The 72,089-nt window shown below is 35.7% G+C and overlaps 8 protein-coding genes and 1 pseudogene across 8 annotated transcripts; 5 read left to right on the top strand and 4 right to left on the bottom strand.

Annotated features, from left to right (window-relative positions):
* The first annotated feature begins 611 nt into the window (after positions 1-611).
* On the top strand, positions 612-1,797 carry LOC116017348 (lignin-forming anionic peroxidase-like). Its single transcript, XM_031257909.1, has one exon. It carries the CDS (start codon positions 680-682, stop codon positions 1,652-1,654), a length of 975 nt encoding a protein of 324 aa, XP_031113769.1. The 5' UTR covers positions 612-679; the 3' UTR covers positions 1,655-1,797.
* Positions 1,798-4,593: 2,796 nt separating this feature from the next.
* On the top strand, positions 4,594-5,754 carry LOC116017795 (lignin-forming anionic peroxidase-like). Its single transcript, XM_031258432.1, has one exon. It carries the CDS (start codon positions 4,692-4,694, stop codon positions 5,664-5,666), a length of 975 nt encoding a protein of 324 aa, XP_031114292.1. The 5' UTR covers positions 4,594-4,691; the 3' UTR covers positions 5,667-5,754.
* A 12,584-nt stretch (positions 5,755-18,338) lies between these two features.
* On the top strand, positions 18,339-24,075 carry LOC116017346. Its single transcript, XM_031257907.1, has 6 exons — positions 18,339-19,474; positions 22,508-22,563; positions 22,636-22,869; positions 22,987-23,278; positions 23,358-23,557; positions 23,659-24,075. Exons 1-6 carry the CDS (start codon positions 18,428-18,430, stop codon positions 23,810-23,812), a joined length of 1,983 nt encoding a protein of 660 aa, XP_031113767.1. The 5' UTR covers positions 18,339-18,427; the 3' UTR covers positions 23,813-24,075.
* Positions 24,076-24,562: 487 nt separating this feature from the next.
* LOC116016497 (autophagy-related protein 9) lies at positions 24,563-31,361 on the bottom strand. The gene is made up of 10 exons (XM_031256789.1): positions 31,041-31,361; positions 29,642-30,282; positions 29,156-29,473; positions 28,649-28,871; positions 27,251-27,430; positions 26,932-27,138; positions 26,353-26,430; positions 26,183-26,253; positions 25,977-26,087; positions 24,563-25,879 (listed from the first exon to the last, which is right to left on the bottom strand). Exons 2-10 carry the CDS (start codon positions 30,211-30,213, stop codon positions 24,856-24,858), a joined length of 2,784 nt encoding a protein of 927 aa, XP_031112649.1. The 5' UTR covers positions 30,214-30,282; positions 31,041-31,361; the 3' UTR covers positions 24,563-24,855.
* Positions 31,362-32,374: 1,013 nt separating this feature from the next.
* LOC116015197 (F-box protein At1g30200-like) lies at positions 32,375-33,717 on the bottom strand. Its single transcript, XM_031255221.1, has one exon. The coding sequence runs from the start codon at positions 33,600-33,602 to the stop codon at positions 32,748-32,750; it is 855 nt and encodes a 284-aa protein (XP_031111081.1). The 5' UTR covers positions 33,603-33,717; the 3' UTR covers positions 32,375-32,747.
* A 972-nt stretch (positions 33,718-34,689) lies between these two features.
* On the bottom strand, positions 34,690-38,859 carry LOC116015195 (pentatricopeptide repeat-containing protein At1g06710, mitochondrial). Its single transcript, XM_031255219.1, has 4 exons — positions 35,937-38,859; positions 35,143-35,526; positions 34,871-34,940; positions 34,690-34,730 (listed from the first exon to the last, which is right to left on the bottom strand). The coding sequence occupies exons 1-2, from the start codon at positions 38,829-38,831 to the stop codon at positions 35,482-35,484; spliced, it is 2,940 nt and encodes a 979-aa protein (XP_031111079.1). The 5' UTR covers positions 38,832-38,859; the 3' UTR covers positions 34,690-34,730; positions 34,871-34,940; positions 35,143-35,481.
* A 702-nt stretch (positions 38,860-39,561) lies between these two features.
* On the top strand, positions 39,562-40,524 carry LOC116014941 (annotated as a pseudogene).
* Positions 40,525-41,286: 762 nt separating this feature from the next.
* Positions 41,287-43,240, bottom strand: LOC116015196 (protein WHAT'S THIS FACTOR 1 homolog, chloroplastic-like). The gene is made up of 2 exons (XM_031255220.1): positions 43,008-43,240; positions 41,287-42,543 (listed from the first exon to the last, which is right to left on the bottom strand). Exon 2 carries the CDS (start codon positions 42,541-42,543, stop codon positions 41,425-41,427), a length of 1,119 nt encoding a protein of 372 aa, XP_031111080.1. The 5' UTR covers positions 43,008-43,240; the 3' UTR covers positions 41,287-41,424.
* Positions 43,241-52,262: 9,022 nt separating this feature from the next.
* LOC116016851 (inactive leucine-rich repeat receptor-like serine/threonine-protein kinase At1g60630) lies at positions 52,263-57,001 on the top strand. Its single transcript, XM_031257286.1, has 2 exons — positions 52,263-54,384; positions 56,147-57,001. The coding sequence occupies exons 1-2, from the start codon at positions 53,022-53,024 to the stop codon at positions 56,803-56,805; spliced, it is 2,022 nt and encodes a 673-aa protein (XP_031113146.1). The 5' UTR covers positions 52,263-53,021; the 3' UTR covers positions 56,806-57,001.
* The last annotated feature ends 15,088 nt before the right edge of the window (positions 57,002-72,089 follow it).

Raw genomic sequence — 72,089 nt, 5'->3', positions numbered from 1 at the left:
ATTTTACATGTAAAATATAAAATATAAATTAAAATAAATTATATAAAATAAGCAAGACACGAAAATTTTATCCTAAAATTAAAATGAAAATCACATTCCTTCTTTGATTAGAGCTACTCAAATTCTATTATATATGTTTTTGGGTGTGTTAGTGCATGTAAACATATACAACTCATGTCAATATAATTTTGGGAAAATAATTTAACGTCAACTTTGACCAGCTTAACATTAGTGATTTTTCAATTGCTAATTTCACGAATCCGTAAATTTCATGAGGCAAGTTATTTAGCACCAAGGCACCGAATATGCATGTGCAAAGTCAAAGTGCGACCGAATATGTACGGAGTTGTATAAATATTAATTAAATTAAAGAACATATAAGAATGGCCAATGGGAAAGCAGTTGTGAGATTTTGAAGTCAAGGACAGGTGACTGGGTCACGTCAGCCTTCTTAGCTGTTCTACAACGTTGTAAAATACGTACATAACGCGACGTCGCAGCCAATAGTGACCATTTTACTTTACTTTATCCCCTTCCCTTTCCTATATATACTCCCTGCAACCACTCCATTCTCTCATCATCTTGCCTATCTCCATTCTCATCTTCTCAACTCAATTCTTCTTTCAATCCCATTCTTTCGCTAATACCTTTTGGATTACAATAGTTATATATAATACTAATGGCATCTAATAGGCCTTGCATGGCATTTGGAGTATTATTGGTATACTCCCTCATTCTGCTGCTCTCCTCCTCGGAATGCCAAGGGCAGCTCTCCCCTACATTTTACGACAAAACATGCCCCAACGCTCTCAACATCATTCGCACTGCTGTTAGGCAAGCCGTGTCTCGTGAGCGTCGCATGGCCGCTTCCCTGGTTCGTCTCCATTTCCACGATTGTTTTGTCCAAGGTTGCGACGCTTCAATCCTATTGGACGAAACACCGACCATGGAGAGTGAAAAGACGGCGTTGCCTAACCTTGGCTCTGCCAGGGGATACGATGTGATAGAGGCTGCCAAGCGCGAGCTGGAGAAATCTTGTCCGGGTATTGTATCTTGTGCTGATGTATTGTCGGTGGCTGCACGTGATGCCTCTACTGCCGTGGGTGGTCCCTCGTGGACAGTGAAGCTGGGAAGAAGAGATTCCACCACAGCTAGTCATACCATAGCTGAAACCGATCTCCCCGGCCCTTTCGACAATCTGGATAAACTTATATCCAGCTTTGCAAGCAAAGGCCTTAATACAAGAGACATGGTTGCCTTGTCTGGTGCACACACTCTCGGCCAAGCACAATGCTTCCTATTTCGCAATAGAATTTACGGCAACGGTACTGACATTGATGCCGGTTTTGCTAGCACTAGAAGACGGCAATGTCCTACAGACACAGGAAACGGAAATTTGGCACCGCTTGATTTAGTAACCCCAAATTCCTTCGATAACAACTACTACAAGAACCTATTGCAAAAGAAAGGTTTGCTTCAATCGGATCAAGTTCTATTCAGTGGTGGAGCTACAGACAGCATAGTTTCAGAGTATGCAAGGAGCCCTCGGGCATTCCAAGCAGATTTTGCTTCAGCCATGATTAAAATGTCTGAAATTCAACCGCTCACAGGTCAAAATGGTATCATTAGGAAAGTCTGCGGTGCTTTGAACTAACTTCATTCTTCAATTTAGTTTTCCGGCCTCTCCATCAACTTAATCATCAATTGTATTTTTTTTCTTCATAATTCATTGATTGTTTTTAAGAAAAAATGTAATAATTTGTTGTATTCTATTTGACCCAACTAAGTGAGATTGAAATAAACTTTTTATTCTACAACGCGTTCCCTTTATTTAACACTATTCCAACTAATTGAAGATTATTATTGTGTCATACAAGTTAACTGCACTAGTCCAATAAAAATATAAAAATAGGCCTTTTATAAGATTCTTCTTCCACTTTGTAAATTGTTGCCTAGAGATTCTTCTTCCACTTTTATAAGATTTTATATTTCAAACGGAGCTACTATACCCAAATTCAATTCTCTAAATGGATTTCAATGTCTTGAACCAATTCTATTAGGCTCAAACTCATAAAGTATCCTCTTAGCTGTTACATCAACTTTAGTTGTCTTATTACGAACATGTGGCACTATATCCGTCTAACGACCATTTAGTTTGGCACCACAAACTCCGCACCAGTAGGAGTTCCAATAATAATAATAATAATAATAATAATAATAATAATTATTATTATTATTATTAATATTTTCGTCGTTGTTGTTGTTGTTGTTTTCACTTGAAGATTTAGAGCAGATATTGGATGTCCAAAACTTTTGCTCATGTTTAGTGATTGAAAGTTATTTAATTTTATAGATTTAAAAAAATTAAAAGTAGCATTTTTCGGTTTAAAATAAATTATTTTAAATTTAAAAAGTAAAATGAATTTTACAAAAATAATTCTTAAAATTTTCCAAATATAGAAATATAATTAGTATTCATTTATGATAATATAAAAAGACACGTGCACGTTTCGCGCATCTACTGGGCCAGTAAATCTAGTTTTTTTTTTTTTTTGAAGTTTTTTAAATCAAAGAAGAATGAGTGAAATTGAGAAGACAAGATCCCACATGGTCAATTTTTGAAAGCTAAGAAGTTTAATTTGTTGTTTTTTTTTAATATAACAATGAATATCGCATTGGGTAAAAAATTAATTTTTTTTTCCAAAATGCTAGTTGCAAACGCTGCAAAATGTAACGTTTGCAAAAGCAGCGGCTTAGAGAAAATCGTTGCTCCAAACCGTTGCTTTACCAAACATAGTTTTTGGCGTTTTGACATAGTTAAATCGCTAAAAATGGTGGATCTGTCAAAAAATTGACGGATCCGTCATTTACCAATCATGGCCTTAGTGGCGTATATAACTGTCACTAAATTTCCTGTTTCGAATATCCAATTTTTTTGTAGTGATATCTAAATGCATGTACAAATGACTAAGTATATAAATATACATATAGGACAATTACGTATACAACACAAAAGTAACAACTTTCATTTCCTTTAGTCAAAAAAACTATACATGTCATTAAATAAATATTAAATGCATTTGATCTTGTCACTTTATAGCAATCTCATTTGTAGTTTATGAAGGAAAAGTAAGACACGTGCGCATTTTGTGCATCTACTGGGCGAGTAAATCTAATGTGTTTTTCTTGAAGTTTTTTAAATCAAAGAAGATAGAATGAGTGAAATGTGGAGACAAGATCCCATATGGTCAATTTTTGCAAGAAGCGAAATGCAATTGTGAAGAGAGAAAACTAGATATCAACTTTTTGCGCCGCAATTGTTGTTATCATATGTTTCTCTATTTGATCTAAAAAGGTTTGTGTTTAGCTTGGAAGACTTTAATTATAACAATGGAGATTGAATGTTCAATTTTATAGATCAAAGTATGAGATTTAATTTGCCCTAACACCTAACCTTTAACGGTATGGACGGTACGATGTGAACTAATTAACAATTATGAACTTTTAATAATTAAGGAGTTATATTGAAAAAAGATTAAAATACCGTACCAGAGAAGTTAAATGACAGTGCAGGTTGAATATCGAATCTCAATATTTATCGAACTTGGTTTGGAACCTAAGTGCTTGCCCCTACAAGATAGACTAAGAATGAATAAAACTTTTATAGTATAGGAATTAAATTCTAAAAATATCAAGTGATATATTGAGGGGCCGATTGGTTCAAGATATACTTAATGGTTAAGGATTTTACTAGACTTTAGCCAAATATGTCGTTGGGTTGAAGTGGCGCATTAATTTATCAAGATAGTAAAGTTGGGTTAAGGCCGCATGGCATGGGTTGACCGCATGATGCTAGGCAGCCCCTGCGGATATTGTTCTAATTTGTATGGGAATGAGCCGGGAATTGAATAAGGAGAGTTGTGATTGGTGTCCTAACCATTCTTGTTTAATTGAAGATTAATACCTAGGTTATAGAAGGAAAAGTAAGACACGTGTATATTTCGTGCATTTATTGGGCGAGTAAATCTAATTTTTTTTCTTGAAGTTTTTTAAATCAGAGAAGAATGAGTGAAGTGAGGATAATGATACTGTTGATGAGTAAAATGCAGATAAATAACTTGCCTTATGAAATTCACAGAGTCAAATTAGCTATTGGGGAAAATTACTAATGTTATTTTCGTCAAAGTTGGTGTTAAATTATTATTCCCAAAATTATATTAACATGTATATATTTTAATTAAGAGACAGTATTGATTTTATATTTGATGGTTTACCTTTTTCCATGGCTATTTCGTGTGTGTGTGTTTTTTTTTAGTCACACAAGGACATCAATGGATTTTCAAAAAAAAAAAGGACATCAATGGTTTTTCTTGTCCAACAAAAAGTAAAATAATTTGAGATGATTAGATGAAGGACAATTACCTTCATTCAAAGATTTAGTTGTCTGACATTGAAGGTAGATAGAGAGAGGTTGTTTTTGTCGGACTTTGTCCAATAATATTTTAAAAATTTTAGTCCATGAAACTATCACGATACACAATTGGTAGTACGTCTTTAACGCGGAGTCGTAGAAATACAATAGAATAGACCACCTTCTTCCCTGCACCAACAATAAATTCACTTCCACCTTGCTTTCATTCTCAATCATCAAACCAATCTGCACCTAAGCTACATTTCTCTATCTATTACATATGCCTTCTCATACTACGCCATGCATTGTTGTCTTATCATGTTTGCTTCTGCTTCTCTCTTTATCGCAATGCCAAGGCTTGCTCTCCCCTACATTTTACAACAAAACATGCCCCAACGCTCTCAACATCATTCGCACCGGCGTTAATCAAGCCGTGTCTCGTGAGCGTCGCATGGCGGCTTCCTTGATTCGTCTCCATTTTCACGATTGTTTTGTCCAAGGCTGCGACGCTTCAATCTTATTGGACGAAACACCCACCATGGAGAGTGAAAAGACCGCGTTGCCTAACCTTGGCTCTGCCAGGGGTTACGAGGTGATAGACGATATCAAGCATGAGTTAGAGACATCTTGTCCCGGTATTGTGTCTTGTGCTGATGTATTGTCGGTGGCTGCGCGTGATGCGTCAGTTGCTGTGGGAGGTCCGTCTTGGACAGTGAAGCTGGGAAGAAGAGATTCCACCAAGGCTAATCATACCATAGCTGAAACGCTTCCCGGCCCTTTTGACAATCTAGATACACTCATATCCAGTTTCGCTAACAAAGGCCTTTATGCAAGAGACTTGGTTGCGTTGTCTGGTGCACATACTATAGGCCAAGCTCAATGCTTCCTATTTCGCGATAGAATATACGACAACGGTACTGACATTGATGCGGGTTTTGCTAGCACTAGAAGACGCCAATGTCCAAAAAACACCGGAAATGGACAATTGGCACCACTTGATGTAGTGACCCCAAACTCCTTCGATAACAACTATTACAAGAACCTGTTGCAGAAGAAAGGTTTGCTTCAATCGGATCAAGTTTTATTCAGCGGTGAAGGAACTCACAGTATTGTTTTAGAGTACGCCAGAAGCCCTCAGTTATTCGAAGCAGATTTTGCATCAGCCATGATTAAAATGTCTGAAATTCAACCACTCACAGGTCAAAATGGGATCATTAGGAAAGTATGTGGTGCGGCGCTTCATTCTTCAATATAGTTTTCCTCTCCATCAATTTAATCAATTGTATTTTTTTAATCAATGTGGCACGACCGATCTAACCACTATTTAGTTGGGTGCCACCAACCCCGCACCGGTAGGACTTCCAAAATAATAATAATAATAATAATAATAATAATTATTATTATTATTATTATTGTTGTTGTTGTTGTTGTTGTTGTTATTAGTTAGTTAGTTAATTGTTGTTGTTGTTGTTGTTGTTTTCACTTGAAGATTTATAGTAGATATTGGATATAAAACTTTTGCTCATGTTTAGTGATTGTACGTTATAAAAATAGAGTGGAAAATTATGTTATGTCATGAACTTATAGATTTATCATAAGCTTTGTGATTGTGGTTTGAAATTCAATCTCACATACATCCTCTCAAATGTGGTATGTGTATAAAAGAGGAATCCATTCATGTTATACTCTTGAATCATATTTCTTTTTTTCTTTTTTTCTTTTTTGGTTAAATATTTGTGTACAATGTGTTATATACAAGAGTTGTACTATAATGTTTTTCGACAAAAGTATCATTATCGTTATAACTTCGATTATTATGTCACCCATAATTAGTACCATTCACATATAACTACTATATCTTTGTCCCATTCTAGTTATCTTGTAGGATACTGTACTCGAGAATAAAAATATTGACGGTGGAATAAGTTGTTTCCTAGAAATGTAATTTCATTCCATATTCATTTCCTAAGCCAAATATCTTTTTTGTGTGTTAAATGTATATATAATCAATAATAATATCCTATAAAACCTTTTCTACTTTTTTTTTAACTAAATATTAAAAGAAAAGTCAGTTACAACATAAAAATATTTTATACCGGATTTTATTGTATTGTTGCATGTGAATCTTTAAAACAATATTTTAAAATAAATGTAACCAATTAATTTAGTTGGAAATCAATAATTATTATGCAATATAGATTTCTAACAATATATTTAACACTTGTTTTAAAATGTAAAAATGTTTATCTACTAGTCACAGGCACATATTGTCTCAACGTTTGGCAATCAATATTTTTCTCAATCATTTTTCCAACTCCATATAAATACATTTTGAATTATTGGATAAAACAGGTTTATTTGGATGGATGGTTAACGTTGGTAATAAAATGATTAAATTAACCAAAATATTAAAATCAAGCCTCATGTTGCACAATTAAGTTAAATAGTTCGTTATTGCCTAATGTGACAACAATAATATTTGATGACCAAATAAAAAAGTAACCTAGCAGTTGGACCAAAATTTGAAATAACTCCACAGAATTATTAAGATATGAAACTATATAATAGTAGGTAGAATGAATTAAATAGTAACATTGCTAATGAATAGGTAGTAGAGAAATTATGGCAATGGCCATAATGAATAAATGATCTTAAATAAATACGTACTAATTATGTTTATGTTTTTGTAAAATTTTAAGAATTATTTTTGTAACTTTCATTTCACGATCTTATTCATTCTTAGGCTATCTAGTTGGGGTCAAGAACTTAGATTCCAGACCTAGTTGGATATATATTGCAATATAGCATTCAATCTTCACAGTCATTTAATTTTGTTAGTATGTAATTAGACCTGGCAATTCGTGTATACGGGTTCGTTAACGGGTCGACACGAACACGATAAGGCTAAACACGAACACGACACGTTAAGGTTAACGGGTTCAAAATTGTAACACGAACACGATTTGTTAACGGGTTAAACGGGTTGACACGATAGACACGTTTTGTTAACGGGTTTCGAATTGTGTCAACACGATATGACATGAAACCCGTTTAAACCCGCTAAATCTATTGATATATTAAAAACTAAAATTTAAAGTTAAATTATATTAAAAAGAAATAAAACATACAATCCAATCCATCAAACAAACTAAAAAAATATTCAATTTATAACATTCATAAAATTATAAAATAACATCCAAAAATCATAATTAAAAAAGTTCATACTAGTTTTTAGAATAAAATTGAACACAATAAACATTCAAATTTCATATTGTTGAAATAATTGGTGTATGATCTTGGCCTAATGTAAGTAAATTCATTCTTAATCATGTTTATGATATATTTTGTAAAGACAATGGTTCTTACCTAAATGGCAATGGTTGTTAGCGGGTTTTAAACGTGTCTGTGTAAACGGGTTAACACGATAATATTAACGGGTTAAACGGGTTCTTAATAGGTTTAACGGGTTGACCTGTTTAGACACGAAAACATAACGGGTTCTTAACGGGTCAACCCGTTAACGACCGGGGACATGTTAAGGCTAAACACTAACCCGTTATTTTCGTATCCGGTTTCGTGTCGTGTCGATAATTGCCAGGTCTAAGTATGTTAATTTTTTTTTTTCAATTCAGCCCCTTAATTAATTACTAAAAGTTCATAATTTTTAACTACTTCACCTCATGTCACCGCCAATACCACTATAGAGGTTAGATGTTAAGGCAAATTGAATCTCAGACTTTAATCTATAAAGAGTTAACATTCAATCTTCACATGCATCAAATAACCACAATAAATAATCATGTTTTAATTTTATTAAATAACATCAAATCCATACTGTGCAATACATATATAACTAATTAAAGTCATACATAATTTTATTGAATCTCCTCTAATTGTTCGATTTGAGGTAAAATGAGCTTGTCTAAAACTCATCCATATTAGCAAGGAGGTTTATGGGACTTTTGACAACATTTTTTTCCTTGCGGCGGGATGAAGCAGATGATGAGGAAGTAGAGTTGTTATTTTTGTTTATCCATTTTTGAAGCTTAAAAAATCATGGGGATTTGTGAGTGGTGCATTTGAATGTGCACATATATATGGGTGCTACAGCAATTTTTGCTCAAAAGCATCGATTATAGATTCATCACCAGATACAGACATTTGACCACAAATGAAGAAACATATGATAACAACATTAGCAGCACAAAGAGTGGATAACACCATTTTTCTCCCCTACTTTTGAACAATAGAATAAAAAATGAAGAACAAAAAATTAAAATTAAAATTGAAAAGGTCATTTTTCATACATTAAATATGAAACTTTAATATATATTTTTATACATTTATTTTTTTATTTTATTTATTTATTTTTATTGTAATTCGTATTTACTACCAAACAAAGAAACTCCTTCCATTTAAATTCATTGTCATTATCAAGTATTTGTTCCTAATTACTATTTCAATTCTAATGTTTAAACCAAACACACCCTAAATCATTAACTAGTTTGAAGTATAGGGGATCACATAACAATAACACATAGAATGAGAGGATAAAATACATAATTCTAAAACAGCGTCTATATTTATATGAGAAACATATGTCTGCCTACTCATCTAACGACGTCGTTTTGATCCAAGGTCCACAATACTATGTGGACCTTAGTCCATGATATAAATTACCCTCGGATGCATCCTGGCCCAGCCCACATCATGCTCCTACCTAAGTTCTTGCCCCATTAGTACGGCAAATTATTGTGTGGACCATGGTCCACATAGCTGTGTGGACCATGAATATAAGGTACATTATTTTTATACTGAAGATACATTATTTTTGTACTGAAGGTACATTAGTTTATAGTACTATAAAATAATGTACCTTTAGTACAAAAATAATGTACTCTAAAATAATGTACTTTGTGTACAAAAATAATGTACTTTTAGTATATTAAAAATGTAATTTTTATTTATGGTCCATGCAATAATGATTGCATTAGTACAACTCCAATTTATGGTCCATGCAATAATGATTGCATTAGTACAACTCCAACCCAAATGGCATCCCTAGCCCAAATTTAAGAAATCTAATTAACCTCATCAACCGAATTAACATCCACCAACATCATCAATGCAATTTTCAAGTTTATCATGACATATTCAAACTATTTTTTAAAAGATAATTATAAGAAGAAAAACCTTAGGGAGCTAGTTACTAGCATGAGTCATGCTTCATGCACCAAGTAAGCAACCTTGAACAACATCATTCAAAAGCAGCACGAAACATGAAGGCTTAGGTTGACTACTCCGAGGAAAGCATGTTTTATTTTGTCTAATCCCATAGGCATTTGTATTGTTCAAAAGAGAGAATCAATTTTCTTTTCCAATTATTCTCAAGTTATAAATATAATTTCACCCTTTCAATTTTTATAGTTTTAATCTCTTAGTTATTAAACAAATTGTAAATTCAATCTGAAACGTTAAACGCTGTTCATAGAGTACAGTTTTGCAGTAAGCTAAGAACATTGCAAATAAAAAACGGGGCCCATATTTGAGTGGGACAAACTTGGCAATAAGTTCTGGAGAATTGCCCATTTTGAACTCAATTTGCAGGAAAAAAAAAAAAACAATTCTTAAGTGTTGTTGGGCCATGAATAACATCTCCAGGCCACAACTTTATACAAATATTCTTTAATCAATGCAGTCTAAACACTTATATATAAATAAAATTTTAATAGATTAGACCTCTGTCGTTGGGCCAACAAATGTCGTGTGATGAAAAGGAATAGTCGTTGCATATGGAAGAAGTCGCCTCCTCGGTCTCGGTGCAACAAAAAAAAAATAGGGATAATCCGATCAAGCTGATCAAACTATTGACTTGGTAACTAATAGGTCACAAATTTGATTATCAATGAAAGCGAGCGTTTTTGGTTTGAGCCGATCAATTATGGTCAACCTAGTTACAATGGTTTACTTTCTTTTGATCCTTAACAGCTAATGTTACAAGACGAGGTTTCCTGTGCATACCATCTAGTAGTGGTTGCGAGTTTCCCTCGTCACTCAAAAAAAAAAAAAAAAGATTAATGTAGCGATATTATGATTGTTGCCTCTAGGTTCCCTTAAGGAAAGCACAAAGGTGTCATATGAGCACAAGGTGCTTGCCTTTTAATTTAAGAGTAAATACAAAATTTGGTCCCACGAGTATTAGCAAAATGACAATTTTGGTCCACATGTTTAGTTCCTACCAATTTCCATCCACGACTATTGTTTTAGTATCAAATTTCATTCACGACAATTATTTTAGTGCTAAAATTCATCACGCTTGTCACCCTCCATTTAAGATATGTCGAAATATGAAATTATTAAGAGTATTTTCATCATTTTCAAATTAAGATCCCAATTTGGTCATGAATAATAAAGAGATTTAAGCCCTAAGATAGATCTCAATTCGCAGTTCTCCTCCTCAAGTTAAGGTAGGATGAGGAAGAGAACTATGAATTGGGATCGATCTTAGGGCTTAAATCTCATTATTCATGTTCAAATTGAGATCTTAAGTTGAAAAGGACGAAAATACCCTTAAAATTTTTAGATTTCGACATGTCTTAAACGAATAAGTGATCGACGTGATGAATTTTGACACTAAAACAATAATCGTAGATGAAAATTGTTAAAATTAAACATGTGAATCAAAATTATCATTTTGCTAATACTCGTGAAATCAAAATTGGTATTTGCTCTTTTTAATGACTTAATTGCACAAATTTAATTAGTTCAGTAAGTTTTTTCCTAATAATAAATTATTAATTAATAGGAGTGTAGTGTTTTCATTAAGGGGGTGTTTGGTTGGATGGAAAACATTTTCCATGGAAAATGTTTTCCTACAAGTTGAGGAAAATGACTTTTTATGTTGGTTTGGTTGGGTGGAAAACAATTTCCATGGAAAAAGTTTTCCTTAACAATAAGGAAAACATTTTCCATGAAAATCTTAGGTATTTTGTTTTCCATGGAAAACTAGTATTACAATTTTGTCTCTACCAAACTTTATTAATTACTCTTATTATTATTATATTATTATTATTGTGTAGGGTTATTTATGTCATTATACACATTATTCCTTATCATTCCAAACCCAACCAAACAATAGAATTCATATTCCTGGTAATTTGTTTTCCATGAAATTTGAATTCCATTTCCTTCAAATATTTTCCAGCAAACCAAGCGGGCTGTAAAAGTAATAAGGTGTCTTTATTACTCAGCTGACTTAGGTATTGAGTGCTTGGTCGGCCTTGCAGGTCGTTTTACGTTGTCAATGTCATTCCGCCGGTTTCGCCCCAAGTGTTGTGTTCTCCACCGCCTTTGTACTCTTTCTTCTTCTTCTTTTTTGTCTATTTTTTTATTTTTTTTATTTTGTTAACATTTTCCTCTTCGGTGTACTATTTCTTTCCACATTAAATTTGTTTTCCACCAAGTCGTTTACTGTACTAACTACTAAACACTTAATCAATCGCTCGCCGGGTCACCAGAGAATTGATCAAAATAACGTTGTTTGACATGTTCAATCATTTATGGAAACTCCAACAGGCCACCTTGAATTAGTAGACAACTTATTTTAAGGTCACACTTGTGTGAGACCGTCTCACGGATCCTTATTCGTGAGACGGGTCGGGTCGGGTCAAAGCACCATGCAAATGTCATACTTATATGTGCAAATCTCACACTTATATGCTCAAATATAACACTAATCAAAAATACAATTTTTGTTACTTATAAGAGAAAAAGTAATACATTTTTCATAATAAGTAATGTTGACAAGTGCCTCCCACTTATAAGGGCAAATATAATACTTTTGAGGAAAAATGTAATACTTTTAAATCGAAATGTAAAAGTATTGTATTTTCCTTTAAAAGTATTACATTTACCCTAATAATTAACAAAAATTTTATTCCGGATTAGTATTACATTTGAGCATATAAGTATGGCATTTGTGCATATAAGTGTTACATTTGCATCTTGACCCGACCCGACACGTCTCATGGTGAGACGGTCTCACACAAGTTTTTGCCCTTATCTTAAACTCGATCAATTTTTTGGAAATCCGCAACCTGACCTGTAAACCGCACTAGATACCTTGGATAACGAATTCTACCGAAGCGGCGTTGACAATAATTTTTTTTTTTGAATACTACTAACTCTATTACAATGCAGTATCTAATTAAATCAATAACTTTTAAATATTAGAATTATGTTTCACTAACTTAGTCAGATATTCTGAGCCTATCTTAAACTAGATTAACCATCATTTGTGTGTAGTTAGATTATCATCAAACAATTCACCAATGAATTTGTGGTCCAAATGTATATATAGGGTCAGACTCATTAGAGACTTTTTGTGAGAAGTGTGGACAAATGCTAGCTATATATTATTCTAATATATTTAACGGTCAAAAATTAAAGAAATTTATTTTGTAGTATTTATAAAACTGACCCACCTTTTTTTTTTCTTTTAACAGCCATTAATCTCTTAGATGAACGACTCATATTAAAGCATCCACAATAGTGGATTTTAAGAAGTTTTTTGTGAGGTCTTGTGTGATGTGGAGGAGAGAGATGATTTGAGCTAAGAGCATCCCTAATAGTGGAATTTTGGATGATTTTTGCAAGGTTGTAATGCTTATGTTGAGGTGAGAGGGAGAGGGAGAGAAGATCTTGAGTTGTTGCAGGAGAGCCTGGTTTTTGGAAAAAAAGTGAGCCCACTCAAAAAAAAAAAAAAAAAAAAACTACTTTGGTGCGTGTGAAGCACACTAGAAGCGCGCGTGCACTCCACGCGCTCGGGCGTGTTAACATAGCTTTTTCCTTTTTTTTTCATAAAAACTTATTTTCTTGTTTTTTCCCTCATCTTTAAAATTTGTGCAAAAATCAAGCTATTGAGGATGTTCAATAAGCTAAGAACTTGAATTTTTTGTCTATCTTCAAAGTGGGACCCACCAAAAAAATAAAATAAAATAAAAAATCTCCCCCAGTCCATGTGAGGCGCACCACAAGCGCCCAGCCAAACGCGTGCACTCTACGTTCCCGCTGGGCATGTTAATTTGGAGCTTTTCTTTTTTTGGTTTTTTTTTTCAAATTTTGTTTTACAAATTTTGTTTTGTTTTTTTTTTTTTTCCGTTTTTCCTCTCCCTCTCATTTTCTCTTTCCTACTTGGATCCTAAAAACTAGTGCAAAAATTAGTGTTATTGAGGATGCTCGTTCACACTTGAAAATATTATTCTAATTTGATATGATTATATATATATATATATTAAAGTTTAAATAAGTCAAATAATCTTATCCAAAGCAAGTAGGTTTTTCCAAACCATGCTCAATATATACACTTTGAGTACGTCGTTAATTGATGGAATCAAACTAAATAACAAGTGCGTGCGGGCGTGGATATATATGTCATGACTCATGTGTGTGGTTTTTTACCTATTCAAATAAGGTATAGTTTTGTTATATGCTTCAAAACATTGTAACCTTGAAAAGTAAGGTCAATTACGATTAATAAATTCAACATTTTCCACAACTAATACATAGGAATGACGACGTGTCAACTTTTAGTTCGTTGTAAGGCTTTTATATTTTTAAATTTGCAATAAATTTTTATTCTCAAGATAAATATGCATTGAATGGTATTAACTATTAGATGTAACTAACCCTTGGAAGTAGACTTGGGCCTCTTATATGGATGGAGTATTGGATACTAGCCTTATTAGAACAGGGCGGCCAGTCCCATGCCAGGACCTCTAGTGATGGTCCATACTTTTGTTTTTAATTGTTTTAAAATAATTTTCTCTTACATTAAAATATGAAGTTGTTGGCTTAGTAACGTAAGGTTACAAGTTCGACTCCCAACGAAAATGATTTATTGATCTTTTTGGTTTGAACTGATCATAGATAGATAACCTAGATTGATTTACCTTCTTGTGATCATTTGCTTGTTAGGATCACAAGGTCGGGTATATCTAGTGCATACATTTGGATAGTGATTGCGGATTTTCCTCGTCACCCAAAAATTTGAAATTTTTTTTCTCGACGGTTTCAAACTTGGTTTGGTCGTGAACGGCAAATTATATTGTGAACTATGGTTCACATTGCAAAGTAAAATATTGGTCAAGAGAGTTAGTCAGGGACAGACCAGATGGATTGAATAGAAAGACCCGGCCCACCGGTGGACTGGATGACAAGGTTGGCTTGCCATCTAACCATGGTGAAGTTTGGAAAAAAACATTGGGTGTCGGAATTGAAAGCGCCGGGCTTAATCTTTCTCTTGATTAAAAAACTTGTATCTCATCAATAATCTATATTACAAAGTAAACCATGGTACATCGTACATGGTATAACAATTGGCATTGGATGGATCATCTGCGACTCCCCTATTTGGAAAACAACTTTTAGTTTAGCCTTTTCAAAGCAATACTTAGAAGTTTGATCAAGTAAAAGGTCAAATGTTCTCCAAAAAAAAAAAAAAAGTAAAAGGTCAAGTAAATAAAGTTTTCTAAATAGCTGTTTAATTGAGCAATTGAGCTCAAATTTTTTATTTTCTTTATAAAAATAAAATAGAATTATTTCAATTTTCAAATATCATTCACTATACACTCGATATGTATAAAGTGAGGAAACCCTTAAAAACTTTTGGTTTACTTAATAAATTAAATCAATTAATTATTTTATTTACGATATTCAAATTTGAGATCTTATGGAAAAAAAATAAAAATAAAAAAAGTTACTTGGACTGCTGATTGTTGATGCAATTTTAACAACCAATTTGACTAAACTTTGAAACTTCCAAATTCACACTTTAAAATTAAATTTTAACATTAAGAAAAATTATGCATTAAATATGATTTGTCTCAAAAACCAAAATTCAATATTTTATTGATATATTTCTTCAAAAGAGTTAATCATTTTTTGTCTTACATTTATAGGTGACGGTCCACTTTTAGTCATTCTTTTTCAAAGCATCCCCTTTGGTCCTACTATTATTGTGGCATAACCATTTTTTGTCCTCCGTCAACAAAATCGTTGAAATGTCATTAAATACCAGGATATTTCAATCTTTTATATACAATGTGGGTTGATCCATTATATTTTTATTTTAATTTTTTGGAAAAAAAAATTATAACTGAAAATCTAATGCCCTTGTATTTTACAAAATTTAAACAATTTTGTTGATAGAGAATAAAAAATGGTCATGCCACAACAATACTATGACCAAATGGGACTGTTTTGAAAAAAAAAAAAAAAAAAAAAAGACTAAAAGTGTATTGTCACCTACAAATCTAGGACCAAATTAAAAATAAATTAACTCTCTTAAAAATTATTCAAACCTCGAAATTAAATTATATTTACCATTGAAAACAAAACTAAACAATTTGTTTTTTGAAAAATGAAGTATATATGTAATAGTAAAGTAAATTGAGGCACATAATTATATGGTTAATATCTGCTAATTTTAAATGAAGTATATATGTAATAGTAAAGTAAATTGAGGCACATAATTATATGGTTAATATCTGCTAATTTTGGTTAAAAGTTTTTGCATTCAATCTAACCTTAAATTATAGTAAAGTAAATTGAGGCACATAATTATATGGTTAATATCTGCTAATTTTGGCAAAAGTTTTTCCATTCAATCTAACCTTAAATTATAGTATTATTTAAGAGGATTCAGCATTCTGCTAAGTGCTAACAATGCACTCACTCCCGCGCTTACCACGGTAAGAATTGAACCTCCATCTTATTGATAGAAACAAGTCTTAAGTGGAGATCTTTCATCAACTAGATCAATGCCCTCGAGACTCTTATTTTTGTCTCCTAAAGATTTTTTATAACTTAAATTTATTTTCCTCTTTTTTCTTTTGTACAAATAAAATTAATGTATAAAAAATATATTATTAAAAAGTTTTAATTGAAGTATTTTAAATGATACTCATATTAATATGTTTTAAAATAAAAAAATAAACATGAAGTCACCACTTTAGGTAGTTGGGTCATAAAGTTACACCTATAAGTACATAAGTTCAGAGTTAACTATAAGAATGGTTCATTGACTATTGACATTTATCAATTTTTATCATCAATTTTCAATTTGACCTAAGTGGTCCATTGACTATTGATTTTGTTCCAGATTTAGTCTCCCAATTAAATTTCGGCCATTTAGTAAGCATTAACTTTAAGGTTAAGAATGTAAAAATTGTCTTGTTACTGAGATAACAAATTGGATTCATAAACTTCACACTAGATTCATCAATAGTGGGATGTGAAAATAGGTTGATGCATAAATCAATTTAGATCGTGCTACTTATAAATATCTGCCCTGAATTTGAGATTAAATCATTTGTTTCAATACCCTTAAATATGCAAATTTGGAGAGACAATTCTATTAGCTAATTTTTACATGTTTACTTTTAAATTTAATGTATATTAAATGATCGAATATTTAACCGGAAGATCAAATATGGAACAAAATCAATAGTCAAGTAACCATTTATAGTCAAATTGAAAGACGATAGTAAAAATTGATAAATGTCAATAATCAATAGCGAGAAACAGTGTGATTTTTTATAACAAACTCATGATGCCTAGCGATATCCTTAGTCGGAGTATCCTTGGTGCAAACGAAGCCTACTGACTCCTCTCCAAAAAAACTGGGCCTCTAGCGGTGAATCAACATTGGGTCGTCTGGTCCCCTTCTATTACTGACTTCATCAAGCTTAATTCTGATGGAGCCATGAAAGCCCGTTCGCATCTTGCAAGCGGGGGGAGGGGGGAGGGGGGTCTGCTTCGAGATCACAGTGGCAAGTGAGTGGTGGGTTCGTGCAACATTGGAACCGCGAACAGTTTCCTAGCCGAGCTTTGGGGTCTTCGGGAAGGTCCTCTTATAGCAAAAAACCGAGGATTCACCAAACTCATTGCTGAAACGGATTCTGAAGCCATGGTTCAAGTGTTGCGCAAACATGCGATGTACACCTCCGAAGCCAACACTCTCGTCAAAGACTACAAACTTCTCATGGAACATTTTCAAGCCTATAAAGTCGTCCATATCTTTCGGGAAGGCAACCAATGTGCGAACTTTTTGGCTAACGTGGGTCAAAGCTCGCCTTGGGGAACGAATGTTCTGGACCACCCCCTGAGGGGTTGATTGAGCTTCTCCAACAGGATGCCTCAGATGTTGCTACTAGTAGTCGTCACTAAATCTCGGGACCTCCGGGTCCCTCCTATTCACCAAAACAATAATTAATAGAGTGTTCTTGTAATCAACTCTATAAACTCATTACTATAATTACATAAATTCAATATAGTAAATTGAAAAAAAAATGAATATTTGATATTCATAAAGTTACTATTGTAAATTTATAAAGCTACCAATTTACCATTGTAGGTTTATAAAGTTACTACTATAGTTCATTAAGTTACTACTCTATATTCATAAAATCACTACTATATATTCATTAAATAACTACTGCAAGTTCATAAAATCAATACTACAAGCTTATAAATTTACTACTGCAAATTTATCACAATTTTTTTAAAACGATATATATATATATATATATATATATATATTAAAAAGTATATATATTAATATATGTGTCAGTTAAAATATCTCAATAAGGTAATTTTAAAGAGATTTTATACATATTAATTTTATTTATTAAAAAAAAAGAAATAGAGAATAATAATTTTGATTATAGTGATTTTGTTTTAAAGTTTTATATTTGGCGACCTAGTCCTCGATTTTATCCGTTCATATTGTTTGAAGTTTTCCATCAATTTCTACCTCCCCGGAACCAAGTCTACTGTGATTAATTCAATTTTTATTTTCTTTAACTGCACACAATTATTCCATATATATACCTCCTCAATTCCTTCACTCCCTCCAACATAACCGCTTTCTCTCTCTCTATCCATCTCTCTCATCTCTCTTCAATCTCTCTCTCCTCAATTTTAATTTCATTCATTTCTCCGATAGAGTCTTTGCAAATGGGAGATTCAATCTCTTTGGACGAAGTTTCAATGGCCAAGGAGAAGATTAATTCCGTCCAAAACGACGTCGCTGCCCCTGCCGAGGGGAAGGAAAGGAGTCAGAGTACTGAGGAAGCCGCAACTGATCATGGAGAAATATCGGATACGGTTGAGAACTTGGACTCCGATTCTCACGCAGCGGATGGAGAGGATGAGAAGGATCAGAATTCGGCTACTGATTGTAAGGAGGTTTGTTGTGAGGAAGCGAACGGAGGCGTTCTGAAGATGATTATACCGCATTCGCAGCTGCCGCAGCCGGAGGCGCCGGCGGGAGTGGCTGCGCCGGTGTCGCCTAGGGACCTGGAACGGTCAAAGTCGATGCCGGAGAGTTTCGACGTGCCGGCGATCGGGAAATTCTTCCGGGAGAAGAGTAACAGCTTATCGGAGGCCATCACTAGGCGGATATCGTCTTTGAGGGAATCGCCTGAGGACGAGAAGGCGAAGTCCGATTTCAAAGTGACGGAATTCAACCTGTCCGGCCTCAAAGTGATCGTCAACTTGAAGGCGAAGGATGAACAGGGGACGCGGCTCCTCGGAAGAGTGGCCTTCTTCTCGCGATCCAATTGCCGAGACTGCACTGCCGTCCGGTTGTTCCTGCGCGAGAGAAAGCTCAATTTCGTGGAAATCAACGTCGACGTGTATCCGGAGAGAGAGAAGGAATTAGTACAGAGGACGGGGAGTGCAACTGTGCCGCAAATTTTCCTCAACGAGAAGTTGCTCGGAGGACTTGTGGCTTTGAATTCGCTACGGAACAGTGGAATGCTGGAGAAGAAACTGGGGGAAATGTTGTCCGGAAAGTGTCCGGATGATGCGCCGTCGCCGCCTGTCTATGGATTCGATGAACCGGAGGATCGGAGGGACGAGATGGTGGAGATTGTGAGAGTGGTGAGGCAGAAGCTGCCGATTCAGGACCGGTTAATGAGGATGAAGATAGTGAAGAATTGCTTCGCCGGCGGTGAACTCGTTGAGGTATTGATACACCACCTGGACTGCGGACGGCGCAAGGTACGCTTTTGGCGTTTTGCTATTTTGAGATCTTATTCTACTTGCTTGCTTGTCCATATTAGATGATAGTTTGTTCCTTTCTTTTTGGTTTATCACCATTGATCTTCATATTCTGCAACTCTTTGTCTGCACATCACCATTTTCATTTTAAATTAAATTTGTTTAATTTGGAGTAGTACTATACTTTTAGCGTGATGTACAACCCTAAGAAGTTCTCCCACTTGTGCTCCATGTAGCAATTTGATGATTAGTTATCTTCATCCATCCAGTGAGTCCCAATAAAAATGTCTAATATCCAAATTTTGTGAGATAAAATAAAAATTAAAAATAAAATTCAAGAGTATGAGTAGTATTTTCCTATTTACATTAGTACATGCCTTTGGATTAAATTTCCAGGCGCGCTCGGTCGTCGTGCAATTTGGCATATTGCAATTAACTTGGGTTGGTGATTCATGAAAAATTCATGCCAGACAGTCATGCTTCAAAGTTCAAATATCTAGAGTATTGCGACATTATTATTTTCCTTTTTTTTTCAATTAAATATTACTAGACTCACATTTTAGACTACCATTTTTAAAACTCAACCATTTTGGGATTAGGAGATATTTCAATTAGTAAGTTAAATATCTCTTAAACAATTAATTAGTCTTATTTCAGTATACATATATAGACCGAATATATAGCCAAATACTTACAAGAGACTTTAATTTGTGGTCCAAAACACTCTTCAATATTCAAGAACTAAATTAATGGTGGTACCATCTTGTAAAATATGCATAGTTAGCTAAAATATAGTACTCAGACGTCAATATACACGATTGTTATCTATGATTCTGTTAATTGGTAGAATGTGTTGACCAAATGTGGATTTTGTTTTAAACAAATCGGTAAACAGTCACACCTAAATGCTAGCTACCCCTTGGATTTGAATGACTCTTCATTTGTGTTGATATCTGTAGACTGTAGTTGAACAACGAATTTATGTTACTCTGTTTTTGAAGACAAAAATAAAATAATTTTCTCATGTTTTCAATCGGCTTTAAATAGTGTTAACATACTGTCGTTTTATATTCTCGCACCGATTGCTCATTGCTATAAATTTACCAACCGTCTTTCCCTTACAGTCACAATTCTATTGCTCACATTCACTTCTGAGCACTCCCCATTCTAGACTTATTACTCGCTTACTCCCTTCACACTTTTTCAAGCTGACAAACATTACTCACTCCTGTCTCTTCATCTCCGGATAACTCTTCATTCTGGGATGAGATTCATCTATCACCGTTAAGGGATAGTGCACGGAGTACAGATATTACTGTTGTCAAAACTTTTGAGAATGATAAAATAAATTTCTCATGGCCCATTCTAATTAAAGCTTGGTAGCTCCAAAAGTAATGGTAGAATAGCAAAGATTTTAGCACATGTATCTTGAGCACCTAAATTGAATCATTGCTAGGTTCACTGTCATGTTTCTACTTTTTAAATGGATATCCAATTTGTTGGTCAAAATTTTTATTTGAATGATATTACTTATATCAATTTCTTACACTAAATTTATATTGTATAATTTAGTATAAAATATACTCCGTATTTGATAAAAAAATAGTTTTTTTTTTTAAAGTTTTTCCTTGGGACCAACCCAATGATACTTGCCTTAACAACCAACATTAATAATAATGCCCATATGTGTTGCATGATGGCTCAAGTCATTTACTTTTCTTAGGTTGCGAAATATGGAATTAGTAGTAATCATTATTATTAGGTTTTCTGCTCAATGCATTTGTTGGGTGAAGATAAAGAAGCACGCTAGCTTAGCAGTTTTTTATGTGATCTGAAAACCATAATTTACTATTGTTACTAGCCTAAATTGAGCTGAGCTTTATCTTAGCAAATATAATATAATATAATACTCTAATAATGAGGCATCTTATATCTTATTATATTCATTTTGTTGATGCTTTTGATCTTAACTACAAGTAATGAATATTTGATTTTATCACAATTAGTTAATTTTCATCACTCCTCTTTTTTAGTAAATATTTAAATTATTTACTATAATGCACAATAAATAAATAATTTTCTATAATAACTCTAGAATTTTTAATTAAATATATGTAATCAACATATTGTTAGTTTTGATGGGTAGAACTTTTTATTTTTAATATATATTTTATCGATTTGATAAAAATAAAAATAAAGAACACTCACATGATTATTAAATAATGCAACTATACTGATCTAGGTACAATTGACATTATAGTTTTTTGACTTCCAGTGATGTATCAGATTAAGTAATATAATTAGTTCGCCCAGTACTGTGCTTAGTAGGTGGTAGTATTACACAAGTTTGAAGTTGAAGTAATCTATATTAAATCATAGTTGACCGACCTGTTTGGTTAGTTCCATGAAATTAGTCTCTGAAGTCATTTTTAGAAATTGAACCAGTCAGGCACAGATTTAGGCGAGACACACGTCTTTTGGTTGTAATCAAAGTCTAGAATTTCAAATACTTCAATCTCCAAACAGAAGAAATTGAATGTGGACTCTTTTCTGGGGTCCCACCCACTGCTGCCTTGTGATTGGGATTTTTGGGTTAGTGTTGATGATGGAAACACGGACACGGTTTTGAAATTGATGCAAATAGTTGACTTTCTTAAGTGGTGGCCATGAACTATATCAAAATCAGGGGCATTTCATGCGTTGGGACTATTGGCATTGTGCTTGGTCTTTAGCTTCATTATTACCTTAGTTACGTGCACTAAACCACTACCGTTACTCTTCTTTGCTTTTGTACCAAACATAATTAAGAGGAATTAGTGGCCAGGACGCCAAGTCATATTTCATCAAATAAAAGAATTAATCAGTATACAGAGTTTACCATTAAATGTTATTTGTCACATGTAATCGATAATTTTCTTTTATTGATGCACTAACATGTGGAAACTTGCTCACATATCACTACTATCTTGCTGAATAATTATGCAGAGACCTGTATTTTATGCTAATGATTTTCATTGTCTGATGATTGCACAGGCTGTTGAAATTGGTAAGCAGCTAGCAAGAAAGCATTTCATTCATCATGTCTTTGGGTAAGAGCCTGCAATTTCCTGTGACACATTAATACTATGAACAAAGGTTTTAAATTCACTGTCCTATGACAGGGAAAACGAATTTGAGGACGGAAACCACCACTTCTATCGGTTCCTTGAGCACGAGCCCTTCATTCCCAAATGTTACAATTTCCGAGGATCCACAAATGATAATGAGCCCAAAACTGCTGCTGCTCTTGGTCTGAGGCTGTCTAAAATAATGTCTGCAATACTTGAGACTTATGCCTCTGAAGACAGGCGCCATCTTGATTATATGGGCATTAGCAACAGTGAAGAATTTAGGAGGTAGTGCTGCTTTGCTACTCATATATTTTATAATATGCTTCAAAGTGGATTTACCATTTACATATAACATAATGAACCTTTTAATAAATGACTGTTTATTTTGCTTTATTAATGCAGGTATATAAGTTTGGCTCAGGATCTGCAGAGAGTGAATATTGAGACACTTTCAGCAAATGAATTACTAGCCTTCTTTCTCAACTTGTACAACGCCATGGCCATTCATGCCGTGATCAGGGTTGGCCATCCCGGGGGCATGCTTGATCGGAGGCCCTTCTTTGCTGACTTCCAGTACATAGTTGGGGGCTATCCATATTCCCTCTCTGCAATCAAAGATGGGATTCTTAGAAACAATAAAAGAGCACCTTTTTCCCTCACCAAACCTTTTGGCAGTGGAGATAAGCGTTTAGAGGTAAACATCCCTCCCTAATACTAAATAGTTTCCATGGCATCATTTGCCTCAAGTAACAGATTCGTTTTCGCTTTTTCAGATGGCATTTCCAAAACTAAATCCGTTGATCCATTTTGGACTCTGCAATGCAACACGGTCAAGCCCGGCTGCCAAGTTTTTCACTCCTCACAATGTGGAGTCTGAACTAAGATATGCTGCCAGGGAGTTTTTCCAGAGAGATGATGCAATGCAGGTAGACTTGGGCAAGAGGATTGTGTACCTTAACCGGACAATCAAGTGGTAAGTACTCCTTAATTAGCTCATGAAATGAAATCAATTAATTCCTTTCCTTTCATTTCCAATGTACCTACTTAACTTGTTTCAATTATCTCCCGGTGTAGGTATAGCTCTGATTTTGGACAGCAAAAGGAAATCTTGAAGTGGATATTAAGTTACTTGGATGCAACAAAGGCAGGCCTTCTCACACACCTCTTGGGTGATGGTGGCCAAGTCAACGTTGTTTATCAGAATTTTGATTGGTCTGTCAACTCCTAAGTCCTAACCACCTTGTCGCTTTAGGGGGAAGGCTTCAGAGAGTTGCCTTTTTTCGTCTTTCTTTTCTGCTTTTTTTGAGTGTTTTGATTATCCCAGAAATTGGTATAAAGTAACACAAAGTCCTCCATATAGGAGATCAAAATTTTTGTACAGTATACAACAGAAACTTTCTGGGTAGTGGATTAAAAGCCAAGAAAAGAATTTTTTTTTTTTTTTGGAATGTATCTTGTTACACTGTCCCAAGTGTGCTCTCTTCACATTCATGACTCTATTGCCCAATCATTTGAGTTTTTGTGCACATAATGTAACTCACTAGTCACTACCAACTCTTTATTAGTTATTTATAAACTTAATAATCTTACTATAGGTTAATTAAATAAAAACACATTGAATAATACAAAATGTGGTACAAGCGAGTTAAGTCTAAATAAACCCACCACCACACAAAAATTTCATAAAAAAAGAAGTGCCCCGGCCCGACAGAGCATTTAGGAAGATATAAATTATAATAAATCAGTTGAACACAGAGTCTAAGCCTTTGCTTACTGTGCACAAGAAGTCCCTCATATTGCCATTGGTGAGACTCAATCACGGGTCATTGTTCCCAAACTTCACTCCGACTAACTGAGCTGCTCACGCGAGCGAAAAATAAAAAATAAAAAAATACTTATTATAGTGATAAAATGAGTGAGAAATAACAGGCGACAAACTTTGCTAAGTAGATGGCATCCACATCACATGCCAAGATAATGATGCAATGGTGTGAATCATCATTCAAATACTAACTACCACCTATCATTGAATGAACTAACGTTTATGAATTCGAAGTTGAATTATGTACAAATATTTCATTGGACCTGACCACAATGATAATCAATCAATTTATAGTACGTGTTTACTTTATCAGAGGATTAGAGACTGAACTGGACTGGGCATCTAAATCACTGTCCAAATCAACCCAAAGACCCTTTATACTAATTTATGTACAGGAAAGAACATTCCACTTCCTGTTAGCAAAAGAAAAGCCACGCCACGACACGCAATCACACGAGATCTGCAGCATCATCTGAACTCCTCCTACTGGAGCTTGCCGAACGCCTTCCATAAATATCATCGAAAGGAAGGTTAAAGTCTCCGCCCGATTCATCCATGAAGAACGTTCGTGTCAACCGATTTGAGTTCCTCAAATCCAGGTTTCCCTGTTCGTCTACACTTGTGTCGGGGGAGGTATCATAGTTATCTTGAGGATAGCGGTTGGAGGTTGGAGGGGGTTCAACGAAGCTCGCCTGGGGATGGCGGTTGAAAGTTGAAGGCGGTTCGACAAAGCTTGTCTGAGGATGGTGGGTGGAAGCAGTAGGCTCGAGAAAGCTTGTCTGAGGGCCACGGTTAATGAAAGGAGGAGGTTCGAGAAAGCTTGCCTGAGTACCACCGCGGTTGAAGAAAGCGGAAGGCTCGAGAAAGCTCGTCTGGGGATCCCGAACTTGTGGCCTACTTCTAGCCCACCAGCCCCTCTTTGCGGAATGTGCCAGGTTGTTGTTGTCGTGTTGCTGCAGGACACTGCTTTCCCGGAAGAGAGGCGCGGATGTTGAAGCATCAAGGTGGCTTCGTGTTCTATCATCATCATCATCATCGAATGTGTGCCCCCAATTCTCATCGCCTAATTTGTTTTGCAATGAATTGGATCGCTTCCAAGCATCTTCAAGGCTTTCCTCACCCACATCAAACTGGTCATGTTGAGTGCCTCTCGGACCATCAGTCATGTCGTGAGGACACGAGGTATAATACCAGTCAAGAATATAAGGACAACTTCTCTGTTCTCCAGCCATCAGCCACATAGAGTCCAGCTCATATCCGCCCCCCAAGTTATCGATGTTCATCTCCCTCGAGAAATAGGGATTCCTGTCACTTGAGCCTCTAAAGTTGAGATTCCACGGTTGAAATCTCGAGGTTGGATACGCAGGTCTGATTTCCTGCCCACGCAGCTTCTGTTCTCTGAAAGCTTTCAATCTCGAAAGGAATTCTTTCCCATCAGCGTTAGGCTCCGAGGAGAGGTAGCTAGTATGAAAGCTGCATATGCATTAAGAAACAACGCATTCAAACGCCCAACTAAGCAATGAAACGAAAATGATTGATTTAATAATGTTCGAATGTTGAAAAGTCGGACCTCAAGAATGATTTTTCCATTTTCCCCTGGGAACTCCTCTGGGTGCGGGGAGCATTAAAGGGCGAACCATATTTGCTATTGCCATGGTTCCTAAAATCAAAGGCACTAAAGCTGCGAAGAACATAATAATAAGAAAACGGTAACAAATATTAATAAATGAAACCGAGGATGACTGGCAAATTATAAGAGACAGTACAAATTGAAACCTGCAAACGTGGCCAACACCCTCGACATCTACTGTGAAATCTGTAATGAACTGCAGAATTGCATCCACTCTCTGCAACACCAAACAGCTGCTCAACCCGAAGAATCATCATCTAAAGATTTCGCAAGTAGCATCACGGGAGGACTATAATTAAAATTCATAGGCAATTACCTTTGGAACCACAAATAGAAGTAGGTAAGGCGTAACAAAGATTGAAGCCATCTCTTCCAGCAACATCATACCAGTATACTGCATAGCGGGTCAACCATATCATAACAGCAATATCACCTAGTCAATAATTTTCTAACAGCATAACAAACGAAAGAAATCCAGAAACTAGGAAAATCGGTTTCACAGCTAAAAGGAGGGGTGAGCATCGGTCGGTTTCAGTCGGTTTTCGGTTAATAACCGAAATAACCAAAAATTTAACCAAACCTTCATAACCGACCTACCAACCTTCATAACCGAAACCGAAGGTTTCCGGTCGGTTAAATATAACTGAATTTGTTAGAAAGGGTAAAGATAAGCAAAGCGATAACAAGTGAAGACTTGTTTATTCATATTAACCAAACCTCTAAAGTAGGGTAAATCAATCGAAATTGTAAAATAACACCCCACCAACAAAATGACCAAAAAGAAAAACAATTATAATGATTATTATACCAATAAAGTAACTTCCAAGATTGGAAAAATCAAGACATTAGAAAAAGATCATAAGCAAGCTCATCGGCCAAAATGCCAAATAAGCACCTGAAATAGAGTTTCAAACTCCAATCGGACACCCTCAGTTTGTTCTTTCCCTCGCCATCGCTTAGGCATATAATGCGTGTGTTGGACTACAAGCGACATCGCCTCATGTGGATTAAGGACAAGAAGTTCATCTGTTATTGCAGCCCGACTAATAGCAGTGATTGCTCCGAAAACCGCTCCATACCATAACAAGTTGCGACCAAATATCTGTAAGGTTCACAACAAATTCCACGATCAGTAGACTACCAAACGGTTAAATTAACAAGTTTTTAGAAAATTAAGTTTAAAATTTTATTTATTAAAGAAAGGGGAATAATACATGGCCTTCCAGCAGGGATTCATCTAGGAAAGCAATGATTATAAGAACAGCAGCAAAACCACCAGAAACAAAAGAGATGAACTTCGCAATCAGTGATATAATAGGCGAGGGGAATTGCTTCAGATAATCAGATGCATGTACTATACTGCTGGTTATCCTGTGCTTAAATAAATGGTCAACCTGTACCAAAATGATGGCAAACAAGAAAGCATAAGTGAAGTAGAAATAGAAAAGGGAAAGCACTGAGATCAAGATAATGACCAACCCATTTATGTCTAGGCTGACTTGGCATGCTATTGAGGTAAAAACATAGCTTTGGTATTGTTAATCGGGTCGAAATATAAATCATACCTTAAACTTGGTAATAAGTAGGCCCAATGATCTGAAAAATAACATAGATTTGGTTTCATTTTATTCTTCTTTGGATAAGTAAAGAGATTTGGTTTGTTTACCCATTCGAAATGTAATAGTGGGTCCATTAGTTTTAGGAGTATAAAAGAAAATTATAACGAGGATTGGGGGGACATTCAACAAGGATTGGCAGAAGATGTTGAAGATTAAAGAAATTACAGAAAACTGCAAGATATGTTCGTAATATAAAACATTGCATGAATAACACAACGGTCAAGGAAAGGATTATACAGAAAGAAATGCAATTTGTCTAAGGAGATGTTAAATTATTGTTAGAAATTACACTTAGAGATCTTAATGACATAAAATTTAGTTTGTTGAGTTTTTTACTATATTCTTAGATTTAGTTATTATCCAAGCCTATAAATACAGGCTTTTTCATTGTATGCTATTGATCAAACTAGTCATATAAATTTTCTTAATTTTATATTAATTCTCCTTCTACTGATATTTTATTATTCTATTTGCCTGTGGGTGGTATCATTAGCCACCCGTCAGACCCTATTTAAATTAGCTAGTCGAGTAATTCAATTTCCCTCACTTGAAACACAATTGTCAAGAGAAGGCCGCCTCCAATCAAGACAGAAAAAACTGCTCCATGGAGAGGGGAGGGATGAGTTAGTTGGAATGAAGGAACAAATTTAGCCAACGTAGTTTCAGACTGTTATGGAATGTACAAGTAATATGGAACCTATATATATTAGGCAGCTTGGAGATTTATAGGGATTTGAGTAAGTAGTGATATGGAAACTTATTTCCTTATTAGAAGTCTTCTAGCATGTAGTCATAGGGCTGTGTATTCCCCTTTCTAACACAGATTTATAAACCTTATATTCACTTTCATACAATTTATATTTCAATATATTCTGCTTCCGCCTAACTAACGGGTGGTTGTTATTCTCCACCCGCCAGGCATTTGGATCTTTCACATTCAATAGACTTTCACCAAATTCAGTATATCAAGATTATATGCAAAAGAGAATGTACCTCGTTGTATTCCCTAAACATCCACTTTGCTAGAGTTGACCACCTACGGGATGACGCTGTACTTGGATGATTGTAGAACTGTTCAGCATGCCTCAAGAAGAGATACACCAGCATGAATATGACAAGAAATGGAGAAAGAAAAAGCATTGCGATTCCAACAATCATAAGCCTTTTCTTTAATGTTTTAGGATCGGACACAAAGTCCCTTCTTACACAATAATTCCTGCAGAAGCAAAAGCATTCAGTTAAGTGGCAGTCCTTCCCCAAAACAATAAAGTATCTGAAGTAAGCTACAAAGAAAAGTTTCACTAATAACTTAATTTTAGCAGTTCTAGTAACTAGTAACGAGCAAACTCTATGCAGATAACTCAAATGTCCAATGCTTGAATTCTCTTCAACATATTCTTTTCAGATGAGATTACTGCTATCGTAGAAGAACAATATATCACTACATCCATCACTCTCGCCTTTTACTTGAGTATGATTTTGGATTATATGCTAACATACCTATCAAACATGCTCTGCAGTACACACCAATTAAGTGTCCACTCTAGGGTCTTTGTTAGCATCAGACGATGTTGGAGACCATTCAAAGAAAATTTGACAGGACCAACACCAGGTACCCATGGAGAAATAGGGAAGGCAAGCACCCCTTTATTGACCATTCCAATCAAATAATTTTCCTTCCGCATTAATCGCATAACCACATCCTGAATTGAAAGATCTTTGACCACGCATAGTTGTTGTGAATTCTGTAATTGAACAATTTTTTCAAGAATTGATGCCCATGGCATGGTTTGTATTTCATTATCTGTGACATGGAGACTGCAAAATATAAAGCATGGCTAAGTTAGCTAGCCACAACAAAGAAGATCCCTTTGATAGCCAGCAAGTAGTATGACGTCATATAAAAACCAATATTTAACAACTAATAGAAGAGGGGGAAAAAAACAAAACAGAGAATTCTCACTATTTTTACATGATACTATATACCTGTTGTAGTAAAAGTCCCGAATTTTTAATGTGTCCTTTAGCTGTGCAAAGAATCTTAAGAAGCAAAAGATCCAGTATATGGAAAATATTCCAAGGTAACCAACAACAATAGCTTTAGAAACCGTAAAAGGTGTCAATGGATGCCGATGAAGAGCTTCCTTAGATAGATCACAAGGCTTAATTCCAGATTCTACAGCATCCATCCCACACTTTGCATTGCGAAGCCCATTCCAATCAACAATTAATAAGAAAAATGCAGAGAAGAATGTGGTGAAAGCCAGTCCCAAAAGCTCAAGAATCCACTTGATGATAATGCACCATAGCCCTTTCTCACAGTGGTAGCTGTAAAGCCTCTCAAAGAACAGGTCTAGATCAGCAATTGGTTCACCACTGAAGCTCTCACCATTAAGAAGCCCAGATGGGCTTTCACTACCAGCACTCGGTGCTCTGTGATAGTCAGACAACTCAATTTCAGGAGGCACATCATCTAGTAAGCCTGTAGTTATAGACGATTCACCACGCCATTTCCATCTAAAAAGGCCATGAGCAGCTTTTGACCCACTAAACATCATTTATATATGTTGATGTTAAGCAAGCACGGCCTGTCCATTCCGTGTACAGGAGGTAATTAAGCCATGTTGCTGGGATGAAAAAAAAGTATCAAAAACATCGTTCTACTAGAATCCCTTCAAAACTTACTAATTGAGAAAATATAATTCAATATGTATACAGGAACTGTCTATAAGGAGCTACAAGGTCTACAACCCAACAAGCATTCTACTTGGGTTTCCAAACTGCCCAAGAGAAAAATAACCATAAGGGGAAACTCTGATATACTATAAATGCATAATGAAAACAAAATAAATATAGTTCTTCATCTCATCCCACCCAATACCAACCCTCTTGATTTTCTAATTTCCAAACAAATCCTTTTTTCTATTCCTTCTCATTAATTCTCTCTCAATGTTTCAGAACAATCCAATAGCATGGTAGTGACACATGTGAATGCTCTCAAATCTCTGAGTTATCCAAATGTGTGGGAAGACCCACATTTCATATTATCTCTTCCTGTACCATACTCTATGAACATGGGAAGAATTTCAACAAATAAGGGTTAAACTATTTTACTTCCATTAATTTTCTAGTAAAAGAAACCATCTTTACCAAAAACACAGATTGTAAGCAGAAACTATTACTAAAAGCCTCAATCTCTCCCCATAAACCTTTCATCCCCAAACCTCGCTAAACCAAACTGTCCATCCTCGCAATACAAAATTCAACTGCACAAACAAGTTCTTCCTACCCAAAATTCCCGGAAAACAGCCAAAATCGACAAAAATGAATTAAAAATAAACACATATAGAATAAAAAGGAAAATTGATTATAAAAAAAAACTCACCTGCAAAGAGGAGAATCACTGTCCCCGTCAATGCCCAGCTCAAATTATCAAAAATAAACTAGAAAATACTAAAAATACAAAGGAAAAAAAAAAAAAAGAGCTTAATTTTAATTAAAAAAAAACAAACAGAAAGTAACAAGTTATATATTCAAATTTTCCTATCAACCCGAAGGCTTTGAAAGATTGTTATTTTGTTTTCTTGTGTTCTTGGAATTTGATGACAAGGGAAAGAAGAGAATGATGGGGTAAGGAGGTTTCTTGGGTTATTGTTTAATTGAAAAGGAAAAGGAGACGTGAAAGACGATGCCTACTTGGACTCAACTTGATCGCTTCTTCTTCTTCTTCGTCGCCTCTTTTTTTCACTTTATATAAGTTTTTAACTCAGTAAATTAGTTAATTACTGCTCCTTTAATAGTGTAATTCACTAATTCTAACCTTAAGCTTAGCATGGTGTGGACTTAGTTACCCGGCCCAAAATCCCAATAACGATAAATTATATCCTGCAACTCGAAATTCACATTACAAATGAATCACAAAATGTTCATTTTTAATAGATTAAATGTTGTGATATGTTCATTTCTAATAAATTAACTGTTCGTTTTAAGTGTACTCCAAGTTCAATTTAGTATATACTTGATGTAACTTATCTGACTGTATGTGTCAATCGAGAACTAACAGTCTACAGGGCCGGTCTTAAGCAAGGGCGGGCTGGCAGGACCGCCCAGGCTCATGCTTGAAGGGACCCTCTTCGTTTACGTTGGTTTACGTTGATTTGGGTCGCTGCCCGTTGGATCCTAGTGCTGTTATTCTATTTTTTTTTGCCTGTATTTCCCTTTACAATTCTACACACGCAACACATAACACTTATACAGCTATAAATCTATAATCCTCTAACCATTTTTGCTATCAAATAAAGCGAAAAAAAAAAAAAAACACCTAATACAACAATAAAATATACAATAACACTCCACATCCAGTTAGAGAATTTACAAAAAAAAAAAAAAAAATTATTACGGAGTATATATTACATTGCAATAATATATAAAAGGTTGATTTTACATTTTTTTTCCCTCAATTTTAACACCTATTTAACATAGATTTAACAAAATGACCAAAATTGATACAAAATCAATAGTTAAGAGACCAACTTTGGCCAAATTAAAAGTCGAGGACAAAAATTGGTAAAAGTTAATAGTCGATGCCAATTCTGAAATTATCTCTAAAAAAAATTTAAAATAATTTGTACAACCAATATAACCAATTTACTAGAATCAAAAGTTTCCTTGACTGAAAATTCTGATTGATATTAAATTACTAAAGTTTAAAAGTGAAGATACGAGTATAATCAAGGCACAAAAGTTTATATAATTTTTCACCAATAAACCTCATTGATTTAGTATTCACAAGATACAGGGATTGCAAACAATTGTACAAAAGAATACCAGCTCAGTTTATAAGGTATGAAATATGCATGATTTAATGAGGAATATTGAGATCCAGGGTAACAGCAAGTGCATCATCCCTTCTACTTTCATAAATCATCCTTAAAGCCTCACCCAAAACTTCATCTTCTTTGAAAACCTCCTCCATGCACCCATCACCGCCATCGCCACCACTTTCGTCCTCTGAAACCCCGATCAACACAGCCGTTACCCCTCTCATCACGCGCCCCGTTTTTGGTGTTAGCACCTCGGAAACATGCCACACCTAAATGTAACCTGCCTCGGCGGCCCTCAAGTCCCGGAGATTGGCGACCTGTTCTTTCCTCAAGCATACCGTCCCATTTCTCTTTTGATCTGTGAATTTTGCCACTTCCAGCATTTTGTGGTCCACGACGATGTGCCTGAGAACGTGGCGCCTCCACAGTGCATCCATGAAACACTGGTATGCTATTTCCACTCGATCTCTCAGCAACTCGTTTGTTAAGGCGAAGGCTTCGGGATTCAGAGCATTACCCTCATCAACGCTGTTCTCAGCTGGCAGTTCGTAGGAGGAGGACGAGAAGAGGCTCACGCAGAAGATGGAGTCTTTTCCAAGCCCAGCTTCCCATTTTAGCAGAGTTGGATCTTGAGCGTGGAAACATGGTGTCCGGATTTCAAGCCGTTGGATTTCCCTGAATTTCTTCAGGAACCGCACGCCAGAGACAAATGCAACAGAGTCAAATGCGGGGCTAGAGGAAAGCGATGGCAATGATGGGCCAGCGGTGATCTGTCGGAGATAATGGAAGGGCTTCGTAAGCAGGTTGTTCACAAGCAAGTTTAATACATTCTTGGGGAAATTCTTTTGTCTTTCGCCATCTGAAATGGAGGGGTTGGAATAGGAATTAGAATGTGAATCTCGATCAGGAACGGAAAAGGTAACATTGTGGATATTAGGAATAAGGGAGGCAAAGCGTTTGGAGACAAGGTAGCATCTACATAGGCATTTCGCATCCTCTAACCTGTGCAAAATTAAGAGCAAAACTTCATTAGGAAGATCATCGATATGAGCTCCATCTCGATCCTTTTCCCTTTCCCCTTCAAAATTGTCAATTGAAGAATTCTTGTGTTCTAGGTCCTCCATTTTATGTTTCTACCATATAAAACGGAGGGAGAACACAGAAGGGATAACAATATCTCAACCACCCTTTAAAGGGGTGTCCTATTTGAGTGCGGGGTTGAATCTGGATTGACTTAAATCTAACTCATTACTTTTAACATAACAAGTGTATATATAGATATTTCGTTTCACCCCGAGGTGCCCTGAAATTTTTTAAATATTATTTATTTATTAATCAATCTTCATCTCTTATATTCATTCAGAGTTTTAATTTGTTTTACATATTGCCGTTCAATAGTAATTTTATTTTTGAAAGTTAATTAACATTTAATAGTAATATAGAATGTGGTGGAGATACTGGTGGTATTATAATGATTGCATAATTAAATTTATAATTATTTTAATTTACAAGGTTTTGAAAAACTCTTTGTACACATCATTCATAGGCTCTGTTTGGTAGAGCTTATAGCTTATTTTAAATTACAAATAAGCTATAAGCTTGTTTGGTAAAACAAGGAGAGTTTAAAATAATAACTTATTTTGAAACTTCAAAATAAGCTACTGACTTTTTAACTTTTTTTTTCCTTTTTAATAATTTACAAAAATAACATCATCTACCCCTCATTAATTAAAATCCTAATATCTTAGTTTATCCTTTTATATCTTTTTACACTTATTAGCTAATTCAAGAATTAATTTTACCAAACACTTTAATTTTAACTAGTTAGCTTATTAGTTACTCCGTACTAGATTTTCAGCTTTCAGCTAGGCGTGCCAAACAGAAGCCTTTATACTTTATGCTTTATTCTTGTAATTTGATCTTGAGATTTTCTTTCGACCGCCTATGCACTATGCAGCCAATTTTGACATAATTTCTTCAACAAAATTGGATAACTTATCACAAACTCAGACAGTAGAAGAAAACACAGGGAATAACAAATACGGAGTACCTGAAAATGAAACTATGAAAGTGTCATTGGAGATGAATGGTGAGTGTCCCTTTGCTTTCTGATTGTTCTTCTTTTTCATGGATGTATCTAACAACATAGCAGTCTCTAGGAATGGCAATTGAGACTAGAGAGAGATGACTCCATACTGTAAGCTCTTCCACTTCGTCACATAAATATATCCCAACATTGGCCGTGGATCCAACTGAACCACAAAATACATGCTGATCTATAAATTCTATTTAGCTATAAACTCCAATTACGAGACAAGAAAGAAAGACAGAGAAGATGGTACCATAGACAAGAAGTTTAGAAGTTCTTTATTGAAAAGGAGCTCCAACTTACCTCTGAAGTTCATAGCACTGTATGAAGTTACGCTAGCTTGTTAGATACTGTTATTCCCAGAAACCTTAACCTGCAACAAGAGGACCATCAAAAGGGTTGGGAAGTTTCAATCCAAGAACCATATTTCAATCCAAGTTTCAATGAGACTTTCCCTATGGTTCTTAATTACTCGAGTGACTAACAAGACCTATGCAATTTGGGAGATACACACACTAAGGCTAATCACAACCACCAATGAAACAACTCAAGTAAACAAAAATACAAATACCAACCTTGATATGATATGTGGCGTTGGCATCATTAATATTTGCACCGCTTTCTATTTTATATACAAGAATGATCATGACCATTCACCATGCCTCCAACATCCCATGACCACTCACCATGCCTCCAGCTGATAAGAGCACTTCTCAAAACATGGGATACAGTTGGGAGGAACCATAATGTTTATAAGTTGAAAATAAGTACAGGAATTCTTCTTTAAAAAAATTCCAAGGCAATGGTGTTTGGGTTGAAGGTTCCCACGTTACAATTGCTGGATAACTTTTACAAAACTTTGTGACAGAATGTTATGGCCATTTAAACGGGTTTGACTGATGCCACATATTATACTACTTGCCATCCATTTTATTGTCAGCAGGTAGCCAGCAAATATCCTGTTTAGGAGAAAAATTGGTAGGATTAAAACACAAGTTCAGAAGCAAAACACGAAAATGTCATAATATATTGTCCTGTAAAATCAAAACATCATTTATCTGAAACTTTGCATATTGAAAACATTAAACTTTGAGAAAATGGACTTTTAGGCATCTTAGTTGTGAGCAAAATGATAAGGTTCCATTTATACTCATTTGAAAGGCAAAACTGTTTTTACTTCATTTCAATTCATTCTTTTGGATCAGGTTCATAATGTCACTCTTAATAATTTAACCTGAATTCAAAAAAATATTAAGAGAAAACAACGGCATATTTGAACAACCCAAAAAACCCGCAACAGTAACAGTAATAAAGATGAAATAATTATATTTCTCGAATTAGATAGTAAATGGAGTGAGAAGTTGCTAACCATGTCACACAGACTCTTAGAGAGTTCAAGTGCGTTCTCCCATTGATTTGCCAATATAAGCCCTTTGATGAGGTTAACAAAGATGCTCATTTCTGGAATTTCACCTTTCTTTATCATGTCCGCATATACCTCAAATGCTTTATCAACTTTTAGATTTAGACAAAGGTTCTCAATTAAAGACGCATAAATATTCTTGTCACGATATGAGAATGAAGAAGATGATGAAATTTCTTTATGTAGGTCTGCAGCCACTTCCAGCCTTCCAGCTTTGAGAAAGCTATCAATCAAAATCCTATACACTGGAAAAATGGAAATAGAACTGTTATTGCTCATTTCCTCCAATAAGCCAAGACTGATTAAGTACTCTCGGTTGAAGCCTTCAACAATCTTATGATAGCTTTCCATATGTCTCGGCCAATATGTTTGTTTCATCTCCTCCAGTAGTTGGACAGCCTCATCCAGAAGCCCAGCAGAACAACAGTGCTTGATTGTGACCACATACGTTATGTAATTTGGTGCACAACCCTTACAACTCATTTGTTGGATGAGGTCAAGGCATTTTTCAACTTTACCAGCTTTACCAAAGCCATCTATCATGGCAGTATATGTCACAACATTTGGCTGACAACCCTTCTCTTCCATCATCAACATAAGCTTGTAAGCTTCATCCGTCTTTCCAACTTTACATAGACCATCTATCATCTCTGTGTAGATAACAACATTTGGGGCGCAAGAACTTTCAAGCATTTTAGACAAAACTTTTATAGCAAGATCCAAGTGTTTATCCTTAAAAAGCCTATCAAGAAAAGAGCTGTATGTAAAAACACTTGGATCATATCCTCGATCCAACATTCTGGAAAATACTTCCTGTGCTTCATCTATCTTTCCTACCTTGCAAAACCCATCAATTAGTGCATCATAAATATGAATATTTGGTTCTTGTCCTTCTGCTGAAATCACATCCAAAAGGTCACGAGCATCTTTTACCTTATGCGCTTTGCACAGGCCATCCACTAAAGCACCATATGTAACAAGATTTGGCTTTTCAGTACCGTCCATATCTGTCTTGAAGTACATATCTACTTCAGAAGTGTTAACACTTCCCTTCATCTTTGCATAGATCTGGCAGGCCTTCTCTACATGTCCTGCTTTGCAGTAGCCATCAATCAAAGCAGTAAAGGTCACAACATTAGGAATACATCCTTCAGACAACATTAATTCAAAGAGCTGGTTTGCTTCAGAAATCTTCTTTTGTTTGAGGTATGCATGTAAAAGAGCCGTGTAAGTCACTACATTGGGCATACAGCCCTCACTTCTCATCTCATCAAACCAGCTACGAGCCTGTTGAATTAGGCCAGCTTTGCAGAAACTATCAATTAATATTGTATATGTATAAACATCAGGAACAAGTCCATTCTTTTTCATTTCTTGAAACAGCATGAATGCCTTGTCTATTTTCGAGGCATCACAAAGGAAACCTATAACTTTAGAGTATGTGCTAACATCGGGTATAAAACCCTTTTTCATCATTTCATGAATTACATGAAAAGCGTCCTCAAATTTTTGGAACCCACAAAGACAACGGACAAAATTGCTGACATTGACTTTATTCAGTACAACCCCTCCATCAAGCATTTCCCCATAAATTTTTTCAGCCAATTCTAGCATTTCCTTGCTTGGTAATTCTTCATTGCCACATATACCTCCTATCAATATATTATACACCACATAACCAGGTTGGCATCCACAATGGTCCATTTTCTTGAGTAATTTATAGGCATATGAATAATCCATAGATCTGCAATAAGCATGAACAAGAGAATTAAATATCTTGCGGCTTGGACAGCAACCTTCTAGAATCATCATATTAAGAATTCTCTTACACCTACCCAGTTTTCTTTGGTTCAAACACGCACAAAGTAAAGTCTCATACGTTATTCTATTAGGGACGCATGAACTAGATCGCATTCTATTCAAAAAATCCATAGCCTCCTCAAAAAAGGAACCTTCACACAGCCCAGAAATCATGGAAGTATACGTCACAGTATCAGCCACCAAGCCTTCCTTCTCAATCAAATCAAGGGCTTCTCTCCTTTTCCCACCCTTGCACAACGAACGCGTAAAGCAATTCAGTGTATGCACATCCATCTTAAACCCCAACCCCGACATCTCCCTGTAAATCAAAGTCGCACTATCCAACTTCCCCGCTTGCAGAAAAACCTGGATTAAGGCATTGTATGTGACTCTGGAGGGCTTGTACCCAAAATTCTTGAGCCTCCCTAGCTCTTCCAACGCCAAATTCCACAAACCGTTCCGGCAGCACTTTAGGACCAAAACATTAAGCAATTTCCCCAACACCTCCTTATCATCATCCATAATATCATGGAGAAAATGCTCAGGCACAGCCGCATTCATTTCGCTACTGGGTCTACTTACAACAACAAGATCAACTAAAGCATCATAAACAGCCACATTATGACTATACCCAATCTGCCTACCGGCCCACATGAAAAACTTCACACCCAATTCAGCATTCCGAATCTCTCTCAAAACCCTAACCACCAAATCCGGGTTCAGCTTCTCCCTAAACTGCCTAAGACTTTTATCCCCCAACCCGCCATTCTCCCTAAGAACACTTATAATTGAAATGGCAACATCTTCAACACTATCAGAAGTAGACTTACCCTGCAAGGAGTCCTTTAAAAAAGCGAACTCTTGGGGTGAAAACGAATGAGACTCACTTTGATCCTCGTCCGCGACCAGTCCAGGGAGTCTAGTATGGTCATCGTCACCACGGGAGGAAGACTTAAACGCATCCAAGAGGGGCGGCGGCGTCGCTTTCCGGCAGAATGAACGGAGAAGTCGTAGATGAGAGAGAGCATTTCGCCTGCTCATTCTCCGGCGACTGTGGTTCCGAGCAGGGTTGCCAAGCTAAATTACATTACAGACAGTACAGCAATATTGGACGAAAACTTAGGAACAAAGACGTTTGAGCCCAAATATTTTACATTGGTCATACCTTATAAAAATTCGGCCCAATAACCATACCCATATTTGGGCAAATTATTTTGTGCACTCTCCAAAATTCATTTAGTCGTGAACCTTCAGTATATAAATTGTGAACATTCAGTAAAAGCATCCATAATAGTGGAGTTTTTTTGTGATTTTTGAAGAGTTTTTGTAAGTGTGATTAGGAAAGAAAATATAAAGGAAGAAAAAGAAAAGGCAAAACACAAAAATATTTTTATTAATAGTATAGATATTGTTTTTACCTTTCCTTATCTGATTAGGACTATTTGTATTCATAGTAAATATTTATGTTTATCATTCCTTATCTGACTAGTACTACTTTATCCCTATAAAAGTCCCTACGTATACTTTAGTTTAACATAACCATTCTTACTATACTTATTCTCTCACCCAAAACATTCCTAAAAGTAAATCGCCCAATTGTTACATTAGCTGGGACCACTACATCAGACGATAGGGAACGCATTCGTTTCCACTTTCCCATTCTCAATCATCATACCAACCCAATCTTTCATATCAGATCACAGCTACAATCCCTAGCTTAATTCATTTTTTCCTTCGGCAACAAACATAAACCTTGAGCCATTTCTCTATCTATATGGCTTCTCATACTACGCCATGCATTGCAGCTTTATCATGTTTGCTTTTGCTTCTCTCCTCATTCACGCAATGTCAAGCGCAGCTCTCCCCTACATTTTACGACAACACATGCCCTAACGCTCTAAACATCATTCGCACTGCCGTAAGGCAAGCCGTGTCCAGTGAGCGTCGCATGGCCGCTTCCCTGGTTCGTCTACATTTCCACGACTGCTTTGTCCAGGGTTGTGACGCTTCCATCTTACTGGAAGAGTCACCAACCATTGAGAGCGAAAAGACGGCGTTGCCTAACCTTGGCTCTGTCAGGGGTTACGACGTGATAGAGGCTGCGAAACGCGAGTTAGAGAAAGCTTGTCCTGGTATTGTATCTTGTGCTGATGTATTGTCGGTGGCTGCACGTGATGCCACTGTTGCTGTGGGAGGTCCGTCTTGGACAGTGAAGCTGTGAAGAAGAGATTCCACCATGGCTAGTTATACCATAGATCTCCCTAGCCCGTTCGCTAATCTGGATAGGCTTATATCCAGCTTTGCAAGTAAAGGCCTTAATACAAGAGACATGGTTGCTTTGTCTGGTGCACATACTCTCGCCCAAGCTCAATGCTTCCTATTTCGCGATAGAATATATGGCAACCGTACTGACATTGATGCCGGTTTTGCTAACACTAGAAGACGGAATTGTCCAAAAGACACCGAAAATGGAAATTTGGCACCCCTTGATTTGGTGACACCGAATTCCTTTGATAACAACTACTATAAGAACCTATTGCAAAAGAAATGTCTTCTTCAATCGGATCAAGTTCTATTCAGCGGTGGAGCAACTGACAGTATTGTTTCAGAGTACGCCAGGAGTCCTCAAGCATTCCAAGCAGATTTTGCCTCAGCAATGATTAAAATGTCTGAAATTCAGCCGCTCACAGGTCAAAGTGGGATCATTAGGAAGGTTTGCGATGCTTTGAACTAACTTCATTTCTTCAATTTAGTTTTCCTCTCAATCAATTTAATTAATTGTATTTCGTTTCTTCACAACTGTACTGTAGTCATTGATTCATATTTTAGATTATATATCTACAACGCAACATGTACGTTTCTTTTATTGAACATTATTCTAACTAATTGAAGGTTACGTTATTGATTGTCAACAAAGTTTTCTACAAATTACAATTAAAAGATAGAATTTAGTTTGTTAAGTATTTTACTATATTATATTCTTAGATTTATTTGTATCATACAAGCCTCTAAATACAAACTATACAATTTTTGTCTTACGGACGGACCAAAACCCAAAATTTCTGTTCGTCTGAGGGACGGGGTTGTTTTTTTGTTCTGTTTTTTTAATATATAAATTAATTCTATATAAAATTATTACAATAAAATTAAAAATAAATTTTTAATAGGGTAATTGCCACACCCAAAAAACGTGTTCATTTAAATTTAGAAACTTAATTTAAGTTAATTTTTAATTAGATTGCATATTTACTGTTTTGCATGTAATTTGATAACCTGTTTAAACCTTATTATTATTATTTGCTTTTTTAAACAATTTTTTTTTTAACATTGCTTTATTTAACAATATAGGGCTCTATCGCATTCAACTCTTCTAACTTTTGATTATTATTACTTATATAATAAAATTTAACCATGAATCTGAGCATTACATTAATTCCCCAATTTTAGTTGTAACATAAAAAAAAAAAAGAAAAAGAAAGTATTAATTTCAGACTAGTTAGGGGATTGAAAGTGATGGACCACTGTGTAACAATTCAGTTCAGAAATCTATCCCTCATCATCACATTGTGCCTTCCGTTTCATAAGACATTATTGTAATAACATTACAAAATGATGTGATTTGTAATAAGCATAGCTAGTATGAACTGATGTCCTTTCTACCCATCAGTGCAATGAATTTATCCCTAAACACCAAAAGAGGGCATTTGTGAATCAAATTGGATCCACTGTAAGCCTCTTTTAGGAATACACTACTCTTTACACCTTTATTTGTAATGTAAAATATACCGTGTTGTTTGATCAAGCAAAGTAGGAGTTTGGCTGGCAAACGATATTCAGAATGGAATGCCTCGAGTTGAGCAGACGTGAGCCGCTTCTCCATAGTCAAACTCAGGAGTTCATGAAGCACGCCCACCACTCTTTTCCGAGCTTTTGGATCAGCAATGTCGAATCTCCTAGCGTTCAAGTATGGAGATGGGAACTCCATCTTCTGCCATCTCACAACTTCCTCGAGGTAACTCTTGTTTGGCCTGAATCCAGCAGGGAAACTAAAGTGAAATGCAAAAGGGCCAGAAAAGTTCCCGTCTTTGGATGTTCTTGTTGGCTTTATACCCGCCTCTTCCAACTTCGATTCCCTTTCACACGCCGATCTTTCCTCCCTGGCAGTGACTGCTAATGAAGAATCCCAATTCTCCAAGTGAAGATAATCCCTACCATTAACACTTTTCACCAAGAAAAATTCTGGGTATTTTGAGATCAAAGAATTTTTGTAGTCAGCAGGCAACCCCAATTCATTTTCAATCAAATCAATATTTCCCAATGGCACCCGACAATCAACTGACAACATTAACAACTTGCACAGATTCTTAATCAGAATGGGCTCCATTTCCACTCTCACTTGGCCTTCTTCCGCTGGAATTTCTTTAGCTTTTCTACTCAGCATAACCGCACCAGCACAAGTGACATAGAAAATTGTAGGGTACTTTTCAATCACATTCATGAAATTCCATTTCTGAACAAACCCAACTTCCTTCTCAAGGTCCCTCAGAAGGAGGCTCTGGTTTCTTTGAGACTCGATTATGGATTTTAGCTGTAGAATCAATGACGGCTTTTTCTGAAGCTCCATAACTCGGTCCAGCTCATCAACTCTATGGTAAATTTTCTTCTTGGGTCTCCCTCCACCCATTTTGTACATGGTTTGTAACCACATGTGAGGTGATTTCCTAAGTGAAGCTGGTCTGAATATTTCAAACATCTGTTTCGAATCATGGTTAGAACACAAAAAATATAAGACAAATAAGCCTGCAAAGAATTTGTTTCTCAATCACGATTCAAACAGTAAGATATAAAAACTACTTTAGTTTGGGTGATTGGTTTGACTAAATTGTTTTACCCCCTCTTATGGAGTTTTACCCACTTAGGCAAACATTACACTCAAGAGTCAAAGGTCTATCATTGATAAGAAAAAGAAACGAGGTTTCAGAATTTTATATTGAGGCTAACACCAAATCAGCAACACCTCTGGCTTAACTTGTATATACAGCTAATACAGCTATCAGTGAAATGCAGTTCTGTTCATTCAGAATTTCATGTGGTTTTCAGAATTATTAATTTGCTTAAGTAGGCAAACTCAGTTTGTCAGAAATATCCATTAAAAGCAACAATAGCTTAAAAGATCTGTAGACATAATTTAGAAAGGAACAAAAAAGAGAAACTTACACTCCACTTCGGAGGACAGATGAAGGTGATCGAGACATCGGAAGAGACAAGCAACAATCGCGACTTCGGAAGAGAGAAGCAGACGATCGGCGATTAACGGAAGAGAGAAGCAGATTATCGGCGATTCACGGAAGAGAAAAGCAGTCAGATCGCGATTTCGGAAGAGAGAAGCACGCACTTAGGAAGAGAGAAAAATGAGGGTTGCAGCCGATCATTTCGGACGAAGGAAGCAGCGAAACCTTTTTTTTTTCTGCAAAAAAAAAAAAAAAAAAAAAAAANAAAAAAAAAAAAAAAAAAAGGTTTTGGTATAGGTATGTGCTGGCCTGCTGGGCAATGTTATGGAAGTATTTTGGGCCAATTAAATTACAAATATATATACCTTTTGGGCCTAGATTAACAAGTGACATTATCCCATAAGAATTTATCATAAAAGTTTTTTTTTAAAAAAAACTTATCATAAAAGTTAATTGGTTGACTGCTCTGTGATTTTCGAGTTTATTGAGGACGGAAATTACGAGAGACAAACTAATAATAAGTGATGGTGTGGTGGTGGTGATGGTGGTGGTTGTGGTAGTGTCAATGGTGATGGTGGTTGTGGTAGTGTTGAAGGTGATTTTTGTGGTGGTGGTAATAATAATTTGAAAACTAGAAAAGATATGAGATAAAAGATAAACATTGAAAAATAAAGAATTCATAAAATATCTTCCGACTAAAATTTAGGAAGACATTTTTTGGTCAAATTGAATATTTTTTTTTACTGTAATAAATATTTTTCTTTAACTTTATTTTCTTTCAATACTCATTGAAAGTCATTTTTCAAATTTTCAAACGGAAGCTTAATGGTGCCAAGTTTGACTCCCTGTGAGAATTGTATATTAGTCTTATAATTTTGAGCCAATTAGTTATAGACAACTTAAATTAGGTTGCCTTCTCATAATTTTTTCACCATGATAATTGCATATAAGGTAAGTTTCATAGTTTAACTTATAATGCGTCTTTAAGTAGTGGATATGAACTTTTCTGGTATAAAATAGGGGAATAAACGAGCTGAGCCGAATTCGAGCCTAGGATGGCTCGAACTCAAGCTCGTTAAGGAAGGCTCGACTCGAGAACCGATGCTCGAGCTCGAGCTTGAATTCGATCTATATGGCTCGTGAGCAGCTTAGCGAGCCACGAGCCTAACACATTAGAGCTCGAGCTCGGCTCGATTATTAAACGATCTGCTCGAGCCGAGCGGCTCGCGAGCAACTCGGTTCATTTACACCCCTAGTATAAAATATAAGGAAATAAAGTGGGGCCCATCGAGGTACAACCATTATTACATGGACCATGGTCCACACAATTATGTGGACTATAAATAAAAAGTACATTATTTTTTACATAAAGTACATTATTTTATATACTATCAAATAATATACTTTCTGTATCAAAATAATGTACTTTTAATATATTAAAAATATATTATATATTCATGATCTACATAACTATGTGGACCATGGTCTACACAATAATTTGCCGACTCATCATACAGAAAATAAAATGTTGGGTTGGCCCGCTAAAATAATTAAATGGCAACCCTCTATACAACATTACAACTCCAGCAAATGCCAGAGAAGTAGCCCACAAGTTAAGATTACACCTCACACTTGTGTCATTGTGTGTACCATCCTTGCATTTCATTTTTTCTTTTTACCGGAAATGAAATCTGCAATCTCTCAAATCTAATTAGAGTATATGTTTAATAGTTTCATTATTTACAATGTAAATTTTTTCCTTGGATTATTATTGAAGTGACTAATTTAGTTCATAAGATTTTAATGAAATCATAATGTTATACGAAAGTGAAATTAAATCTCTAAACTTTAAATAAGTGTAATTAAATATTCGAAACTGTCAAAATGAGTCAAATAAATTTTATTTACCGCCTATAAAATTATCGTTGTTGACCACTATTGACCACCGTTGACCGAAGAAATGAAAATAAATAATACATTTAGAAAACAAAAAACATGTAGGAAATGGAAAAGTGAATCCTGATGTATCGTGCAACATGATGTATATATTACAACACACTCAATAAATTATTGATTAGTCTATTGGTTGATCATATAATAATTATATAATCATGAGATGAGTATCTCTACAAATACAAAAATGAATTTGTAATTTGAGTGTCCCGATTCTTATTTGAGCCGTAAGTCTATAATACTGATTAAATTGACCTAACTCGCATTGGCTATTGGTTAAAATTGAATAATGTGTATTCATTTTAGTTAAAAGTTTAAATTATTAGTTGAGTGTGATAGCCGGTTACTTTTTGGCAGGTCACACGCAACATGTGTATTCCAAATCCAAAACCTTTTACATGAATTTGTCTTTAATATCAAATTAAATAATGAATTAAATAATGTTTTGAATTTTAACTAAAATTTAAACTGATAATTATATTATGCATTTATATATTATATATTATATGTAAAAATAATTGTGGCCCAATGTATATATTTGCATCTAACGATTTGAAAGATAATCTGCACACGAATATGATTTGAAAAAGAGATGTTTAATTAAAGTGTATAATGTGTCATACTCGAGTGATTATTGCCTAAATGACGTTTGACAAACATGCGGATTTTGGACTCATTCTATTATAATTATTGCATTAGGTCAATCAAATACCATTCATGAGATTGTGACATATGTGTGTGTTTTATACTTATGTAAAGATTAGAAAGTGAATATGATATGTTTTATATTTTGTGGTATTAACTTATTCTTTTAATTTGGACTATAAGTGAGTTAATTTTGATTTTGTTGTTAGGTGACTACTTCGAGGATTAAGTTTAGTATATTGATAGTTGGTTTTTCTTTTTCCAATTGAATGTTTGAAAAGTATCATTTTTTTTAAAAATAAAAATCTTTGATTTGTAGAATTATTATAATGTAATTTAATTTATTTAAAAAAGAAATTGAAGACCCACCATTTGATCCGTATTTAATACTCTAAATTCACCATTAATAGAACAAATTTGATAAGATTATGTACCTCTAGTGGATGCGGACGAAAATTTTTAAATTCAGCTTTGGTGGATTGAATACGAATTCACTCCAAATCCGTCTCCATCGACTTTGCAAATACCTCTATTTCTAACAGATTCCAACTCATAACCTACTCATATACCAATTATCAAGATCAAATGTTTTAAAGTTTACACATATACTATTTTTTTAAAAATAATTTTTAATATAACGGTAAACGTTTGATGGTTAACACAAATCTTCATTGAATTGTTTAAGTGCATAAAAAAAGATTCAATCGAGTAAAATGAATTGGTACTGAAAAAAAAAATGAAATGGATCTGGTAACATGAATCAAATATAAAATTACTCTTAAAAAATCATTAATTTATGCCGAAGACATTTCAAATGGCAAAATCTCATACGGAGTAAAAAATAAATAAAAATTAATGATTGTTTTGGTCTCTCGATTATACTGTAATTATTAAATTGGTTATTGATTATTAATTTTGACTAATTAAATCTCCGACTATTGATGTCGTAATCATTTTAATCTTCTGTAATTATGAAATTGGTTACAAAATTAATAATTAAGGATTTAATTGATTAAAATTGATGATAAAGACTCGAAAACTAATTTAATAATTACGTCGAGAAGCCAAAAGAGTCATTAATTCAAAAAAAAAATACCAAACGATGCAACTGCAAAGGAATTAAGAAAATGCAGAGTGGCTGGCACTGCATCTGGGTACTGTACCATGAAATTAAAAGTAAACCAACACGTAGGAAGTATGTAGCAGCAGAGATCCAAGCTTTGAAATCGTGGCCGCACATCAACTCTGACTATACCCGACCAATCCAACCACTCCGACCGCCCGACCCAAACGTTATTTTGTGGTTGGCGCAATGCGTGAGCCTCATCCTTCACGCCCACAAAATTATTGGCGCATAAGGACCATCCGCCCGCCCTATTTTACTCCGAAATTTTCTCTAACCATCTCACTTTTTAAATGATTATATTTTGGCACTTCTACGCATTATTTGCAAAACAACAAAAAAATAATTATAGCATGCCGAGAAGTTATCGCAGTTAACCAAAAGTTAAGAGTTCAATCATTGATTTTGAGTATGAAGCAATCTTAAATTTTCAGGTCAATTGTCTCACCTAATAGGGGTGCATATAATTTAACTATAAATTATTCGATAAGAACGATCTAACTGTTTTAATCTCATTATCACCATATTAACCGTTTAAACCATATTGCTTTCTCACATACGTGCACCAAACCACTACCATGATATTAGAAAATCATCTTCACCAACAATATAATAGTCCCACAAGAAGTATAATTAGTTGAGTATAATGAGCTCAAAATTGATTAATTCTTCACACTCCATTGCAATGGATACACTTCACCTGCATGGTGGATAAGAGGGCTTGCTTCGCTGGTTGTCACGCAATTTGCACTTTTGAGTGGGTAAAGTAAGGAATTACAAAGATATGTGAACTAAATTACATCCCACTAATGAGTAATGATCATATATATAAAACTCAAAATTTTGCATTCCGCTAAAGTATATCTTGAACTCCATGAATCCACTCACAAACTTATGAGAAAATAAATTGTGTCAATTTAATTTCAGAACATACTCAACGCCAAATTGTACAATTATATATGTATATAAGGAGTTCAACATAAGGCTAAACACCTAATATTCATGGCAAGAATTAAATCCTAGCCTAATACCAGAAGCAATTCTTAAATGAAAAATTTCACCACTAATGAATATCATTGGGCATGATCCTATATTCCTATGTATATTCTTTTGGCTCTATATATATGTCTGTGGAACCCACTGTCGGTTTTCTTATTGAAAATTTTAGGTTGTTTTTTTTTTTGAAATTTTAGGTTGTTCTTTTTGGTAGTTTTTGTGGATTTACATTATTAGTGGACAATCGTGTGGAATGGGGAAAAACTAAAAAAAAGTGTGATTTGGTTGGAATTTTGGATGGGTAAGAGTGAGTTTGGGGTAAAGATCATATAATCAATCAATATTGAAACATAAAACTTCATACATACCCAAGCTAATTTAAGTTCTTCCTTCTTTCTTTCTTCTTTTTTCATATAATCGACGACAAAAGAATTAATTTCTAAACTAGCCCATCAACTAGTGATTACTGAGTGAATAATGCATATATACCATGATTCATGAATGATAGTAAATATACTCCAGGACCGGTCGGATACACTCCAGATCCGGTCCGAGGATGTTGTGGTCGGGAGCTCGGCGGTCGGGAAGACCGAGGTGAGGTCGGTCATCACGGGCCGAACAGTACCCCCGACTGATCCGCGACATGTCGTGCCAACAGCTGCCACGTACTCTTTCCCGCTTGGGCGAAGAGCGAGGCGGGCGCATGCGCGCCACGTTCCCGCCATGCCGGAGGCCCGACGACCACGCCTTTTCTCCTTATAAATAGCGCATTTATGAGGAGAGAGATGATCTTTTGGCTGTTTCTAGACTAAGACTTAGAGAGAGCTCGGACAGTAGGGAAGCCCACTGCCGACCTGCCGAGCCCTTTGAACCCTTACTTAACTTGTAACCGGGTTTGGATCCTTGAGGCAATAAGAGATCGTATTTTCCGGTTTTACTTGGTATTCGTATTTAGCAGTATCAATGAACTATTGAAATTCTATTTTTTTTCATTGAATTTAACCGTCATTTAATAGTTTTCCTAATGGAGGATCAAAAATTCAAAGTAATTAATAAGTACAAAATTAAGGATTGCCTTGTGGTCAAGCGGCATAGCGGTTGCCCTCCCCAGTGAGGACGTTGGCTTGTTGTGCTAAAATAAGTACAAAATTAACACTCAAATGATCAAAATAAATAACTTTTAAAATCAATAATAAAATTAAGGATATATGAACCGTCCAAGGATCAAATAAGGAATTAGCCCTAAATTATAATTTATAAACTAAAAAAAGTTACTCCGGGTCGGAGTATCATTTATTTAATATATTGAATATATGTATTTTTAAATACGTATATTTAGTTATGGAAGACAATATTTGTGAGACGAAAAGTACAGTAACACTACCCACTATCTAAATAAAGTGATGTATATACTGTGCAACTTACTTTCTAAACTCTTCTTCTTCTTTTTTGGACCGGGTCGGGGTATGGTATATTTCTGATTACATATATACCATTTACATTTACCCGTAAATAACGCAATCAAATGATCAAAATAAATAACTTTTAAAATCAATGATAAAATTAAGGATATATGAACAGTCCAAGAATCAAATAAGGAATTAACCCTGAATTATAATTTATAAACTAAAAAAAGTTATCATTTATTTAATATATTGAATTTATATATTTTTAAATACGTACATTTAATTATGGAGAACAATATTTGTGAGACGGAAAGTACAGTAACACTACCCACTATCTAAATAAAGCGATGTATATACTATGCAACTTACTTTCTAAACTCTTCTCTTTATTTTTTGGACCGGGTCAGGGGTATATTTCTGATTACATATATACCATTTACATTTACCAGTAAATAACGCAATGTATGGCTCACAATAATCACACATTGTCACATATACTAATTAATGGGGAATGGTTGTGTTGTTGTGTGTGTTAAAAGCACAAGGCCTTTTTGGTCAGCCTCCAAATTAAAGCATAGCATCATATATTAGTGATTTGTCTAACCACCACAAAAAGTGTGTGTAAGCAATTAACCAACCCGTGCATGGCCACCAAACCAAACACACCCCTCATCAACACACCATATATCCATCAATTACTGCTGGCAGCTAACCTTTGCATTGCTTCATTAATGTCTTCAACTGTTCTATTTTGATGAGAGAGAGAGAGAGAGAGAGAGAGAGAGAGATCTCACGATGAGGCCAGATAAAAGTGAAAGCCCCAGCTACCAGTTATCCACCCGCCACCCTTCCCTTCTTCATGCAAATATTTATGGCTATTTAATTAAGTTGTTAAATTTTGTTTACTCATCATTTACTTTTAATGTAATCTTCTTTTTTTTTTTTTGGTAATAAGAAAAACATGCGACAACTACTCGAAAGTACGCATGGAATAAACTTCATTTTTGTGTAATAGTATGTAAACCACAATGAAAGGTAAACCGCAACATAAAGATATTATATGACGAGTTCGATTGAGAGGATGCTGGTTTTCTCTAACATTGTATTCCTTGTTAATATAACATTGTATTCCTTGTTAATATTACTTTATATGACTGGTTAATAAAAAAAATTACGATTTCTGAATAAGGTTCAAATTGACCCCTGAAAGTAAGCCACTTAACACTCTAAATGTATACAATTTCACTTGATAGCAGGTCACCATTCATTTCTTTTGCTTATAATTAAATTAATTTTTATTTAAAAATTATTTAAATAATTTTGTAATTTAAAAAAACTTTAAAAAAAATGCCTTCGGCTAGGCCACCCCCTCCTTCGTCAATCTGTCTTCGTCAGAGATGGCGTCTCCGATTGGAGAGGATGAGAAGCTCTTCGTCTCTGACCGGGGACGAAGACAGGTCCTCCTGCAGAGACGAAAGAGGGGGAAGGGGGTGGCCGGCGGTGCCATCTCTGACAAAGACCCCCTGTCTTCGTCTCCCGTCAACGAAGGAGTGGTCCATGGTATAAGGATTGCCTCCTGCCTTCGTCTTGATATGCTTAGAGACGAAGGGGGAGGAGTGGGTTTTTTTTTTTTTTTTTTTTTTTTTTAAATTAATTTTATTCAAAATTATTACAATGAAATTAAAAATAATTTTTTAATAGAGTAATTGCCACACCAAGAAAACATGTCCATTTTAATTTAATTCCATGACTTTGAATTATTTAAGGACTTAAATTTAAGTTATTTTTTAGTTGGATTACACATTTACTGTTTTGTATGTAATTTGGTAATTTATTTAAACCTTATTATTTTGTTTTTAAACAATGTTTTTTACATTGCTTTATTTAACAATATATGGCTCTATCGCATTCAACTCTTCTTACTTTTGATTATTATTTAACCATGAATCTGAGCATTAATTCCCCCCAAATGCACCAATGACATGGGATTCCCCAATTTTAGTTGTAACATAAAAAAGAAAAAGAAAAAGAAAGCATTAATTTCAGACTAGTTTGGGGATTGAAAGTGATGGATCACATTGTGCCTTCCCTTTCTTAATAACATATTATTGTAATAACATTTTGCCGTTACAAAATGATGTGATTTGTAATAAGCATAGCATTATATTAATTAATTCAATTAAATGAAAACATTTAATGTGAATAGATATAGCAATTCCAACCAACCTGGATTTATCTTGCATTGCACGAGTTAATATTTTAGGTGATAGTTGATAATAGGTTGGGTGAATTTAAAAAATTAAATTCAAATCGAGATTGAGTTAGGGACATATTTTATATAAGGAGTACAAATTTAGCATATAACCCTAATTCCAGTATTTTATTATTCCCTACAAGTTTATCATAATTATAACTCTAGTAGTAGCCGAGCATTTATATTCGGTGGGTTGGAAGTCGGGAAACAAGATTGTCAAAAGGCATTCGGGGTTTGAGTGGCTTGAATATATGATTAAAGGTTTGAAGCCATATGTATATAACAACATTATTTGAAGAGATGGCAAGAATTTGATCAAAGTTCGACTGAATTCATTTGGTGAGAATTGAATAGCATGCACTCTCATTCTTTAAGGGATGTTGGGAGTTCAAACTCTTTTGTATGAAAAATCAATCTGATAAGCACTTTATCCCTTAATTAAACGGTCCGGTGTGAATGAAAATTAATCTGAATATGATACTGGTTTAAAAATCTCTTCTGGGTGTGCTCTGGCCTGACAAAAAAATAGATTAAGAATTGACATTATCCCATAAGAATTTATCACAAAAGTTAATTGGTTGACTGCTCTGTAATTTTGGAGTTTATTGATGACGGAAATTACGAGAGATTTGATTCCTCATGGCTGCCGGTCTCACCCATAATGCAACAAACAACAATAACAACAACAACACGGTAATATTGCACCAAAATATAATACACATCACGATTCTCACCACTGATCCATAAATTAAAATTTTAAAATACTCTCAAACCGGGGATATATTGGATGATGGATCCAAAGTTTTTCCCTCTCCGACGAATCCTCTCTCTCTCTCCAAAAACAATTCCGTTTCATTCAGCACCCCCTACCCCCTACGCATTCTCTTCACGTCCATAAACAACTGGAAAAAGACGATAACAACAAGCTTTTAAATAACACCCACTAACAGTTTCACTGTTTCAAGGCATTTTTATGGGTCCTCTCACTCCCTCTGACGCCCATTCACGTGCCATTTATGCCATGTGTCCCTCAAATCGAGCTCCCAACAAATAATTTGCGTGTCGTGTCGTGTATTGTGGGCTGAATCTCCCTCAATTTCAAAAGAGAAAAAAAAAAATAGTATTACGTGTTCAGAGTGGTAGTGGTTGTCATTTTGGTGTTTTTGGTTCCTCTGGGCACTAGAGTGAGGGAGTGAGAAATGAGAATAGCCCACAAGGCCACAAATTTATGTTAAAGTTGAGGGCTTTCACTCCTTTCAGCTCTGTTGTTTGAGGTCAAAGAGAAAGTGAAGGGGGAGCTACAGTGATAGTGACAGTCAAGTGAAGGGGCATTTTGGTTTTACATTACAGTCTACACTGGATTTGGCCCCAATGGGGATAGGAATGGGGGACAGAGCTCCATCTCCATCGTCATCGTCGCCTGCTAGCCTCACGCCTATTCTTCTTAGATCTGGAGATTCGGTTCTTGATAATGATCTTCCCCTGATAAAGCTAGACTTTCTCTTGGATCTTTCGCATTCTTTTGGCTACAATACTTGTACTGTACTGTACTGATTTCAGTTTGAAACGATTTGAGCTTTTTTCTTCTTTTTTTTCTCCGCATTTTTGTTGTTATTGCCGTAGATGGGTCGTTTCAGCTCATTAGCGTTGTTGTTGGTGGGTTTTTTGGTGTTTCTTGATTTTCCGGCGGTGAGTTCCGGCGCCAGCGCCGGCGACGGTGACGCTCTTTTGGCGTTGAAATCTAGGGTTGACCCGTCGGGGGTTTTGGTTGGTTGGTCGGAGAAGAATGTGGGGAGTTTTTGCCGGTGGGAAGGTGTGAAGGAGTGTATGAATGGGAGGGTTACTAAGCTGGTGGTTGAGCGGCTCAACCTGAGCGGCGCGCTGGATGGGCCGAGCCTGAGCCGGCTGGATCAGCTCCGAGTGTTGAGCTTCAAGGACAATTCTCTCTCCGGGGAAATCCCTAGCCTCGCCGCTCTCCCCAATCTCAAATCTCTCTTCCTCAACAACAACTTCTTCACCGGCGGATTTCCGGCGAATCTCACGCTCCTCCACCGCCTCAAAGTCATCGTCCTCTCCGGGAACTCACTCTCCGGCGAAATCCCGCCCTCGTTGCTCCGTTTATCGCGCCTCTACGTGCTCTACTTACAAGACAATCAGTTCACCGGGGAAATCCCGCCGCTGAATCAAACAAGCCTGAGATTCTTCAACGTCTCCAACAACCAGCTCTCCGGCAAAATCCCGACTACTCCGGCATTGACCGCGTTTAACCAGTCGGCATTCTCCGGAAACCTAGAATTATGCGGCGTGCAAATAAACAAAGCCTGTCCAAATTCCGGCCCTTCTATCACTCCATCCTACCCGATTATCCCTAGAAACGAGCCAAATCACCGGAAGAGGAACCGGAATCGGAAATTGGTGCTAATAATCGTTCCAATTATCGGTGGAATTTTGCTATTATGTCTCGCCGCGGCCGTTCTGATAATCTGTCTGAGAAGGCGAGGGAGGAAGATCGGCGAAGTGAAGAGCAAAGCGGCGGCGGAGGGCGGCGGAGGAGGAGGAGAAGAGGGGAGCGGCGGCGGTGACGGCGGCGGCAGGGAGGGTAATAATGGCGGAAAGCAAGGGTCGTTTTCGTGGGACCAGGGTGGGGGAGAAGGAGGTCTAGGGGCATTGGTGTTCTGCGGACCAGGGGATCAGCAAATGAATTACACCTTAGAGGACCTGTTGAAGGCCTCAGCTGAAACCCTAGGGAGGGGCACAATGGGAAGCACATACAAGGCAGTCATGGAATCCGGCTACATTGTGACGGTGAAGCGCCTCAGGGAGTCGAGATACCCCCGGCTCGAGGAATTCAGGCGCCACGTCGAGATTCTCGGGAGGCTTAGACACCCGAATTTGGTCCCCCTTCGGGCGTATTTCCAAGCCAAGGAGGAGCGTTTGGTCGTTTACGATTATTTCCCCAATGGCAGCCTCTTCTCCCTTATCCATGGTACTAATCTTTATCCTTTTCGAGTTTTCGCCAATTTACATGTTCATAGTTTTGATCTCGATATTTGCTGATCCATCAACTGTGTGATCCCTATGTGTTATGTGCATTGTTTTGGATTTCTCCTTAGATTTACTCTGTTTGTTGGTTTATTGATTTGGTAACATGTCCTTTTCTTGGTTCTGTGATCACTGTTTCTTTGTAGGGGCTGACTAGAAATCCAAACGAAAATAGCGAGATTGGACCACCTTAGACAACATAGTTTTCTTAAAAAGGAAAAAGAACTTTGCATATTCTAATCTTAATTTTATAGAAAAGGAATAACCTTGGAAATGTCTAATCAGGAACTCAAAACACCTAAAATCGCACTACATTCTCTTAATTTGTAACACAGATGTCCCCTTATCGTTCTGCTACATTTGGGAAATTTGAGTAGATTCTGTTGATCGCATACTTCTATGAGTATCATGATCAATGGCTGCCAGAAGCCCAGAATACCCCTATTCAATGGCACTTGCATACTAAAGTTTTCACTTTAGAATGTTTGTGTGGTCGTGCTTTCTGGCACATTAACTTCAATATGTTGTAGTATAGTATAGATGTTCTCTTGGATTTGGTTTCTCGTTTTGCCAAAGATCGTAGAATTATAAACACCTATCCAATATTCTTCAGCTGAACTTCATAATCTCCTTGACATGAAATGAGTTCGAACCTGGAATTTATACAACTTTATCATTCAAAGAATAGAAAAGTAGAATAATTGTTAGTCCTTAAAGGGAAAGGAGAAACCAATCTAGAGTCCAGATAACAAACTAAATTCTTTATGGGTGTTGGGGAAAAGCTACGAAACTTTAGAACAAACACTTCACATCCAATTTACTCCTTTCCTTTTTGCAATTTTCAAATGTGAGAACCAAATGAGAAAAGAGAAACTTTCCAGTTTCCATGCTGCTAAACCTAGACAAAACCGAGAAAAGAGCTGATGCAAGTTTCTGCTTAGAATTATAGTGCATAACTGCATAACTTCAAATTTATTGGTCACCTTGACTGGGGCGATACAGAATCAAAGATTTTAGAGAAAATTCAATATGGTTCATATTTTTAGCATATTACGCTTAAAATGTGAGTGCACCATAACTTCTCCTTTTTAGTTTTTCTTTGATAGTCAGGTCAATGTCAATTTGAGAAGAAACAGAAAAAACTAAAACCTTTTGCTCTCTCTACATTTATGCTTCTGCATGATAGAATATTAGAATCTAGCTAAGGTCTTTGGAAGCCACTTAAGTGAAATAAGCAATTATTTTGTGCAATAAATACAAACGTGAATCTAAATGTTGGCTATTAGTCTATTACAGATTAATCATGTATAAGTATCAATTTTCTCATGATTTTTTCAAACAGCCTGTTTCTAATAATTGCTGCTACTGCATGCTTTCTAGTTTCCAGGCTGACTATTAATCTATTATTGGTTGTGTAAATTTCTACACCATTTAGCATATTTACTCCCACAAAATAATTTTTGGCAGATAATTTCAAGTCAATGCCTACCATTCCAAATACACGTTTCTTATGTTTGGTTTGAGAACCTCACATGAATTTGGGAAAAGCGAATATGTTTCTTGCTTGCTTATCTGCTTTTGCAGTTCTCATATCTTATTTTTCCTGCTCTTCTTGGGGGATGAAACTCGGAAGATAATAAACCTTATGTTATAAAACACAATTCGTGGTTGTTCTGAGAAACGAGTATTTTTTTATAACTCTGCAGGATCAAGAGCTTCCAGTGGTTCAAAGCCTCTTCACTGGACATCCTGCCTGAAGATTGCCGAAGATGTGGCAACGGGACTGCTTTATATCCACCAGAATCCCGGTCTCACTCATGGGAACCTAAAATCGTCGAATGTGCTCTTGGGCTCTGACTTTGAGTCCTGCCTCACGGACTATGGCCTCACGCCGTTCAGGAATCCAGAAGCCCTCGAGGAATCCAGTGCTTCCTCCCTCTTCTACCGAGCTCCCGAATGTCGTGACATCCGCAGGCCTCTAACGCAGCAGGCAGACGTCTACAGCTTCGGCGTCCTCCTCCTGGAACTCCTCACCGGGAAAACTCCATTCCAAGACCTCGTCCAAGAACACGGATCGGATATCCCGAGATGGGTTCGGTCCGTCAGGGAAGAAGAAACCGAGTCTGGCGACGAACCCGCATCTAGCAACGAGGCGTCCGAGGAGAAGTTGAGCGCCCTCCTAAACATCGCGATGGCATGCGTGTCGCTCACGCCCGAGAATCGGCCGACGATGAGGGACGTGTTGAAGATGGTGAGAGACGCGAGAGCGGAAGCTCAGGGCTCTTCTAATAGCAGTGATCATTCACCAGGAAGATGGTCAGACACTGTTCAGAGCTTGCCAAGGGATGAAAATTTGAGCATATGATGATTGAGTGTATGTAAGTTCCCAGCAGCTCAAAATTCATGCATTTTTATTCTTTCTTCTTTCTTTCCCCTTAAGGCTATGAAATTGTTATTCTATTAGGCATTGTAGAGTTTGCTTCTTAAGGAGTTGTAGATCCAATTGTGTAAAGACTTAATGAACTTTTTTCCTTTCTGATTTACCTACTTTCTTGTCACTAGGGAAATTTACTGTCATAGTTTAAATAATTTTTGTGAAAAATGTAAACTGAATGGATTAATTCACAAACTACAGAAGACAATCCGGGGGATTAGCCTCTCAAATGAGCCGTACAGACTGAGAGCCAACGACCGTAGTCAGAGCGTGGGCTTATTGATTCGCTAAACGTGGGATAAAATGAGAGTGTGAGTTTACTTATTCGCTAAACGTGGGATAAAATGATAGGCAGAGTATGGGTTTACTGATTCGCTAAACGTGGAATAAAATGAGAGGTATGGGTTTACTGATTCGCTAAACGTGGAATAAAATGAGAGTGTGGGTTTACTGATTCGGCTAAACGTGGAATAAAATGAGAGTGTGGGTTTACTGATTCGCTAAGCGTGGGATAAAATGATAGAAAGACCGTGGGTTTACTGATTCGTTAAACGTCGGTCAGAGTGTGGGCTTACTGATTCGCTAAACGTGGGATAAAATGAGAGTGTGAGTTTACTTATTCGCTAAACGTGGGATAAAATGATAGGCAGCGTATGGGTTTACTGATTCGCTAAACGTGGAATAAAATGAGAGTGTGGGTTTACTGATTCGCTAAACGTGGAATAAAATGAGAGTGTGGGTTTACTGATTCGGCTAAACGTGGAATAAAATGAGAGTGTGGGTTTACTGATTCGCTAAGCGTGGGATAAAATGATAGAAAGACCGTGGGTTTACTGATTCGTTAAACGTGGGATAAAATGATAGAAAGACCGCGAGTTTACTGATTTGTTAAAACGTTGGATAAAATGATAGAATTCTAAAAAGATGTAAGTATAAAAGAGGTATTGTCTTCGTTTCGGTGTGACATCTATGATGTTGTGGCAATCAGACTCTAAGCAAACTCAGTTGCAGTTCAGATTCTTTAATAGTTTAAATAATTAATACAAAGTTTTAAAGTTAATAATAAGCTTAAATAATTCAAAACAATATTGATACAGTTTTAAAATTCAATTCAAAATGATAAAATTTAATTAATTTATATTATTATTAATATTAGTGGCTCAATTTGTCACTTGACATGCTTTTAAGTCCTAGCCCTCACCATCCAGTAAATTATTGTGTGGACCGTAGTACACATAGTTGTGTCATGTGTAGATCATGAATGCAATATACATTTTTAATATATTAAAGACACATTATTTGTGTACTACATGTACATTATTTGATAATATATCAAAAATCATGTAATTTCAAATAATGTACTTTATGTATACAAATAATATGCTTTTAATATATTAAAAATGTACTTTTTATTTATGGGTCACACAAATGTGTAGACCATGGTAAAGGGAATAATGATTGTCCCCACCCTCATTAGGTGATGAGCAGACTGACTTGACGAGTTAAAACCATTTTGACACCATTAGGTAATGGCAATTATATCATGAATTTGGGTCAATTTTGCATCGTAAAACTTAATTCAAAATAACTTGTCCGCAATTGACATGTTCTGTATATGCAATTAATATTTTATGTATTTGTAGGCACATAATATCGTAACTACATACACATAAACTATTATATCTTGTTTAACATATCATGTGTCTCCAGTTAACCGTTTATGTGTCCGTAGTTACCATGTTATGTGTATTTAATTTATTAATTTTATTTAAAAATACATAAACTGTTAACTACATGTCTGCATGTACAAAATATATGAGCGGTAAATATTTAATTTTTGAACCAAAGTGCATAATACAATATGAAGATCCATGATATAACAATGGTTAGGTAATAGGACGGACCGACTTGACGGGCTAAAACCATGTTGAGTGTTGACAGCTACTTGGTCAAAGCCTCAAAGGAGTTGTATCCAACCTTCAGGTTGCATTCGCTAAAACCTTGTTATTACTTATTACTGACCTTAGTGAGCCAAAGGGGCTGGTAAAAATGATTAAGTAATCTTAAATATAGTGGTGACAATTATTGGGTGTCATTGGAAGTGATTAAGTAATTCTTGTATCAAATATCTTCCTTTAATTGATTCACTTTCATTCAAATCACTCGTTTTCATACAAGTTAAACTGAATTAATCTTAGTGGTTGTAAATGAGAGAAGGGGATGTTTGGGGAGTTATTAGCGAAATATTTGAGTCGGTTTGACATGACTCCTTGTAATATGAATTTAACGCGCGCACACACACAAATATATATATATATATATATATATATATATATTGATCAGGATATGAGACCCAGGGGTCAATTTTATTGTGGACCAGGTACTAATAAAATCATATATATATAGGTTGAGAAATTATTATTATTATTATTATTATTATTAAGAATTATAATATAATACAAAAGGGCATTTTTGGTATTATAGTATAAAAGTTATTCCCAAATATTTGGGAATAGCTAATACTAGGGGGACCCCTAGGAATGGCTATTCCCCCTACAAAGGGAATAGCTCATTCCCGGGAATGCTATTCCTAGGAATAAAACGACGAACCAAACAGTGGAATAGGTCTATTCCCGGGAATGGTATTCCATTCCTGACCTATTCCACGAACCAAACACGCCGTAATAGAGGCATAGAGCGTCTTATATTTATGTCTCGAAAATTATAAGATTTATAATGTAATATTCGTAAATTTATTAGTTTTAATTTCTAAAATATAAAATTTAACTTTATAGGTGTACAAATAATGTACAATTACTAATTGTTGAAATATGCTATACGATTAAAATTTTAAAATGAACAAAGTATAATTTATAATCTTAAATAAAATTATTAATTTAATAAATTAATTAAGAAGGTTATGCTGGCTCATACTCTAGCAAGGGCTACTGAGTACTGATTCACATGCTGGTGCATCTTGTTGGATTTCTTTTGTTCCTTTGTGTATTTAACACTTATTTCCTATAATATGATTTGGTGGTTTTCCTTCAAAAAAAAAAAAAAACCTGAGCACATTATAACTTGTGCTAATCCAACACGACTTACTACCTTACTAGGCTCATGTGAGCCTAGGCAACTAACATACCTTGATTTATAGAAAAATCATTACTCAAAGGTGTTTTGTGAATGAAGTTTGCCTTGTGTCCTTAATTGACAAATGACTATAAGAAGGTAAATCAGTCTATGTTATCCATAGTTGATTCAATTCATTCAAATTAAATCAAGAAGTTCAATAAACTTGTTTCATGAATAGTCAAATTTAAAACTTTGTAATTGCTAAATCAATTGCCCGAAGAACTTGGTTGGAGTTGCCCGACAACTAACAAACTTAACATCACGTCATCACTGAAAGTGAATCAAAATGAATAACATTAGTGGTGTTTGGTAGGTGTGTTTGAACCTCCAATAAGGCAATAATTTTGGTCATCCCCTCTGCAACCCATTTTTAAGATAAGCTAAATTTATATGAGCATACTATTATTAATTGAAAAGATGTGATATTTGCCACTCTCATTCAATTTGATTAAATCTATGGAAATAATTAATAATAATACTCATATTTAAAAAATATATATTTAAAATTTTGATTCTTTTTGTGTATATTGAAACAATAATTCTATTTCACTTTAGTACTAAACTACAAATTAGATGGTTATATGGTTAGTTGTGATAGAAACATTCTGCTGATCTGACTGCATTTGCTTAAATTGCTTTTTCTTCATTGACTACAAAACAGTCTACTTCATATATCATATATTAAATTTCAAATATGTATAGCATCAAGTAAGGGTAAAGAAGGAAAAAAAAAATTCTCCAAAAACTTCCTCAATAAAAGCTAAACAAAAACCTCTTCCCCCAATTGTCGAAAAAATCTTAAGCTAGTTTTTTCATCTGCAAAAACTTCTCCAAAAACTGCAAATGGAGACGCTCTAAACTTTGAGTTCAATTCCTATTTTGATCTATAAATTTATGAGTGTGAATTGTATGTCTTATTATTTGTAAGATTTTAATCCTATCTACTTACTTACTAATAAAGTAGTAACTTCTAAATTTAAATTGATTTGTATTTATTTGCTATTAAGTCCAATTGAGCTAACTTGATTTTTAATTAATTGTTGTTTGGTCCAATCTAATTTGTATAAAAATTTAATATTATCCATATCTATTCTTTGAAACTTATATTTTATATTTATTAAATTTGAAAGGATTCTAATTTATGTAATTCTTATTTTATGTATATTAATTTAATTTGTTTGTATAATAATTCAATATTATATTTATATATATATATATATATATATATATATATATATATTGGAACTTATATTTTGTGTATATTAAATTTTAATAAAAAAATACTATCCATATCCATCTTTCGAAAATTTTATTTTATGTGGTTTTTTTTTTGGATTTTGTATTTTATTTAATTGCAATAGTAAGTAAGTCGATAAGAACATGGATTCTATTATACATAATGACGTCTTCATGACAAAATGTTATGTAGTACATGCATTCTATTATGCATATTCCTGCTCAATGATTGATATATGGAAAAATAGCCATTATTGTGCATGACCTCTATAGTCCCTACCTTCTATTTTCTACTGTATTTAGATATGGATTATATTAAGGATCGACCGACGATATAGTTAGAGAATGTATATATATTGAAATCAAAACATGAGCATATATTAATTAGATATCAAAGTGTTCAAGAAACGAGGAGGAGTACCCCTCCAGACTGAGTGAGACAACTAGGCACCCTCCGCTTTAGCTAGAGAATGGGCTACTTGGTTTGCACTCCTACAATAAAACGAACATTACATCCAAGTATGCTATTAATAAGACTACGACAATCTCTAGCAACAAAATCAACATACGTACCGTACGGTCCTCCTTAGACTCTACTAAACTGGATAGAAAAATCAAACAATCTGTTTTAACTCTCATGCACGTTGACAGTCCTCGTTCTTTTATCCATCCGAGCACCTCATTCATTGCTAATGCTTCTGTCTCGTTCTCATGGACTCATGGAGATGTTGATGCTTATATGATCTCTATAGCTAATTTGTGTGTGTGAGAGTGTGAGAGAAAGACTTTTTTGCTAAATGAGATTTTTTGGGTCATCTAAATATATTTAGGGATCAAAACATGCAATTTTTATGTAATTATCCCCCCCCCCCCTCCCTTTAAAGTATTTTTTAACTAACATATTTACTGCATGTAAAAAGAGCTCGGAAAATTTGCCACCTTTAGAAATTTTGAGGGTGGGGAGTGTGCATTTCTCATTGTGGAAGTACAGAACGAGGGCAGACAATAGTAGTATTATTGCATGCTCGGGGCACTAGATCCAAAAGAGTAAATAAATGATACAATTTATAGTTCAAATAGTGGACTAAAAATAATAAACGCGATACAATCTATAGTTCAAATTGCGGACAAAATAATAATGTTGCTGCTAGGCATCGAACCCTGATATATGGGTTAAAGGTTAGGACCACAAACTACCAAGCTAAGGGGGTTATTAAGGGATGATCCCTTAAGAGGAATTAGGGGTGTCTTATATAGTGTAGAGGCCTTCCGGATGGCAACAAATGTACGACATCGACTAGTCTTTATTCTTGGTCATACATGTGTCCCCTCCACTACTTTGCTTCTAATGCACTTCCCATGCATAACTAGAGTTTCATGCCCTCCAATACACAAGATAAGTAGTGGCTTGGTAGGTTGGGACGTGTGCTCTCTTGTCCAAGTTGTGAGTTTGATACCCCTTGGCACCACATCTTTTAATATCATGCTCCATGTTTCATTATTCACCCCCTTGCAATATATAGACCCTCACTTGCGTCAAGACTTTCCCAATAAATAGACCAGGGGTCCCATGGCCCCATCAATAGTGAATCCCAAAAGACTAATTTAATATGTGGAAGAACAGGTTAAGTTTAAATAAAACTTCACAAAGATCGATCATATCACTATTTGATCCATGATGACTTTTACTCTAGCTAGTAGTTTTCACTCTAGTTGGACACTCACTTAATATTGTGTAACCTTGCTACCACCAATAATAAGTACTCAAACTTATTAAAGGATCAGAGAAATCATCACAAAATACTAATTTAATATATAGGTAAGAAAACTCACCACATTTAAATATAATTCCAAATTACTTATCACCATTCATCTTTTTTCTTTCAGTTTCCTTTTATGGTGATGAGCCTTGGAGGTAGAACCACACAGATCAGATGGATAAGCAAAAGAATAATTGCCAAAAAGGAGAAGATATGATAATTAAAGGCAATACCCTCTTATGTGGAATACAATAGGGTAGGGTATATATGTAGGGTTGTTAGTTGTGGAGAAAATTCTATTACTATTTATCACATGTCTGATCTAAATCCTTTAGATGAACTTCTAATGGAGAAATGATGGATGGACACCACAATCCCAACACTTCTTCCCTACTACCTTGTCTTCTAGGGTTTTTGCAGTGTGATATATAGCAGCATTGCTACTATTGAGTATCTGCAATATTTTGTATGTAGCTTTTATTTTACAAGGAAGGATTCACTTTTCCATAAATTTTTCCTTGTTTGGGACAAGAAAGACCCAGGGATGACATTGTAAATTGTTATTTTATGGTACAAATATATATGAGGTTTACTTTCAATTTGGATCGGGTCAAAGTGGATTCGAATCCTTTGTAGTGAGACGAAGAGTTGAAGTATCTTCCAGATCAAGTTCAATTGGGAACGGTTAGTGTGACTAGTCTACTGTGCGCTTGTTCGGATTGGAGACCCTAGTCAGGAGATGGGGTGAATAGTGGTCGGAGATGGTTAGAACCAACCGATTGATCGATCGATCTTTTTCAGATACATCTTGTCATACTTATATATACCTTATCAGCACCACTAATAGATTTCTAATGGTTATCACGAAACTCTACTATGTACATGTAACATTACAATAAAAATAATAGAACTATATATACACTTTAATCAGTCCAAAATGCCCTATGATATTTTTCCTTTCAAGCAATTCACTTAAAACATCATGTGTACTCTACTTTAATTTTTTTTTTTTTAATTACTATTGACCTATATTGCTTAATATCTGAATAAAGAGTGCACACATTGAAATGATTGAATTTTCAGCCTAGTGGTTAGCACCTAACTCTGGATATCCCATATTCCAAACCCAACCTCGTCCGACCAAATTTTCTAATAAGAGCTGCATGTTGTTTCATGAGTAATGTTGAAATTGAAATCCTATATATTTACTTGGTCAGATCAATTATTTATATTATATATCAAATTTGATTATTATATATAAGTTTAAACCTTAAATTTGAGAACTCTTTACCTCTGGGGATTGTAAGAGAAGGTAAATCACAAAACATGTCTCATTGAGGCATGATCTGAGTGCTTGCTAGGGAGGATTCAAGTATTTACTAGATCACGTACAACACTCACAATTAACCTTTCAACCATTGAATTATGTCCAGTTTTGCAAAACTCCCGCCTAGGTGCCAGCCGGCCGCCTAGTGTATCACCATGATCGGTGGTCTAGGCGGTCAACTTGGCCGCCTAGGTGCTAACCGCCTATGCCGCCTAGTGGGTCGATTAGCTATTGTTTTTTTAATGTGTTATTTTCCTCAAAATGACATCGTTTTGAGTGAAATAATCCTAAATTGTTCAAAATTTTTAGGTTAATATTTAATATTTTAGTATTAACTATTAAAGTATTAAATAATTTATAATTATTAATCTTAAAAAAAAATTAAATAATTTTTATCTAAAAAATACACAGGCGCCGTAGCCTAGACGCCCAATGAGCGCTTAGCAATTTTTTCAACTATGATTGTCCGAGACATTTAATTATTATATATATGTATACACATTGATGTCTGCATGATTTTGGTGGCCCCTATTATTGATTGGGTTGACAAGGACATTCCTCTTACTTCAATTCATATCTCAGCTGGACGGCATGCCATGTTACGTTCTTCATCTTCTCATTAAAGCCACACAAAATTAAAGTCGGCAGCACAGGTAGTTCGTCGCGAAGAATCTTTAAGTGTGATTTATCTTTTTATATGTTTTTCATATTATTACATTCAAATTAAAGAAAATTTATTCAGTACATACATTTGAGTAATAAGTACGAGTTTTAATTTTTTCGTAATCTAAAAGAGTTAATTCCATTTTTGGTCATAGATTTATAGGTGGCATTCCACTTTTAGTCCATTTTTTCAAAACATCCATTTTTGGTCCTAGTATTATTGCGGCATGAACATTTTTGGTCCTCCGTTAAGAAAATCATTGAAATGCCGTTAAATACAATGACATTTTGATCTTTTTTTTTTTTATATAAAGTAGGTTGACACGCTATATTTTTTATGTTTATTTTTTGAAACAAAATCAAAATTGAATACTGAAATGCTCTTGTATTTGACGAAATTTAAACTGTTTTGTTGATGGAGGACCAAAAATAGTCATGCCACAATAATACTAGGATCAAAAGTTGATGTTTTGAAAAAAAAGACTAAAAGTGGAATGTCACCTATAAATTTAGGACCAAAAATGGAATTAACTCAAATAATTAATGTTCCAACACATTGTAACGTACAATTAGCAAAGCTTGAGATTAGCTTGTAATTTACCTCGGCTTGTACTAATGTACTGTGAATCTGTGATTATAAATATAATAATTAGATAATTGAAATAATCATATTATTAAATACGTTTTTCTGTTTATTATTATTATTTTAAAAAAAAAAAAAACAAAACAAAACAAAAAACCCAGGCACATTACATCATTACATGTGCGGACTGCAGTGTGCAGTCAGGTCGGCAGAAACGCGCAAATTTATACGGAGTATAACGGAATACAATTCTCCTTATGATTATGTGTATATAAAGGTGATGTGAGAATAATGAAAATAAGTTTAGGCCATACACCTTAAGATCTTAAGATAATAAATATATGAAATTTGTCAAAAACTTTGTGGTCAAGCGGCATAGATGTAGCTTTTCTACTTGAGAAATTACAGGTTTGAACCTCAGTGATGGGGTGACTCTTGTGCTTCAGTAGGTTTCATTAACTATTGACTTTTATTATTTTCTATCATCAATTATTGGTTTTAGGAAGAAAGGTCAAATATGTCATTGAACTGCACACCAAATTACAATTAGGTCATCAAACTAAAAAAAAGAAAAGTGTAATTGGATCCCTGAACAACACAAAGTTATGCAATTTAACCTAAAATGACATATTTACCTGATGTGCCGATTACCGATTTTAAAAATACTATTTTTTTAAAAATAATTTTAATTAAAAAAAGAAACCAAGAACTATCGGAATCGTCTCCGACCATCTTCATCTCCTGGCCATGGAGAAGAAGGTCTTCGTCTCATGCCGACAATTCTCTTTTTTTTTTTTTAAACATTATTTTAATTTTAATTAATTTATTTATTTAAAATTATTTTAAAATTTTATTTTTAAAATCGGTAACTAGCACATCAATTAAACATGTTATTTTGGGTTAAATTGCATGAGTTTGTTTTGTTCAGTGATCCAATTGTAATTTTTTTAGTTTGATGGCCTAATTGTTGTTTGATGTGCAATTCAGTAGTCTATTTGACATTTATTCCTTGATTTTATTCCAAATTTGATTTTTTGGTTAAATATTCGTTTAATAGGCTTTAAATGTATGGGTAATAAGAAGGTAAAAGTTAGTTAGCAGAAACACCTATTCAGATTTGCATATTTAATGATTTTGAAACAAATGATATAATAATTATCTCAAATTTAGGACAAAGACTTATCGGTAACTTGTTCCAAATTGGATTATGCATAAACTTGTTTAATTTTCACATTTCTACTAATAATAAATATAGTATATGATGTTTATGAACTCAATTTGCCATCTCAGTAACAAGTCAACTTTTACATTCATACCTTTATTACACAAGGGCATTTTTATTATTATATCATTTCTTCTCTTTATATCCTCACTAATTATATTCATCACTACCATTTCATAAAATTCATGAACTCCTACTTTATTACCGCCTTATTCTTTTTCCACATGATTATGATTCCTTTCTTCCTTAATTTCCTAACCCAACCAAACGGCCTGTAAATTTAACGCTTACTAACTAGGTATTTAACTGAAGGATTGAATATCGAATAAAATCAATATAGCTTAACGACTAAATATCAAATTGTACACTTTTACACACAAGCAACTCAACCCAAACGCAAACCTCGATATTAAGAGATAAAATGACTAAATTTTTTGACCACCAAAAAAAAATGATTGGCAATACTAATCATTTTGGTGGTTGACAATAATGAGAAATGATTGTGAGAATGGCATACAAAAGCAATTAGAAACACAACTTTCAAGCAAAAAAGTCTTGATTTATAACCACTATAATTAAAAAGTGGATAAGAAATAACTAACTTTTCAAAAAATGATATTAATTACATACATATATAAAAATTCAAATTAAACACTCCAAATTAAATCATATTCAAGCTAAGTTCCATATTTTATATCCAACCAGATGCATTGAATTGAACACAATAATATCAATAATAATTTTCTCAAAAAAAATATCAATAATAATGCGTCCATATATATACACAACAAGAATTAATCACAAGTGTCGGTTCAAAAAAAAAAAGAAGAAAAGATGAGATGATATTATGGAGTTTGGCAAAATTGCAAGTCGGCAAACCCCAAAAATGTGGTCCCAAAAATGATGAACATATTATGACTTGCCAAATTTGCAAGTCGGCCAAACCGAGTGTACCACCCCCAACTTTCCATAACTGTCCTGAGGGAAACAGTTGCTTTATGTCATTTCGACAAAAAGGGAAACTATTTCTCTTCCGACACAATTATGACTAGGTTGGATCGTACCTGCGGCCTATTTGTGTTTTCCCTTTTCTTCTTTATCTACTTGTCTACGGTCGTTAGTTGATACATAAACATTCATTTACCTAATATAACTAATAAGCATGCCGCAAATTATATGGTGGACCATGGTCCACAATGCATTGTAGACCGTGGTCATACTGCAGTTGTGTTGAACGGATACTGCAGTTGTGTTGAAAAGATACTACAGTTGTGTTGAACGGAAACTGCAGTTACGCGGAATAGAGGTTGTTCATCCGTTCAACATAACTGCAGTATCCATACAACACAACTGCAGTATCCGTTCAACACAACTGCATTTACAGACGGATGAAATGACCTATGTTCCACGCAACTGCAGTTTACTTTCAACACAACTGCAGTATCCGTTCAACACAACTGCAGTATCAGTTCAACATAACTGCAGTATCAGCCATGACTCATGGTTCACAATGCATTGTGGACCATGGTCCACGGTATAACGACTGTAAGCATGCATGTGTTAGTTTATATGGTAATCATGCATCTATCTGGCTTTTTTTTTTTTTTTTTTTTTGCAAGCATAATTTTTGGTACCTTAATAATTGATGATGATCAACTTAATGTAAGCAATTAATCAATGTATGCATATATATATGTGGTAGGTGTTAAGTGTACTACCTTTTGGCCAAATATCTTTTTGATTGATGACGTTTGAGTAGCTTAGTTGGTTTGTCATGCGACAATTGAGTTCATCCGAGTTATGTTGTAGAATCAATGGGAGCAGATCGATAGTTAAACTGTGATATTTTTCGTTCACTTTCACTCTTCAATCAATGCTTTAAATGATGTATCGTTAATTGAGCAGTGATCGAGTAGGAACGTAACTTCGTATACCTATATCCCATTAATGTAGATTATTGTGGATACTAGACAATGATCTTCCCACCAAATGGGTTGTTGAGTCACCGTAATTTACTCATCCACTATCATGTCAAGCTCGGGTGTGGGAGCCCGGGAGGTGAGGGAGCTACACTTTTTGTGGACAAGGTAACTGATTATTCCTAAATTACTTTTTGTTGACAAAATTCCTTTAAATTATTTTAGACCTAGTCAAAGTATGTTTTCAACATATTTAAAGACTAATAATAATAATAAGAATAACAATAATAATAATAATGAAAACATTACACTTAAATGACCAATTAAGCCCATCCATATAAGGGAATAAGGGATGGGTTTGCACTCTCGAGTAACTTCCACCATGTAAGAATTTTTTTTTTTTTTTGTAATATGGGTATCTTCCAGTTGAACTAAAACTCTTGAGTTCAAATAAATAAAGTAAAATCGCTACACAATTTTGTAAATAAATATTACGGAGTAATTTTCAGTTATCAACTAAACATATTCATTTTTCAGTCCTTTAAAACAAATAATTATAGACTTATAGTTCTGCCCATGTTTGTGTGCATTGATGTTTTTATGAGAACTTTTATGATACCTATTTTCTGTTTAGATGCAATATAATGTCTCTTATATTATTAGGAGTATTATTAAAATATATATATATATATATATATATATATATATATATATATATATATAATCTCAATTTCGAGGCAAGCTAAGGTACCTACAACTACGGCTGTGTTTGACAGAGCTTATTTAGGAGCTTATAGCTTATTTTAAGCTACTAATAAGCTATAAGCTTTGTTTGGTAATGTTCTCAAAATAAGCTAGTAGCTTAAAATAAGAGTGACAGGGTAATTGGGTACCCGACCCGGAACCATTGGCAGGACCCAAAACATTGTCAAGACAGTTGCCGTTCAAACTACCCAAGACACCTCACTCCTCAGCATCAATGCGCAACGGTCCAACTCATCAGCATTGATGACCAACGTTCAGCTCCTCAGCATTGATGACCAACGTTCAGCTCCTCAGTATTGATGACCAACGTTCAGCTCCTCAGCATTGATGACCAACGTTCAGCTCATCAACATTAATGCTCCACTACTGAGCTGAAGGGAATAAAAGGAATCACAACGCAAAGTAGAGGGACGACACTTCTTACTAGACAAAAACAACACTCAACTCATTTGTACACTGGGCACTACGCTCATTATTGTATTCAAATACTTGACAACATTCAAATAATACTGAAATACATACGGTAACACATTATTACCGTCATTGGTGCTTTCATTGAGAGCCGAGATCATATCTCAGGCAAACTTCACACACCACAAACACCTCTATGGCGTCGCCTTCTTCAAGCAGGGTCCTGCTCATCAAGTGGCGTTCGCCTCCTGCTTATCAAGCCACACTTTTCACAAATCACAAAACACCCAGCTCATCTCATCACTGTCGATGGTGCAATCCGGATCCAGCCCCGCTCTGATTGTTCTCATCGAGTGAACAATGGTCATCTTGGATCCAGCAGCTCCCATGGTTCTTATCGAGTGAACAATGGTCATCCCGGATCCAGCAGCTCTCATGGTTCTCATCGAGTGAACAATGGTCACCCCTCGGGTGATCTTCGTGGGCAACTTAATGGTCACCCCTCGGGTGATCTTCGTAAACAACTCAACAGTAACCACGTGGGAGATCGCCGCAATGGTAATCTCCGTAGCCAACTCAACAACAACCACGGGCACTTCCTTCTCAAGTGCATCCGCCTCCTTCACTTGTGCGTTCACCTCTTGTAAGCAGTGGCGTTACCCAGTGAACACTGCTCCCATCCAAGTAGTGGACTTACAAGCAGTGGCGTTACCGAGTGAACGCGGCTCTCATCCAAGCCGTGGACTTCCTCAAGCGGTGAGTGGCATCACCTCATCAAGTAGCGCTGCTCCTCAAGCAGCGTCAACTCATCAAGTGACGCTGCTCCTCAAGCGGGCGTCACCTCATCAAGTGGCGCTGCTCCTCAAGCAGCGTCACCTCATCAAACGGGCGAGTTCAACACCTCAATCACATTAAGCGTTACCTCCTCGAGCAACGTCAACACCTCCACGAGTGGCGTCACCTCCTCAAGTGGCGCTGCTCCTCAAGATGCGTCACCTCATCTAGTGCATCCGCCCTTTTCAAGTGGCGTTGCTCCTCAAGCAGCGTCACCTCATCAAGCGGGTGTCACCTCATCAAATGGCACTGCTCTTCAAGCAGCGTCACCTCATCAAGCGGGTATCACCTCATCAAGCTGGTGTCACCTCATCAAGTGGCGCTGCTCCTCAAGCAGCGTCACCTCATCAAGCGGGCGTCACCTCATCAAGTGGTGCTGCTCCTCAAGCAGCGTCACCTCATCAAGTGGCGCTGCTCCTCAAGCAACGTCACCTTTTCAAGTGGCGTCACCTCATCAAGTGGCGCTGCTCCTCAAGCAGCGTCAACTCATCAAGTAGCGCTGCTCCTTAAGCAGCGTCACCTCATCAAGTGGCGCTCCTCCTCAAGCAGCGTCACCTCCTCAAGTGGTGTCACCACCTCTAGCAGCGTCACCTGCTCGAGCGGCGTCACCACCTCGAGCAGCATCACCTCTTCGAGCGGTGAGTGGTGTCACCTCCTCGAGCAACTTCACCTCCTCAAGCGGCGCTGCTCCTCAAGCCGAGGTCCTCACGTCGGCTAATTTTCGCCGAGGTCATCACCTCGGCCATGGTCGAGGCCCCGTGCCTCGGCCACTGTGACCGAGGTCCCGCACCTCGGCCACAATGATAACAAATAAAATAACTCTATTCCCTTACGGTCGGCACGAGATCCGATCTCGCTAGCTACCTGACGGGAGAGTGTTTTCCTGGGTCAAGCCAGATGCTTGATTTCAAAAACACCACACTCTAGTCCCTTAGGGCTGACACGAGATCCGATCTCGCTAGCTACCTGACGGGAGAGCTGACCTTTGACCGAGCCTACGGTTGGTCGAAGTGAACTCACGCACAGAGCGACAAAAAAAAAAAAAAACCAAAACCGTGACCTCGGCCAACGCCGAGGTCACGCCTCGGCACGGAAACTTGGCCTTGTGCCGAGGACGCAATGTAAAAAAAAAAAAAAAAAAAAATTCCATCCAATAAAATTTCCTTCTAGAATCCAATATACCAAATTTTCAGCACAAGTGCCAAGCTATTACTCCCTAGCTACCTCAGCCATTCTCGCCAGCTAGGGAGTGGGGGGCTGGTGACAGGGTAATTGGGTACCCGACCCGGAACCATTGGCAAGACCCAAAACATTGTCAAGACAGTTGCCGTTCAAACTACCCAAGACACCTCACTCCTCA

This window comes from Ipomoea triloba, chromosome 4 (genome assembly GCF_003576645.1).
Source record: "Ipomoea triloba cultivar NCNSP0323 chromosome 4, ASM357664v1".
NCBI classification, from domain to species: domain Eukaryota; kingdom Viridiplantae; phylum Streptophyta; class Magnoliopsida; order Solanales; family Convolvulaceae; genus Ipomoea; species Ipomoea triloba.
The sequence above is the reverse complement of the archived record's forward strand: the minus strand, read 5'-3'. Positions and strand labels throughout refer to the sequence as shown.

Coding starts and splice junctions, on each gene's coding strand:
- LOC116016851 (XM_031257286.1), top strand. CDS start 53,022: ATGGGTCGTTTCAGCTCATTAGCGTTGTTGTTGGTGGGTTTTTTGGTG. Junction 54,385..56,146: donor CCTCTTCTCCCTTATCCATG/GTACTAATCTTT, acceptor ATAACTCTGCAG/GATCAAGAGCTTCCAGTGGT.
- LOC116015195 (XM_031255219.1), bottom strand. CDS start 38,831: ATGAGCAGGCGAAATGCTCTCTCTCATCTACGACTTCTCCGTTCATTC. Junction 35,527..35,936: donor CTAAGAGTCTGTGTGACATG/GTTAGCAACTTC, acceptor TCTCCTAAACAG/GATATTTGCTGGCTACCTGC.
- LOC116017795 (XM_031258432.1), top strand. CDS start 4,692: ATGCCTTCTCATACTACGCCATGCATTGTTGTCTTATCATGTTTGCTT.
- LOC116015197 (XM_031255221.1), bottom strand. CDS start 33,602: ATGGAGGACCTAGAACACAAGAATTCTTCAATTGACAATTTTGAAGGG.
- LOC116016497 (XM_031256789.1), bottom strand. CDS start 30,213: ATGATGTTTAGTGGGTCAAAAGCTGCTCATGGCCTTTTTAGATGGAAA. Junction 28,872..29,155: donor CTGCAGAGCATGTTTGATAG/GTATGTTAGCAT, acceptor TTGCTTCTGCAG/GAATTATTGTGTAAGAAGGG. Junction 27,139..27,250: donor AATCCCTGCTGGAAGGCCAT/GTATTATTCCCC, acceptor TGAACCTTACAG/ATATTTGGTCGCAACTTGTT.
- LOC116015196 (XM_031255220.1), bottom strand. CDS start 42,543: ATGTTTGAAATATTCAGACCAGCTTCACTTAGGAAATCACCTCACATG.
- LOC116017346 (XM_031257907.1), top strand. CDS start 18,428: ATGGGAGATTCAATCTCTTTGGACGAAGTTTCAATGGCCAAGGAGAAG. Junction 22,564..22,635: donor TTCATTCATCATGTCTTTGG/GTAAGAGCCTGC, acceptor GTCCTATGACAG/GGAAAACGAATTTGAGGACG. Junction 23,279..23,357: donor GTGGAGATAAGCGTTTAGAG/GTAAACATCCCT, acceptor TCGCTTTTTCAG/ATGGCATTTCCAAAACTAAA.
- LOC116017348 (XM_031257909.1), top strand. CDS start 680: ATGGCATCTAATAGGCCTTGCATGGCATTTGGAGTATTATTGGTATAC.